The sequence below is a fragment of the Pelophylax lessonae genome (assembly GCF_965119305.1).
Source record: "Pelophylax lessonae genome assembly, chromosome: 8".
In the NCBI taxonomy this organism is placed as follows: domain Eukaryota; kingdom Metazoa; phylum Chordata; class Amphibia; order Anura; family Ranidae; genus Pelophylax; species Pelophylax lessonae.
Genome location: NC_138775.1, coordinates 119972975 through 120045063, shown reverse-complemented (window position 1 = coordinate 120045063; position 72089 = coordinate 119972975). Strand labels below are relative to the sequence as shown.

The 72089-nt window shown below is 43.0% G+C and overlaps 1 protein-coding gene across 2 annotated transcripts; it reads right to left on the bottom strand.

Annotated features, from left to right (window-relative positions):
- Positions 1–27589: 27589 nt before the first annotated feature.
- Positions 27590–63382, bottom strand: OMD (osteomodulin; the record flags this gene model as incomplete). Of its 2 annotated transcripts, none has more annotated exons than XM_082265518.1 (3): positions 63187–63382; positions 61420–62372; positions 27590–27933 (listed from the first exon to the last, which is right to left on the bottom strand). In XM_082265518.1, the coding sequence occupies exons 2-3, from the start codon at positions 62360–62362 to the stop codon at positions 27590–27592; spliced, it is 1287 nt and encodes a 428-aa protein (XP_082121644.1). In that variant the 5' UTR covers positions 62363–62372; positions 63187–63382. The 2 variants fall into 2 exon arrangements, with proteins under 2 accessions (XP_082121644.1, XP_082121645.1); XM_082265519.1 differs by having other exon boundaries at positions 63261–63371.
- Positions 63383–72089: the final 8707 nt, after the last annotated feature.

The window sequence follows — 72089 nt, the reverse complement described above, 5'->3', positions numbered from 1 at the left end:
TTTCGGTCTGTGGTTTTAAATAAAGTTTTGCTTTTGAGATTGTGATGATCTTTAAAAATATGCAGGTCCAAATAGTTAATATGTTCTTGACTCGAGTTACCTGTAAATTTAATCCCGTATGGATTGTTGTTAAGTCTTGAAAAGAATTGTTGTAAAGTGTCTTCAGTAGGGATGATCGAACTTTTGAAAAGTTCGTTTCGGCCAGAACATCCGAACTTCCCGAAAGTTCGGCCTGGATTTCAGAACCCCATTGAAATCAATGGGACCCGAACTTCGGTAATCAAAAAACACCATTTTTAAGCCCTAAAACCCAATAAATGCCCCTAAAAAGTGCCTAGGGTTCTGGGTCATGCACCATTAACTATTAATCACACAAAAAAAGTTCTTAAAAATTGTCATTTTTGATAAAAAAAAAGCCAATCATTGAAAAAATAAAAAAAAAAAAGATTTTTTTTTATTTTGACTTTGGATTTAGTATCTGGTGGGTCTAAAAAGTGTACATGTGAAGTTTCACCTCGGTAGCATGTCCAGAACCAGAAAAAAAAAAAGATAATTTTTCAGTAGAACAGGGATGGTGGGACCCTCCTTTTACACCTATATGATCTTTTTTTCTGGTTCTGGACATGCTTCAGAGCTGAAACTTCACAGGTACACCTTTTAGACCCCCCAGACACAAAATCACATAAAAAAGGTTCTTAAAAATTGTCATTTTTGATAAAAAAGCCAATTATTGAAAAAATTAAAAAAAAAAAAGAGAGAGATTTTTTGATTTTGAATTTAGTATCTGGTGGGTCTAAAAAGTGTACCTGTGAAGTTTCAGCAACTTATGGAATATGGCTTCTCGCTTTTCACAGCACCTTGCCGGTTTAATAGCAGGCATTTTTTTGGGTTCTTTGGAGTCAGGAAAAACAACTGAACTTGTGTATAGTGGTACTGTGCACAAGTTCAGATGTTTTGCCTGCCTCCAAAAACCCCCAAAAAATGCCTGCAACAACACACCTGGGCGTTATTCTTTTGACGCTAGCGTTTTTTTGGGCATTTTTTGGGGTTCTTTGGAGGCAGCCAAAACATCTGAACTTGTGTATAGTGGTGTATATACACACATACTTATATGTATATACACACCTAGCCATATATAGGTGTGATAGGAGCGTAACTATATTGGTGTTAATTATTTCATTAGCGCAAGTAGTTTTTTCTGCTCCTTTCACACCTATATATGTCTAGGTGTATATATACAGACATGGTTGTGTATATATACCCCCTATACACATGTTCAGATGTCATGTCTGTCTCCAAACATGTGCTCAAAAAATCACTAGCCACGCCTGCAGCCAAAAAGAATGCTGGCGGCGAAGCCATATTACAGAAGCGAAAGTGACTTGAGAAAAACTAGCTTTTCTCTATAGCGGTCACCCTGCTATGGAAGGGTTTTGTCACCCTGCCATAGCAGTCACTGTCAGTTAACCCTACACTACACTACGGTCCCCTTACACTTAACACTTTCCCTACAGAAACTGAATAAATTAAAGCTAACTAAAGTGTAAAAAAGCACTCTAACTACACTAGATATCCCTTTCCTCACACTAATAAATGCTAAATGACACTTTGTAACACTTTGTAACAGAAGTAACAGAACAGCATTCCACTCTCTTTCATGTCCCTGTATAAGAATGCTAGGAATTTGGCGGGGGCTATCTTATATACTGGGGGGGCGTATTCACTAATGATTGGCTATGGACCCCCTAGTCACTCCCCCTAGTCACTCCAATCACATTCCTAGCATTATCCTGCCCCCTCAATTGGCTTTTGCTAATGGTTCTGGTCCAATCACAGGCTTTTAAAGCCCATTTCCTGTCCCATTGCATTTTGGTCAGTTCTGGTTGCTGAATTCCGAACTTTTTGGGCAAAAAATTCTAAATTCGGCCGAACCTCGAACACCCAATGTTCGGGCCGAACCGATGGTCGACCCGAACCGTTCGATCATCCCTAGTCTTCAGTGCCTTCCCAGATAATGATAATATCATCTATGTATTGCCTGTAGAAGATGAGTTGTGGTATATCTTGAGTGTAAATAGAACTTTCTTCTAACATGTCCATAAGTAAGTTGGCGACACTGGGTGCATACGTGGCACCCATAGCTACTCCTTTTGTCTGTAAATAGTAGTCTTGATGGTACCAGAAAAAATTATTAGCCATTGCTAATTTCAGACCTTCCATGATGTATTGAATTTGCGTTTGTTTTAATTTAGTTCTTTCATGTAATGCTTTATTAACTGCTTTGAGCCCGTCAGATTGACTAATGCTAGTGTAAAGCGAGTTTGCGTCAATGGTGGCTGAAATACATTGTTCAGGGATGTGTATCGTTTTAAGAGTATTGATAAGATCAGTACTGTCTCTGAGATACGATTTGCCATCTTGACTATAGGTTGGAGATAATTGTCCACGTAAGTGAATTTTGGGTAGGTAATATATCACCGGCGTTTTGCTGGATTCGGGCATAAGGTACTGGGCCTCCTTATCTAATATGCCTATGCCTTTTCCCTTTTTGATGAATTCTCTAAGTTTTTTCTTAAATAATTTTGTAGGGTTTCTTTTAAGTTTCTCGTAGGTGTCTGGTAGTTGTAATAAGTTGGCCATCTCTTGTTCATAATCTGATTTATTGAGGATGACCAATCCACCGCCTTTATCTGCAGGGCGGATGACAATATTTTTCTTTTTCTCCAATTGTTTAATGGTATGCTGGATGTAGTTACGTTTTTTCGGATGGGTACTAATCTTACATAAGTCTTCTTCCACCATTTTCTTAAAAGCTCCGATGCATTCTCCCCCTGGTACTTGGGGGTTAAAAATGGAATAATTCTTCAGGCCCGAATGGATAAAAAGGGTCGGGGGTGGGATGTGTGGGTCCTTTGAGGCTAAAATGTTTCTTAATATTGGGTTTTCTTAAAAATTTGTGTAAATCAATAAAAACTTCAAAGGGGTCAACTTCTTTATTCGGAGCGATGGACATATCCATCCTAAGGATGTACATCAAGGAGAAAATCACACCAAGGAGACTACGGTGGGATGTTTTATTATCGTTGCCTTCCATGCAGAGCCAACAGACACCAACCCAAAAAAACTTTGAAGTTTAAGTCTAGATGGAACGGAGAAGGATTTACTATTAACAAACTTATCACTTGCCAGACCAGCCACGTTACATACCTTATTGAATGTCTGTGCAGGCTCCAATATGTCGGCAGGACCACCAGGCCTTTATATATCCGGATATGGGAACATATTAAGAACATAAAGACAGGGGTTGTGAACACTTAGGATCCTTTATGCATACATGGTGGTCTTGCCCCAGGATTAGGAGCTTTTGGAACAAAATCTTCCACCTCAGTCGCACGGTCATGGGAATCCCACTACCTCAAACCCCTCAATCATCTTTCTTACATGAAAAACTCCCGGGCACTCCCAAACACTCTCTATCCTTGGTATAATTTTTTATTTTGTTGGCTAAAGCGTGGAAGCAACCCTCGGTTTCATATATTTTGAAAAGATATTGCTAGAGATGAAGTAAAAGGCACCACATCCCTTTAATTGAGTAACTACAATGGAGGGGGGCAAGTGGGACTTTAACGGTGCTAAATGATGGAGAAAAATCTGAATTCTCAAAAATTGTACATTTTATTACACATCAAAAGTGAGGACAAGACAATACATCAATATAAAATGATAAAATCAAGAAAATGCACTCGAAAATATCAACTCTACATGTTTCGCCATCTTCATAATAGCTTCTTCAGGAGTTTTCATAGACATTTCTCGAGAGTGAACATTTCTGGGTAACAAAAGGAGAAAACATAAAATACATGACATGTACATGTATATAGGGCTTATCTCAATGGTCCTAATGTTGAGTGCCCAATTGATTTACATAATTATAAGGACAATAATACAAATAAAGTACCTTAAGATAACCTGAGCCCTTTCTTATGCCGAGGGTGGAGGCAATAGAGGTGACGCCACCAGAGCAAGCACAGAGGGGGAGGGGAACCGAGACCTTCAGACTCCTAGAGTTGACCTATAGAGAGGGTGACAGCCAAGCTAGAAATGATGGGTAAAGATAATAAAACCAGAGCATAGGAATACATTTCAACCCAAAATTGCTATGTCTCCAATTGGTATGGGACTAAATATCAGGTAGAAAGAATTACCAAAATAGTCCCCTGATTATGAATAAATGTGCAGTTGATTCATTAGGTACCTCAATGTAACAAAGACAGGAAGGGAAAATGGAGTCCCCTTAATAACCCCCAAATGGGAAGTATCCCTTGAAACAAGAAGAAATGGAATTTGTTGAAAATAGTAATAAATATAATGTAGGGTCTGTCAAATTTTGAGGGTATGAATACTTACCCAAAATTGACAAGATTCAGCACCTAAATTGTCATGCAGTATTCAAAAGTTCACCGCCATTTCAATTCAACAAATTTTCCAATAGTACACTCAAAAATGAAGGAGACTGCACGAAAGGAGAAAGAAAAAGGCATGGAAGGACATAGTCAGCATTAGAATCTACCAAGGATGTAAGGAGAGAAGCAGGGTTTAAAAGATTTCATTTACCGCAAATGGTCTCAAAGATCATGTGTCGTTCCCCGGTGGTCTAGTGTAATACTGACCATGTGGCGCCAGCATTTATACACCCTCTCCACTCCCTCGGCGTCTGACGTCACCGAGGGAGTGAGAGCGAGGTACGCCCAGTGGTCCAATGGAGGCCGAAGAGGAAGTGCGTCATTGAGACGCGACCGCATCATGTTATTCCGCCGGAACCGGAAGTTCGGGGATGACATCATCCGGTCCGGACATGAATGTATGCAGAGGAGGTAACAGATTGCCAAGAAGCAATCTAAGAAGGATCCAAATGAAACTGACAGCATTGTTAAAGACTGGATTTCAAAGGAATGTATCCGCAATGCCTATACAATGGGGAAAGAATCCAAAGACACGAAAAGGTCATAAAAAAGGGAAAATTACCCCATCTAGTGAATCAGTCAGTGTTGTAATGCAGATGACAATTAAATAAAAAAGATTTGATGAAACTCCATAAAAGGACAGCTGGGCGTTTTGAAACGGTGCTGCTACTAACCAGGTTGGACCATTTTTCCTGGAAAATAAGTGTAGGGCACCGCGGGTGCCCATATGGGCAACCATAACAGAGGCTGGAAATAGGCTCGAATCCATGGGGTCCCCCAATGTGCCTACCCCGGGGTGTGCCACCTATAGTCGCATCCACATAATGGCGGGGGTCAGGAAAAAATATACAATGGACAAATCACAGAATGTTCTTGTTCTTTAAACGGTAAATAAACCACATCTACAAAAATAAACACATGTAGGCAATTTTGCCAAAATATATGTGTTGTGCCAATGAAAGGCACCTAGAAAAAAGGACTTTGTAACAAGAGTACAAAATCCAAAATGCTGGCCAGCATCGGAAGTCCTGTGCTGAATCAGCAATAAATACAATTGACATTATCTAGCCTAGAAAGGGTTTGAAACTGATGGATTCATTTATACCTGGATACTGAATAGCTGATAAAATAAATATCCATTTGGTTTCACGTTGCAATAAATTTCTATCTACACTTCCACCTCTTTCATTCAGTGGGATGTGTTCCAAAGCAAAAAAGGTCATCATCCTATCATCAAAGCCATGGTATAAACCCATATGTCGGCTAATGGGACTTACGAACTTTTTGTTTTTGACAAGTTTGACATGGTCACGAATTCGATTAAAAAAAGGCCTTTTTGTTTTACCTATATAAAAGGCTTTACAACTGCAATACATTATATAGACAATTCCTACTGTTTAACAATTCGCATAGAAATTCGGTCTATACAGTTTTCCATTAGGGAGAATGATTTCACTTAAATTAGGCAGATATCTGCAGAAATTGCATTTTCTGCAGGAATATGTGCCTGTGAGTGTTTTTGTGGATTTATTTGAAAGAGCATAATGACTGTGAACCAATTGGTCCCTTAAAGAACGAAACCTTTTAAAAGTTATCTGGGGGCGAACATCAATAAATTTAGATACCTTTTCATTTGCCTCTAGAAGGTACCAAATTTTTTTAAGAATTGACCGTACCTGGTCATGTTGACCAGAATATCGTGTAATTAGACGTACCCCATCAGTATTAGTTTTATTCTTCTTTTTGCCAAAAATCAAATCAGTCCTGTTCCATTTTTTCGCTCTATGATAAGACTTTTTCAAACAGGCCCTACTATAGCCTCTTCCCAAGAGTCTCCTCTGTAAGCTCTTAGCTTCTCTCTCGAAATCTTCAGATTTCGTACAATTACGTCGTAATCTTAAATACTGGCTGTATGGTATACTAGATACCAGAGGTTGAGGATGGGAGCTGTCTGCCCTCAATATAGTGTTGCCTGCAGTGGTTTTTCGGAAGAGGGTGGAACCCAAAATGCCATCTTCATCTACATAAATAGTAATATCCAAAAAGTCCAAAGACCTCTGGCTATAAGTGTGGGTAAATTTGAGATTGAAGTCATTGACTTTCAAAACCTCAAAAAATCTCAAAAGCATACTCAAAGAGCCTGTCCAAATCATAAAAATGTCATCAATAAATCTTCTCCAAAGGAGTATATAGGATAGAAAAGACTCCAGGTTAACCCTGGAAAAAAGGTCACGCTCCCATCCATGTATAGACCGAATTTCTATGCGAATTGTCAAACAGTAGGAATTGTCCATATAATGTATTGCAGTTGTAAAGCCTTTTATATAGGTAAAACAAAAAGGCCCTTTTTTTAATCGAATTCGTGACCATGTCAAACTTGTCAAAAACAAAAAGTTCGTAAGTCCCATTAGCCGACATATGGGTTTATACCATGGCTTTGATGATAGGATGATGACCTTTTTTGCTTTGGAACACATCCCACTGAATGAAAGAGGTGGAAGTGTAGATAGAAATTTATTGCAACGTGAAACCAAATGGATATTTAATTTATCAGCTATTCAGTATCCAGGTATAAATTAATCCATCAGTTTCAAACCCTTTCTAGGCTAGATAATGTCAATTGTATTTATTGCTGATTCAGCACAGGACTTCTGATGCTGGCCAGCATTTTGGATTTTGTACTCTTGTTACAAAGTCCTTTTTTCTAGGTGCCTTTCATTGGCACAACACATATATTTTGGCAAAATTGCCTACATGTGTTTATTTTTGTAGATGTGGTTTATTTACCGTTTAACTACATCCCATCCGCGCTACAGCCTATATACGGCTGCAGCGCGGACTCGAATTTTCGGGAGGCCGTTTTTAAACGGCCTCCCAGAAGCAGGCTCCCCGCGCGCTCCCGCGAGCGCGCATCGGGGAGAATCTGTCCCTTGGACACGGCCGATCACAGATCGTGGTGAATGGCCAATCACAGCGGCCATTCACCACGTGATCGGACCATCCAATGAGAGATGATCTCATATGTAAACATATGAGATCATCTCTCATCGCCGGCGCTCCTTCCTCACACGGAGCCTGCAGTGTGAGGAAGGAGGGGGAGCCTCACAGCGCTGGGGACACAGAGACATGTAATCAGGGCACTGATCACCAGTGCCCTGATTACTGCAAGGTAAAAAAACATACACACATTGCCCCCAACAGTGCCCACAGTGCCCGCCATCAGTGTCTCCCATCAGTGCCCACAATCAGTGCCCATAGTGCTGCCAGTCAGTGCCCATCAGTGCCTGCTCATCTAGGCACTGATGAGCACTGACTGGCAGCACTATGGGCACTGAGTGTGGGCACTGATGGTGCTGCCCACCAGTGCTCATCAGTGCCGCCCATCAGTGCTCATTAGTGCCACCCGTCAGTGTCCATCAGTGCCATCCGCCAGTGCCCATCAGTGCCGCCTCTCAGAGCCCATCAGTGACGCCCGTCAGTGGCGCCTCTCAGTGCCCAGCAGTGCCGCCTCTCAGTGCCCAGCGTGCCACCTCTCAGTGCCACCTCTCAGTGCCCAGCAGTGCCGCCTATCAGTGCTCATCAGTGCCGCCTATCAGTGCCGCCTATCAGTGCCGCCTATCAGTGCTCATCAGTGCGGCATATTAGTACCTCCTCATCAGTGCCCATAAGTGCCACCTCATCAGTGCCCATAAGTGCCACCTCATCAGTGCCCATCAGTGCCACCTCATCAGTGCCCATCAGTGCCGCCTCATCAGCGCACATCAGTGAAGGAGAAAAATTTATTTTCAAAATTTACTCGCAGAAAATAAGAAAAACTTTTTTTTTTTTTTTTTCAAAATTTTTTGTCTTTATTCTTTTTTTTTGTAAAAAATAAAAAACCCAGAGATGATTAAATACCACCAAAAGAAAGCTCTATTTGTGTGAAAAAAATGATAAAAATTTCATATGGGTACAGTGTAGCATGACCGTGCAATTGTCATTCAAAGTGTGACAGCGCTGAAAGCTGAAAATTGGCCTGGATGGGAAGGGTGTTTAAGTGCACAGAAGGCAAGTGGTTAAAGAACAAGAACATTCTGTGATTTGTCCATTGTATATTTTTTCCTGACCCCCGCCATTATGTGGATGCGACTATAGGTGGCACACCCCGGGGTAGGCACATTGGGGGACCCCATGGATTCGAGCCTATTTCCAGCCTCTGTTATGGTTGCCCATATGGGCACCCGCGGTGCCCTACACTTATTTTCCAGGAAAAATGGTCCAACCTGGTTAGTAGCAGCACCGTTTCAAAACGCCCAGCTGTCCTTTTATGGAGTTTCATCAAATCTTTTTTATTTAATTGTCATCTGCATTACAACACTGACTGATTCACTAGATGGGGTAATTTTCCCTTTTTTATGACCTTTTCGTGTCTTTGGATTCTTTCCCCATTGTATAGGCATTGCGGATACATTCCTTTGAAATCCGGTCTTTAACAATGCTGTCAGTTTCATTTGGATCCTTCTTAGATTGCTTCTTGGCAATCTGTTACCTCCTCTGCATACATTCATGTCCGGACCGGATGTTGTCATCCCCGACCTTCCGGTTCCGGCGGAATAACGTGATGCGGTCGCGTCTCAATGACGCACTTCCTCTTCGGCCTCCATTGGACCACTGGGCGTACCTCGCTCTCACTCCCTCGGTGACGTCAGATGCCGAGGGAGTGGAGAGGGTGTATAAATGCTGGCGCCACATGGTCAGTATTACACTAGACCACCGGGGAACGACACATGATCTTTGAGACCATTTGCGGTAAATGAAATCTTTTAAACCCTGCTTCTCTCCTTACATCCTTGGTAGATTCTAATGCTGACTATGTCCTTCCATGCCTTTTTCTTTCTCCTTTCGTGCAGTCTCCTTCATTTTTGAGTGTACTATTGGAAAATTTGTTGAATTGAAATGGCGGTGAACTTTTGAATACTGCATGACAATTTAGGTGCTGAATCTTGTCAATTTTGGGTAAGTATTCATACCCTCAAAATTTGACAGACCCTACATTATATTTATTACTATTTTCAACAAATTCCATTTCTTCTTGTTTCAAGGGATACTTCCCATTTGGGGGTTATTAAGGGGACTCGATTTTCCCTTCCTGTCTTTGTTACATTGAGGTACCTAATGAATCAACTGCACATTTATTCATAATCAGGTGACTATTTTGGTAATTCTTTCTACCTGATATTTAGTCCCATACCAATTGGAGACATAGCAATTTTGGGTTTAAATGTATTCCTATGCTCTGGTTTTATTATCTTTACCCATCATTTCTAGCTTGGCTGTCACCCTCTCTATGGGTCAACTCTAGGAGTCTGAAGGTCTCGGTTCCCCTCCCCCTCTGTGCTTGCTCTGGTGGCGTCACCTCTATTGCCTCCACCCTCGGCATAAGAAAGGGCTCAGGTTATCTTAAGGTACTTTATTTGTATCATTGTCCTTATAATTATGTAAATCAATTGGGCACTCAACATTAGGACCATTGAGATAAGCCCTATATACATGTACATGTCATGTCTTTTATGTTTTCTCCTTTTGTTACCCAGAAATGTTCACTCTCGAGAAATGTCTATGAAAACTCCTGAAGAAGCTATTATGAAGATGGCGAAACATGTAGAGTTGATATTTTCGAGTGCATTTTCTTGATTTTATCATTTTATATTGATGTATTGTCTTGTCCTCACTTTTGATGTGTAATAAAATGTACAATTTTTGAGAATTCAGATTTTTCTCCATCATTTAGCACCGTTAAAGTCCCACTTGCCCCCCTCCATTGTAGTTACTCGGTTTCATATAGTGCCACCAAGCGCAAAATATCCTGGATCATGGCTCAGGAAAAAATGGTGGCGATCCTGTAGGATAAAGTTTCCAAATCTGAACTGATTTGGGAACCGTGGGCTAGACTTAATCATTTATCAATTTCATAGCTGAACCTACCATAAATCAAAGTCCCCCGGTGATCCTACCCATTTTCTCCTCTTCCTGCTCCCCTTCCTCTTCTCTCCACCCTCTCTCTCCTGTTCCTCTCTACCCCTCTCATGCTTCTTTCTTATCTGTGGCCCCACAGGGCCGTGTCCTCTTGCCTCTAAGGTGCATCTTCATGCTCCCTCTATTGACCCCAGCTGAGAACTTTGGTTTCCTCACTCCGGGGGAAATCCGATACCCTTTCGAATTGGTTGCCCGTCCTGGTTCCCCAATGTTTCGCAACCTTTGTCGGGTGCTGGGGACCCGGGATGTCAACTATGTGTATGACGCTCTCAGAGGTTGGACATTTAAACTGTGTTTTTTACTTTCGTTGCCAGAATTTACCTGCACCTGATTATTTGAGTAGAGTCATTCTGTCCCTATTCCTTTATGTTTTTTGTTTTATATGTTTTCTTTTGCCTTCTGTTGTACTCACGATACTGTAGTTCTAGTAATGTATCATGCTGCCATAGCGGGGTGAGGATTCCCCATATCATGCTTACGGCTTTACCTGGTCGGTAGTTGATAAGGTTCTATAGTTCATGCCCCACACTGTTTAACAGGCACAAATTGTTCTTTGTTCATGCAGCGAGGTAGTGTAACTGTCTCTCTAATGCTGTGTCACATGTTTTGTTACTGTATTACCGTGTTAATTTTTCTTTTTCTCAATAAAAACTTATTGAAAACTAAGAACATAAAGAAAGGTTTTCCCAAACACAGTTTGTCCAGACATTTTTCAGAAGTTCATAATAAAGATCTAAGTGGACACAACTTTTGTGGGATTGTGTCACGTACCTGATCCGAAGCCGGAGTGTAGAGAGGGCTCCCCTTGCGGCTAGGTGAAGAACACCCCTGGAGGTGAGACAGGGAGTGCTGTGCCCGAAGTAGCACGGGTTGCCGGCTGGGATGGCCAGATGGTGGCTGAGGCCAATGGGTGATAGGTCCAAGGCGGATCTGGAACACTTGACAAGCCAGGCAGGTGTGCTGCAGGAACAAGGTAAGTTGGATAGCCCACAGGAGACTGGTAAAGCGGAGTCAATAGCCAAGCCGGGTCAGACACTGGAGAAAACAGGGAAAGTCCAGGATCAAGCCAAAGGGTCAGAAGCCAGAGGTATCAAGAAGAGTCGATGGTCAAGCAATCCGGGTCGGCAACAGGAAATCCAAGATAAAGGCAAAAACAAGGCACAAGGGACACAGGGAGCTGAAGATCATCCAGCAACCAGTGCCTGTCATTGCTGAGTTTAAATAGGCCGTTTGGCGCCAAGCGCCGTCACGTCCTGCGTGCACGCGTGCGCATTGGCGCACGCACGTTCTTAGTTGATCTTGCCCGGAGTTGGCCGCGCATGCGTATTCGTGCCAATGTGCGAATTCGCTGATTAGCCAAACTGTTGGAGTTTACCTGACAGATCGACTCTATATCAGGACACTGGAGAGGAGAGGAGAAAACAAAAAGATTAAGATTTCAAGAAACGAGACCTCCTGGATATACAGACTTAATACAATCCAACCCCAGAGGCTTGAACTTGGATATTGATCTTAACTGCTTTATTTCTCATTTTTACATTCCCCATCTTATCTATTTAAAGATTCTGTTTTACACGTTTTTCAATATATTCTTTAATATTTTTAATTTTTTATACCTACATCATTTCACTTTTATATATTTTTATGTGTGATTTACATCACCATATTTATTGTCCATACATATACATTTTTACTCATGCCTTGTCCATTATATATTTATATATTTTTATCTCCTTCCCATACAATCAAATACCCTTCCCATGCACTTCCTATTATACACCACTAGATGTCCTCACCACCATCCTACATATATATTTTTTAACATATTTTCTAACATATTTTTTAACATATTTCCTTCATATATATATTTCTCTTCTTTTTATTTCCTCCACCGAATAAACATTTGTTTTTAATTTAAGATTGCATATATATTTGAATTCCTCCTGGATACTACACGTGGAATCTCCCGGGCACAGAAATGATTTAATACTTCGGCCTTTTTTCTCCTTTTTAATATTACACATTTTGGCTGCTAGACGAATAAACTGATTTATATTGTTTTTTTCCTTATCTTTTATTTATTATACAGATTCAATGTAGTCTCAATGATCCTCCATCTTGCTGTAGCTCACGGACTCCCATCCCACCTGTAGATCTAATAAGGCACTTGTTTAGACTATCTGTTGCCTGGTAACCATGTGTATTTAAGGGAGTACTTCAGAAGTGACCCGACGCTGCTGAGGACGTATGATTACGAAACGCATACGGCGTGTCGCATCACTTCGGGTTCCTGTTTTGAGTCGTGGACCGCATCGCGTTCCACACGCTTGTTTTCACCGCTCGCTTGTTACCACGCTATTGTGAGTACCCATTATCTTGTTTTTCTTGTGAAATAAACCCTATTTTTGGCAATATTACACTATGTGCCTTTCCTTCACACTTTGAACACCTGTACTATGGATACCCTGCAGATACCTGGAGTACTTATCCCATACTGCCGGGAAACCACCAGACCCCAGCTCCCCCCAGGATCACTCCAACTCAGGAACCCCCATAGATATCCAACCTAGGACCGGTAGAGGAGAATAGGATTCACCACCAGAATACGCTCTATACTCCTGTGTGGGGTGGGTATTTCTGGTGAGTGTGTTATCTACCAGAGGGGTCACGGAGCACCTCACTACCCACACCACGGGGTCACTTGTGTTTTATCCACATGAAAATCGTCACCTGCTTAATTACTAATCACTTTTTGGACATTTTCAGTCACTTTACCACCAGTTCATCTTTTATATACATCATTGGACTTCTTTTCCTTTTTGTATACACCACCACTATTTATTTATTATTATACGTCACTAGTTTATATTGGTACACACCAACACCATTTTTTGGCATTTAGGCATTTGGCACTTTGAATCCATGGTACTGCTTATTGTACCATACGCACTTGCCACTTTGGGTTTATGACATTTTTTCCAACTATACTATATGCACTTGTCACTGAGTTTATGATATTTTTCTCTACTATACTATATGCACTTTTCACTTTGAGTTTATGATATTTTGAATTATCATATCATTTATATTTCACATCACTTGTGGTCACATATGCACTTTGTTTTTTATTACTATTATAGATTTACATATTTTTTGGGACATTGATGGTTGTATATTTATGAACTTAGCACTTTGACCTTTTACATCTGTTTCACATTATATATATTTATACAGTGCATATTTTCATATAGTTTTTTACCTCTCTCTTTTATCTTGTCTATATATTATCAACATTTTTTACTTATTTATTATCATATACATCTGACATACCAGTTTTTAGTTACGCTTTTAGCCACTAGAAAGCACCATTCCCCCCACCCTTTTCCAGCAGCACTGCTTTGTCCCCGAAATCAGCAAGCCTCCCGTTTGTCTGTCTGTTCAACCCATCACCAGTACTAGCCAAGTAGTACCGCCAGCCTATCATTCCTACCTGGATGTTTTTGGCAAGAAAAAGGCTGATGCCCTACCACCTCATCGGCCTTATGATTACCCTATTGAGCTACTTCCAGGTGCGGAGTTTCCTTTTGGGCGAATTTTCCCTCTCTCCGAAGTTGAATTGGAGGCTCTACGCCTTTATATCAATGAAAATCTAGAGAAAGGATTCATTCGACCCTCCTCCTCTCCGGCTGGCGCCGGCATCTGTGTGGATTATCGGGAACTTAATAAAATTACAATTAAAAATAGTTACCCACTCCCTCTTGTCCCTGAACTCTTCCAAAGATTCCATTCTGCCCGAATCTTTACCAAGCTGGATTTATGCGGTGCCTACAACTTGGTTCGCATTCGCGAGGGAGATGAGTGGAAGACAGCTTTCAGGACCCGCTTCGGGCACTTTGAATATCTAGTCATGCCCTTTGGACTATGTAATGCTCCAGCCACCTTCCAACATTTAGTAAATTACATTTTTCGAGAGTTCCTAGATCACTTTGTAATAGTATATCTAGATGATATTCTCATCTTCTCTGCCTCCCTGGATCGGGTGCATGTAAAAAAAGGTCTTGGCCACATTAAGACTACATGGACTGTATGCAAAGGCAGAGAAGTGCGAGTTTGAAAAACTATCCATTCAGTTTCTGGGACTGATCATCTCCACAGAAGGGATCTCTATGGACCCACAGAAGGTGGCTGCTATTATCAATTGGCCAGCTCCCACTGACAAGAAAGGCATCCAGAGGTTTGTCGGTTTTGCTAACTTTTACAGATGCTTTATCAAGGACTTTTCTACAATAATTTCCCCCATTACCCAGTTAACCCGCCAGCAGGTCTGGTTCCAATGGTCTCAGGAAGCCCAGTTAGCCTTTGATCAGCTTAAGATCCTTTTTACATCCGCTCCAGTACTGCAACACCCAGATCCAGCTTTGCCCTTTGTTCTTGAGGTAGATGCCTCTGAAGTTGCCACAGGAGCCATTCTGTCTCAACACCAGGGGCCCAAGTCCCTGCTTCACCCCGTCACTTTCTTCTCCAGGAAGATGACTCCACCAGAGAAGAATTATGATGTGGGTGACTGGGAGCTACTAGCCATCAAGTCAGCACTGGAGGAATGGCGATACCTACTGGAAGGCGCTACACACCCAATTATGATCTTTACAGATCACAAGAACCTAGAGTACCTCAGGACCGCCAAGCGACTCAGACCACGGCAAGCCCGATGGGCCTTATTCTTCTCCAGGTTCAACTTCCACCTTACATATCGCCCAGGATCAAAAAATGGGAAAGCTGACGCTCTTTCCCGCATGTTCCCAGAGACCCTGGAAACACCTACTCCCAGCACGATCCTGTCACCACACAACTTTTTGCTGCTTCAAACTGATCTAAGCACAATTATCAAGCAAGCCTCTGCCCAGTACCCAGAAGCCGAAACCTTGGCATTACAAAGAGACGGAAATCTCTTATGGCATGATAACAAAATTTTCATCCCTCCTGAAGTAAGACCCAAAGTCCTGAAGGCTTGTCATGATCACCTCCTTACCGGACACTTTGGCGTCAGAAAAACGTGTGATCTTGTTCAAAGATCCTTCTGGTGGCCCAATCTCAGACAGGATTGTAAAGATTATGTGGACTCCTGCGTAACTTGTCTCCGCAGTAAAGGTCACAATACCAAGACTTGAGGCTTGCTGAGACCTCTCCCTGTTCCGGAACAGCCATGGAGGATGATATCAATGGACTTTATTGTCGACTTACCCCCTTTAGATGGATTCACCACCATCTTGGTAGTAGTCGACAGATTGTCCAAGATGGCTCACTTCCTGCCTATGATAGGCACCCCCTCAGCTATGGATACAACACATATATTCATTAAAGAAATTGTCCGACTACATGGACTACCAAGTAGTATTGTGTCCAACAGAGGGGTGCAGTTCACTTCCAGATTCTGGAAATCATTGTGCAGGACTCTACAAATCCAATTCTGTTTGTCGTCCGCATACCATCCACAAAGTAATGGACAAACAGAAAGGACCAATCAAACATTGGAGCAATACCTGAGATGTTTCTCTACCTTTACCCAGGACAACTGGGCATCTCTTCTTCCATGTGCCGAATTTGCATATAATAATTTGGTTCACACCTCCATGAATCAATTCCTATTTTGGGCAAATTATGGGTTCCATCCCTCCCGTTTGCCGGATGTCATCCCGGAGGCTTCAGTACCGGCAGTCCAGGATAGGGTGGCGTCTATACAGTCCAACTACCAGACCCTTAAAGAAGCAATACTGAAGGCTCAAGAGGATTATAAGAGGCGCTTTGACAAAAAGAAGAAGGGAAATCCTATGTTTAAGGTTGGAGACAAAGTTTGGCTTTCCACAGCAAACATCAAACTCACTTGTCCCTCACGGAAATTGGGTCCTAAGTTTATTGGACCTTTTGAAATCAAAAGGGAAGTTAACCCCGTAGCATTTGAATTAAACCTTCCCAACTCCTATAAGATACACCCAGTCTTCCACGTCTCTTTACTTAAATCAGCAGGGACTAGTTCATTTCCTAACAGGGAGGAGCCACCTACACCTCCGGTTACGGTAGGGGAGGACACAGAATTTGAAGTGGAGGCCATTATAGATGGAAAGAGGAAGACAAGTGCAGTATCTCATTAAGTGGAAGGGGTTCCTGCCTGAAGAAAACTCATGGGAACCAGCAAGTAATGTACATGCCCCTAAATTCCTTCAGGAGTTCTTTAACAGATTTCTGGAGAAACAGGCACATTTGGGCATCCGGAGGCTGCCCCTCGGGGGGGGGAGGGGCGTTGTCAGGGAAGAACTTGATAAAGAATGGCAAAGATGCCAATTTCCAAAATGGCCACGCAGGACTGTCAGGGAATGGCAGATATGCCAATTTCCAAAATGGCCGCGCAGGACTGTCAGGAAATGACATATATGCTAATTTCCAAAATGGCCATGTGGGACGTCCTAATTAGTGCCAATTATCAACACCCACTTCCTATATAAACTCAGCACTAGCTGCCATTCATTGCTGGATTATCTTCCACTAGTACCTGATTTCCTTGTGCCTTGAAACTCCTGCTTGATTACCCGTTACCGACCTGGCTATCCTTGACCTGCTCTGGCTTTCTCCTGCTCTGAACCCAGCTTGCCTTACGGACTTCTCCCTGCCTGCTCCTGATTGACTACCTGTGTATGACTCTCGGCCTGGCTTCTGACCTTGATTTGCACTAACCTGCCTGCACTTACAGTGATCCAAGTGACTGTCTTTCCTACTGCGGATCCAATTCCTGACACAGCTACACCTGCAGGCAACCCGTGCACCTTTGGGCACAGCACCCTCTGTCACCATCTCCAGGGGTGCTCTGCACTCAGCCGCAAGGGGATCCCTCTCGTCACCTCTACCTCCAACCAGGTTCGTGACACTTATAGCAGAAAGGCTTAGTGTGAGAACTGGATAACCTATCCCCGCAATTACCACACTTCTTAGAGGCAACAGAGCCTGATAATGCTGGGGCAGTAGCAGAGGTTTCTTGTGACCTGCTCAGGGACTCTGGAAGACACTCTTCCCAAACATATTAATCTGAAAACCATAGAAAGGACATTGATGAGTCCGACTAAGGTCGGGGAAAATGGGACAATTTCCAGGCATTTTTAAGTCGGTATCAGCAGACTTTAGAAGGAACAACCAATGAAGGATACGTTCTCAGCACTTACCCGTTTCCGACCTGGGTTTTGCTACTGACACCTGGTCCGGCCTCTGCTCCTCCTACCCCAGAGGTTGAGTCGTGGAGGGCTTCATTTCCCCAGCAGCTGTCCGAGCTCCGATAGCGTGGGAGTCTGCTTTACCGCTAGGAAGCGGCTCCGGCATTTCCTCCACATTCTTCTTCTTCTGCATGTTGTGCGTGCGCATCCTGGCGTTGTGCCGGAAGTTCCGGATTAAAGACAAGGCTTGAAACATCCGCCCGGCGGGAAATTCAAAATTCTTCCATGGAGGAGAGCTGCTGGTGCCAGAGAACAGGACCTAGAAGGACACCTCAGGTGACCTCAGGTGACCGATGGCCTGTGTACCTGGGGGCGACCTGTGAGAAGCCTGGGGAGGTGGCAGGTAGAGCTCAGCTCTCAAAGGCCCTTTGCTGAACCTGGCCCACAGGGGTACCGTTCGACTCTCAGAGTCTGCAGGTCAGTGAACATAACAAACGTTTCATTGTAGGAAGAAACACAATCTAAACTGAGGGGCAGAGGGAAGGTTTTTTTTTAACAAATTGTAATTGATTGTGTTTCCGGTAGGGAGGAGCCTATCATCTCTCACTGTTGGGCCGTCCTGGAAGGCGAGGAGAGAAACTAGGCTTTTAATTCTGGGATTAAGAGAACATCATATGAAGCTATTTTTGGCTGCAAAGCTAAAGTGGGTCTCACCATGTATTTCCTGCCCCAAAATGTTCCAAAAGACAAACAGACTGAGGAACAACTGGAAAAAATAAGTTAAAGCATTCACACAACACAACAGGAAGAAACAGGTGAGCCTGTTCACAAGAGAGCCTAATGCACAAAACACGGATGAGATAGTAGTCCACATTGGAAGAAACCAAAGTGTTGGTGAAGACATGGGTACCAAAGAGACTTCCATTTCTGCTACCGGTTGTGTCAAGGTAACCAGTGGTGCCCATAGATACAGAAACTGTGAAGAAAACGTACAAGTCGACTGGCGATGGAGATGAGAAAGTAGAAGGTGAACAGGTAAATATTTTGTGCACTTTGCTTAAGTTATGTTAATGCTGCCAAATGTAAAACTGAATCGAAATTAAATCTGGAAACATAGGCCAATAAAATTAAAGTAGACTCTGGATACAAAATTTCCTCCTGCCTCTTTGGGAGCCACTGTGTGAGTTCCTATTCCTGACATCAACAAGGGGCAGGGTGACATGTGCAATGTATTGGCAGTTGTTCAGAGTGTGATGGAAGACAGTTTTTACTGCTCAAGGAATTCCGAACCAACTGTATGCTAGATCACAATTCACTTGATGTCACAAGGGCTTGAAGATGTTCCTGACCAGTAAATAGCTCTGCGATCAGCTGCTATCATTCAGTCCACTGGAAGCAGACAAGGTTATACTTTAGTGTACGTGCAAGAAGAAGTTCCAAACTACGACTGCTCGTGTGAAAATGACTATTAAATGCATTTCTAAATGCAATTCTAGCCTTACTGGTTGCAAGAAGTAGGTCAATACTGCTCTTTTTGTCTTGTATTTTTCAGTTAGAGAGTTCTGTACTTATGTAGTGCTACCCCGAAGGAGCCCCTTGGTTGGATCAGTTCTCTGTTCTTGACCTAAACCTCTTCAAAGACCTTAACCCTTCTGACACACACGCCTGAGTGTTCAAACTTAAAATATTGTAAAGAATCACTAATATCTGTATTAGACATTCAACAGTACAGTTTCAAGAATACATTTGCACACAGTGTTTATAGAAAAAGGAAGAACTGATTGTATTATAAGTTACAGGAATCAAGATAAAACAGTTGGGATACACCTTGGTATGCAAAACAATTGGCAAAAAATAAATTAATCCAATGTGGGGTAACACCTGCTATCCAGATTAGCATACAAAGTAAACAACACCACCTGTAGTGGAGCAGTGATTAGCGAAAATAACGTGTAACAAACATAGGAAGGTTATAATATCAATGCTAAATATAGGCAGTCTAGTAAGCTCTATCACTACTCAACAGATGAGAGATAATGATCAATGATGGGGCTAGGTTAACGTGCACATTATATGATTGGGGCAGTCCTTAGGATGTTTTTTCTGCTGGCTATCATTGGGGCCCTTTATGATGAGTTGGTGCACTTTACAACTGGCTTAAAATAATATATGCAGTAGATGTAAGGTATTGCAGTGAGGTGGCCTTTTTAAACAGCTGGAAGATAGGTGCGGTTCAACAGAGATCATTCCGTAGAAACATGGCCTAGAACTAGTATGAATGCAATATCAGTCTGATAGAAATGCTGGGTCAGACTAGGGGTGTTCAACACATGAAAAGGGTCCTGTGTGTCCTGCATTCAGTAACACAGTCTCTGCCAGCAGTAATAAGCTTGGGTCTATAGCCCTCTTAACAGTCAGCGGATACAGCTGAGAATATTCTAGGTGGAAAGGGGGCCCCCCTTAAGTCCTCCCTAAAGAGCTTCTAGCGAACAGCGGTGATAACCAGGGCCAGTAGCACCTCAAGTTCCCAGCGGCAGTGGTCTGGTGGTGTAGAATATGTCAACAGCCGTGCTACACCAGGTGCTCTCCACTCACAGTCACTGGTCTCAGAACTAGGGATGATCGAACGGTTCGGGTCGACCATCGGTTCGGCCCGAACATTGGGTGTTCGAGGTTCAGCCGAATTTAGAACTTTTTGCCCAAAAAGTTCGGAATTCGGCAACCAGAACCGCCCAAAATGCAATGCTTCAGGAAATGGGCTTTAAAAGCCCGTGATTGGACCAGAACCATTAGCAAAAGCCAATTGAGGGGGCAGGAGAATGCTAGGAATGTGATTGGAGTGACTAGGGGGTCCCTAGACCAATCATTAGTGAATACGCCCCCCAGTATATAAGATCGCCCCCGCCATATTCCTAGCATTGTTATACTGGACATGGAAGAGAGTGGAAGCAGTTCTGTTAATTTTACTTTAAAAGTGTCATTTAGCTATTTTTAGTGTGAGGAAAGGGATATCTAGTGTAGTTAGAGTGCTCCTTTACACTTAAGTTAGCTTCAAAAATTTAGTTTCTATAGGGAAAGTATGAAGTGTCAGGGGACCGTAGTGTAGGGTTAACTGACAGTGACTGCTATGGAAGGGTGACAAAACCCTTCCATAGCAGGGTGACCGCTATAGAGAAATGATAATTTCTCTGAATAGCTTCGGCACACGCTTATGGCTTCTCACCAGCCAAGCATTTTTTATGCTGCAGGGGCTGCCACTGTCAGTGCTTTTTTGAGGACATGTTTGATGTCAGACATGACATCTGAACATGTGTATAGGGGATATATATACACATATATGTCTGTATATACACCCCTAGCCATATATAGGTGTGATAGTAGCAGAAATATATGCTTGCGCTAATGAAATCATTTACAGGAATATATTTCTGCTACTATCACACTATATATATATATATATATATATATATCAGATGTTTTGCCTGCCTCAAAAGAACCCCAAAAAATGCCAAAAAAACGCCCAGGTGTGTCAAAAAAAATGCCCAGGTGTGTTTTTGCTGGCATTTTTGGGGGTTTTTTGGAGGCAGGCAAAACATCTGAACTTGTGTACAGTACCACTATACACAAGTTCAGATGTTTTTCCTGACTGCAAAGAACCCCAAAAAAATGCCTGCTATTAATTTAATAGCAGGCATTTTTTTGGGTTCTTTGCAGTAGATAGACATATATCGGTGTGATAGTAGCAGAAATATATTAAAGTAAATGATTTCATTAGCGCAAGCATATATTTCTGCTACTATCACACCTATATATGTCTAGGTGTGTATATAAATATATGTATGTGTGTATATACACCACTATACACAAGTTCAGATGTTTTGCCTGCCTCAAAAGAACACAAAAAAATGCCAAAAAAAAACGCTAGCGTCAAAAAAAAAATGCCCAGGTGTGTTTTTGCTGGCATTTTTCTGGGTTTTTTTGAGGCAGGCAAAACATCAGAACTTATGCACAGTACCACTATACACAAGTTCAGATGTTTTTCCTGACTGCAAAGAACCCAAAAAAATGCCTGCTTTTAAACCGGCAAGGTGTTACAGCAGCGAAGCCAACTACCTGTCCTGAAAGTGTTCTAATACAAACAAACAATCTTTTTTTTATGGTTCTGGACATGCTACAGAGCTGAAACTTCACAGGAACACTTTTTAGACCCCCCAGATATGATATAAAAATCAAAAAATCTCTCTTTTTTTTTTTTTTTAATTTTTTCAATAATTGGCTTTTTTATCAAAAATGACAATTTTTAAGAACTTTATTTTGTGTGATTTTGTGTCTGGGGGGTCTAAAAGGTGTACCTGTGAAGTTTCAGCTCTGTAGCCTGTCCAGAACCAGAAAAAAAAAGATCATATAGGTGTTAAAGGAGGGTCCCACATCCCTGCTCTACTGAAAAATTATCTTTTTTTTTTTTCATGGTTCTGGACATGCTACAGAGCTGAAACTTCACATGCACACCTTTTAGACCCCCCAGATACTAAATCCAAAGTCAAAAAATCTCTCTTTTTTTTTTTTTTTTAATTTTTTCAATAATGGCTTTTTTTTATCAAAAATGACAATTTTTAAGAACTTTTTTTGTGTGATTAATAGTTAATGGGGCATGACCCAGAACCCTGGGCACTTTTTAGGGGCGTTTATTGGGTTTTAGAGCTTAAAAATTGTGTTTTTTGATTACCGAAGTTAGGGTCCCATTGATTTCAATGGGGTTCTGAAATCCGGGCCGAACTTTCGGGAAGTTCGGATGTTCTGGCCGAACCGAACTTTTCAAAAGTTCGATCATCCTTACTCAGAACCTCATAGGCCAGACTCCCTGCGAGCAGGAGCCACCACACAGAGGCCTTCTCTGTCTCTTGGTGCTAAAAAGCCCCTAGCTTTCCCAGGTAAAAATGATAAAAAATCCATTCTTTTCTCCTTCTCAGTTCAATGGTCTGTTGGGACCTGCAGTTTCATTTCCTTGCACAGTACAGAAATTCTTGTCCTAGCAAACTATATCTCACAGGGTGCAGAGTGGAAGCTGTGCCTTCCTATTCAAACTGTTTGGCCAGGAAATGCTGCTAGACAATGGGAGGAGGAAGGTAAAGGGCTTTCACACACACAAAGACCACCCATTTCTGCTGTGCCTCTCTGAGTGCAGTGGTGGAGAGAAAGATAAGAATCCGTAGCCAGTGGCACCCAGCTACAATTTTTTTTGAAGGTCTTCTTTTGTTTTTATATACCTCTTGTCAAGAAAAGGCCTTTCCATGGCTCTCTTTTCATACTTTACTGCAGTATGACAGTGGAACACACTTTATTGAATGTCAATAGTTCTACTCTTAAAGTATGAACATTAAGTTGCTTGGAACATGGGCATAGGAGCCGCTGGAAGCTTGGCCACAAATGGGCAGATGGCTTGTAGAGAACAATTGTCGGTAGGCTATCTGTGCTCTTTAGCATTGCTGTTAAGCTAAAACTCACCCCTATCTTTTCCCTGATTCAGCCAAAATGTAACTTCAGTGCATGTACACTGAGTTTTTTTCTAGGCACACAACACATGATGTAGTCATGCTCATTGTGAAGAAATATCTCCTTGCATGATAAGCACTGCTAAGCACTGGCAGTTAACAATTTACATGGCTGGTAATCAAATCAACCATCTAAAGCTTTCAAGCTCCTGAGGCTCCAAAAAGTATGATACATGATTAATGAATAAGTAAGCAATTTATTATCATTAGCTTGCCAACTCTGTTGGTAATTTCAGGACCTTGGCTTCACCAGATATCACATTTTACATAGATTGCATTGCATTTTAAACAGATAGCATTTAACAAAAAGCAGAAGAGGGACAGGTTTGTTTTAATCTAAAAAATGTAATAGAAATATATCTAATGATTTCGTGCTTGGAAAAATCAGTCTGTATGTTCCCGTTTTTCACATACAGTATCTCACAAAAGTGAGTACACCCCTCACATTTTCGTAAATATTTTATTCTATCTTTTCATGTGACAACACTGAAGAAATTACACTTTTCTACAATGTAAAGTAGTGAGTGTACAGATTGTATAACAGTGAAAATTTGCTGCCCCCTTAAAATAACTCAACACACAGCCATTAACCACTTTACCACTAAGCCAATTTTTGAAGCTTTTGGTTTACAAGTTGAAATCAGTATTTTTTGCTAGAAAACTATTTAAAACTCCCAAACATTATACATATTTTTTAGCAAAGACTCTGGAGAATAAAATGGCGGTCATTGCAATATTTTTTGTCACGCGGTATTTGCGCAGCGGTCTTTCAAACGCCATTTTTTTGGAAAAATTACAAAAAAATCAAATTTCACTGCATTTAAAAAAAAACTAAACAGTAAAGTTAGCCCGTTTTTTTTTTTGTATATTGTGAAAGATGATGTCACGCCGAGTAAATACAGTGCCTTGCGAAAGTATTCGGCCCCCTTGAACTTTGCGACCTTTTGCCACATTTCAGGCTTCAAACATAAAGATATAAAACTGTAATTTTTTGTGAAGAAACAACAACAAGTGGGACACAATCATGAAGTGGAACGAAATTTATTGGATATTTCAAACTTTGTTAACAAATAAAAAACTGAAAAATTGGGCATTTCTTAAAGATATCCATAAAAAAAGTGTCATTTAAAGTTTGCCACAAGCCACCTGGGAGACACACCAAACATGTGGAAGAAGGTGCTCTGGTCAGATGAAACCAAAAATCGAACTTTTTGGCAACAATGCAAAACTTTATGTCTGGCGTAAAAGCAACACAGCTCATCACCCTGAACACACCATCTCCCCACTGTCAAACATGGTGGTGGCAGCATCATGGTTTGGGCCTGCTTTTCTTCAGCAGGGACAGGGAAGATGGTAAAATTGATGGGAAGATGGATGGAGCCAAATACAGGACTATTTTGGAAGAAAACCTGATGGAGTCGGCAAAAGACCTGAGACTGGGACGGAGATTTGTCTTCCAACAAGACAATGATCCAAAACATAAAGCAAAATCTACAATGGAATGGTTCACAAATAAACATATCCAGGTGTTAGAATGGCCAAGTCAAAGCCCAGACCTGAATCCAATCGAGAATCTGTGGAAAGAACTGAAAACTGCTGTTCACAAACGCTCTCCATCCAACCTCACTGAGCTCGAGCTGTTTTGCAAGAAGGAATGGGCAAAAATGTAAGTCTCTCGATGTGCAAAACTGATAGAGACATACCCCAAGCGACTTACAGCTCTAATCGCAGCAAAAGGTGGCGCTACAAAGTATTAACTTAAGGGGGCTGAATAATTTTGCACGCCCAATTTTTCAGTTTTTTATTTGTTAAAAAAGTTTGAAATATCCATTAAATTTCGTTCCACTTGATGATTGTGTCCCACTTGTTGATTCTTCACAAAAAATTACAGTTTTATATCTTTATGTTTGAAGCCTGAAATGTGGCAAAAGGTCGCAAAGTTCAAGGGGGCCGAATACTTTTGCAAGGCACTGTAGATACCCAACATGATACGGTTTAAAATTGCTCACACCCGTGGAATGGCGACAAACTACGGTCATTAAAAAATCTCCATAGGCGACGATTTAAAATATTTTAACGGTTACTAGCTTAGTGTTAGAGTGTAGCTCTTTTTTTTAAATGATTGCTCACGCTCTGGCGATACCTCACATGTGTGGTTTGAACAGCAATTTCATATGCGGTGTGACTTCCATATACGTTTTCTTTCGTGCGCAAACTAACGGCGGCGGGGGCGGCTAATTTTATTTTTTTTATTAATTTTAACACAGGTTTTTTTTTTTTTTTAAAAACTGATCACTTTTATTGCTGTCATAAGCAATGTAAACATCCCTTGTGACAGCAATATGCAGTGACAGGTACTCTTTATGGAGGGATCAAGGGTCTAAAAGATCCTAAACCCCTCCACTACACTTCCATGTATTCAAAACGTCAAAAACTTCATTTTTGAATGCTGTCACTTTTTGAATCTGCCGCCTTTAGCAGCAGAGTAACCCGGGTTATGCCTCTGGGTTACGTCATCGGAGACCTGATCGAAGCTGCTTGCGGCTTTGATCGGGACACCATCCAGCCGGCGGACGTGCCGGCTGGGTGCTCGGGTCTCCCGATGGGACAGGAGACCCGGGCAAAGCAGCGGGAGGGGAGATGTCCCCTCCCGCTCGCCGGGGTAACGATTAAGCAGCTCCCGAGCCACATTGGTCATTACCGCTGGAAAGCCGACAGTGGGCTCAAGAAAACGGTACCGGGGGGATGCCTCTAGCTAGAGGCATCCCCCCGGTACAACCATGCAAAGTCAGCTGACGTAGCTCTACGTGGCTAGACGTTAAGTGGTTAATGTCTAAACTGCCGGCAAAAAAAGTGAGTACACCCCTAAGTGAAAATGTCCAAATTGGGCCCAATTAGCCATTTTCCCTCCCCGGTGTCGTGTGACTTGTTAGTGTTGCAAGGTCTCAGGTGTGAATGGGGAGCATGTGTTAAATTTGGTGTTATCGCTCTCACTCTCTCATACTGGTCAGTAGAAGTTCAACATGGCACATTATGGCAAAGAACTCTCTGAGGATCTGAAAAAAAGAATTGTTACTCTACATAAAGATGGCCAAAGCTATAAGAAGATTGCCAAGACCCTGAAACCGAGCTGGAGCATGGTGGCCAAGACCATACAGTGGTTTAACAGGACAGGTTCCACTCAGAACAGGCCTCACCATGGTCAACCAAAGAAATTTAGTGCACATGCTTAGCGTCATATCCAGAGGATGTCTTTGAGAAATAGACATATGAGTGCTGCCAGCATTGCTGCAGAGGTTTAAGGGGTGGGGGGTCAGTCTGTCAGTGCTCAGACCATACGCCGCACAGTGCATCAAATTGGTCGGCATGGCTGCCGTCCCAGAAGGAAGCCTCTTATAAAGATTATGCACAAGAAAGCCTGCAAACAGTTTACTGAAGACAAGCAGACTAAGGACATGGATTACTGGAACCATGTCCTGTGGTCTAATGAGACCAAGATAAACTTATTTGGTTCAGATGGTGTCAAGCGTGTGTGGCATCAACCAGATGAGGAGTACAAAGACAAATGTGTCTTGCCTACAGTCAAGCATGGTGGTGGGAGTGTCATGTTCTGGGGCTGCATTAGTGCTGTCGAAACTGGGGAGCTACAGTTCATTGAGGGAACCATAAATGCCAACATATACTGTGACATACTGAAGCAGAGCATGATTCCCTCCCTTTGGAGACTGGAGCGCAAGGCAGTATTCCAACACGATAACGACCTCAAAAACACCTCCAAGGTGACCACTGCCTTGCTAAAGAACTGAGGGTAAAGATGATGGACTGGCCAAGCATGTCTTCAGACCTAAACCCTATTGAGCATCTGTGGGGAATCCTCAAACAGAAGGTGGAGGAGCACAAGGTCGCTAACATTCACCAGCTCCATGATGTTGTCATGGAGGAGTAGAAGAGTACTCCAGTGGCAACCTGTGAAGCTCTGGTGAACATGCCCAAGAGGGTTAAGGCAGCGCTGGAAAATAATGGTGGCCTCACAAAATATTGACTCTTTGGGCCCAAATCGGACATTTTTCACTTAGGGGTGTACTCACTTTTGTTGCCAGTGGTTTAGACATTGTTGGCTGTGTGTTGATTTACTTTGAGGGGGGGATAGTAAATTTACACTGTTATACAAGCTATACACTCCCTACTTTACATTGTAACAAAGTGTAATTTCTTCAGTGTTGTCACATGAAAAGATATAATAAAATATTTTTGAAAATGTTAGGGGTTTACTCACTTTTGTGAGATACTGTAGATACTTAAAAGCATGTAATAAAATGAAATCCTTTCTGAAATTAAACTAATACCAGTTAATGGCTAGTTAATCTGAATAATCATTATCAAAATAATTATCTTCATGTGCATCCGACGGAGTATCTCTTGCTATTGGTTCATGCTCCTCTCTGTGATATTGAGGAAAATCTTCATCATCATCATCATCATCATTATCCCTGTCCTCATCAGGGAATGGATACTGAGGAATAAGTGGCACATTTGTTTCCCCAGCAATGTGCTTCTGCTCACCATAGTAAATACTGTGTATATGGGGAAAACAAAGAAATACTAAAGTGCTTAAAGGACGTCTTAGTCTGTTTTGATCCACACGAAGGTAGGTCAGTCGGTGCATTCTATCCATTACAGGACACATCAATGTTATGTTTATGGCTGTAAGAAATAGACAAATTACTTGTTTTGTAATTCGTAAACTTTGTTTAGCCAACTTATTAGAGTGAAAATAAAATGTGTGTTCTGTATATACAATACACTAGTTTATCAAAAGTAATACATTGTATTACATCCATGAAGCATAAAAAAATCATTTACACAGAATACAAAATATAAACATGTAGTAAAAATAACAGAAATATGTATACATTTTTTGGTCTTTGTGAAGGTTATAGAGTCTAGTAGCTATGGTGCCAATCATTGAAAATTGATCACACCTGATGTACCGACGGCTGATCTCATTTCTTGAGACCCTAACAAGCCAGTAAAGTACAAATACCCCCCAAATGACCCCTTTTTTGGAAAGTAGACATTCCAAGGTATTTAGTAACAGGCATAATGAGTTTTTGAAGTTTCATTTTTTTTCAAAATTCTTTGCAAAATGAAGATTTTTTTAATTTTATTTTTTATTTTTCACAAAATGGTCATATTACCAAGTTATTTCTCACACATTGTATTGGCATACTTGCAACTACATCGCAAAATACATTCTGCTACTCCTTCTGAGTATGGGGATACCACGTGTGGGACTTTTCCCACAGCCTGACCACATACAGAGGTCCAACATCCAAGTAGCACCGTCAGGCGTTCTAGAACCAAAAACTATACATATACTGTAATTTCCTGACAACCAATCACACTTTTGAAGGCCCTGGAGCACCAGGACAATTGAAACAACCACAAAATTACCACATTTTGGAAAGCAAACACTCCAACACATAATCTAGGAGCCATAATGAGTCTTTTGAACGTGTAATTTTTTTTCCACAAGTTTTTGGAAAATGTGGAAAAAAAAGGAAACCTATTTGTTTTTTTACACAGAGTTGTCCATTATAAAAGATATTTCTAACACATTGCATGTACATAGCAAAAATGACACCCCAAAATAAATTCTGCTACTCCTCCTGAGTATAGAGATACCACATATGTGACACTTTTCCACAGCCTAGCCACATACAGAGGCCCAACGTGCAGGGAGCATGGATGTGGTACGGATGAGCACTGACGTGCCATGGATGTGGCACTGATGAGGCATGTAGAGATGGCCTTGCGGTTCGCCCGGCGGTCAGTTCGCGGCAAATTGTGCCTGTTCGCAAATTTGCGAAAAGGTGGACTTTAGCCGATGTTCACGGCGGCCATATTAGTTTACATTGGGGAGAACTTTGACCCATGACACAGCCGTGAGGTGGAACGCGACAGCCAATTGAAACATTTTAGCACATGGACATGCCCCCTACCCTATAAATAGGCCTGAGCTGTCAGCCATTTCACATTCTGCTTTTTTTCAGCGTAGGGAAAGGTCTGCTGTGTTCATGAGGGAGAGATTGCCAGACACAAATAGCTCTGTTAAGATCCACAAAAGTCCTTTTCAGGGCTGGTATTTCGGTATAGGTCTACTACAGTATCTTTTCAGGTTAGGGAGAGATATCCAGTCGGTGCTTTAGGGGCAGTTAGCAATCGGCAGCAGTGACACAAATCGCTCTGTTAATGTCCACAAAAGTCATTTAAAGGCTGCAATTTTTTTGGTATTGCTGTGCAATGCACTATATAGGGAGGGGGAGGGGGGTAATCCACGGTATAATATACTTTGTGGAAAGCATATTATAGTGGATTAGTAGTATTATTATGCACTGTGCAGCATTGTGACAGGTGTGGAGACTGAGCGTTGCTGCAGCAATACTACAAACAGTGACAAAAGCACTTTTAATGTATTAAAACTGGTGTGATAGACCAATGCCCCCTCCCCCCAATACCACATATTGAAGTGGGGAGTTATCTGAGTATACTTTTACAAGTGTATTTGTGTCCTGCAACAATATTGCCTCTTTTGCTGTGTCTGATACATACAGTGCCAAACTCACTGGCCAATTTTTTTAACAACTGGTGTGATAGACCAGTGGCCCCCCGATACCACATATTGAAGTTGGGTGTTATTTAACAGTATACTTTTCTAAGATTGTATTTTAGTCCTTCAAAAATTTGGCCTCTTTTGCTGTGTTAACTGTGCTACACACAGTGACAACATAGTTACATAGTTACATAGTAGGTGAGGTTGAATAAAGACAATAGTCCATCCAGGTCAACCTGTGTAGGTGTGTGTGGCTGTAATCATCTCACATACCCCTGAATGTTCTGATCCTTGAGATGTAAGTCTAAGAGTCTTTTGAAAGCCACCATACTACCCGCAGAAACCACCTCTTGTGGTAGAGAATTCCACAATCTTGTAGCCCTAACAGTAAAGAACCCCCCACGTTGCCTGAGGTTAAAACGCTTCTCCTCTAATCGCATTGTATGCCCTCGAGTCCTCATGCAATCCCTTCGAATGAACAGCTTTTTTTCTAAGCTGGGATCCCCATTAAGATATTTATAAATTGCTATCATGTCCCCCCTCAGATGTCTCTTCTCCAGGGAGAATAAATCGAGCGATTGTAGACGCTCTTCATAGTCAAGGTCCTCCAATCCCCTAATTGGTTTAGTTGCCCTTCTCTGTACTCTCTCCAGCTCCAACACATCCCTCCTGAGGACTGGCGACCAGAACTGGACAGAATACTCCAGATGCGGTCGGACCAGAGTTTTATAAAGTGGAAGGATTATAGTCTTATCTCTGGAATACATCCCTTTCTTTATGCATGCTAATATTCTGCTGGCTTTGGCAGCTGCCGCTTGACATTGCATGCTGTTGCCTAATCTATCATCAACCAAGACTCCCAGATCCTTCTCCATTTTTGATTCCCCCAGGGGTTCCCCTCCTAAAGTGTATTGTGCTTTTATGTTTTTAGTCCCCAAGTGCAAAACCTTACACTTCTCCACGTTAAACCTCATTAGCCATGTCGTTGCCCACTCTGTAATTTTGTCCAGGTCATTCTGTAGGATATCTGCTTCATGCTGTGCAGTTATTGCCCTGGCCAATTTTGTGTCATCTGCAAAAACTGATAACGCACTACTGATCCCGTCCTCAATGCTGTTTATGAATAAATTGAACAAGGTTGGTCCCAGGACTGAGCCCTGGGGCACCCCGCTTACAACCTCAGACCAGTCTGAGTATGCGCTGTTTATTACCACCCTTTGGACACGCCCTTTAAGCCAATTCCGTATCCAAAAGCAAACTCTGCTGTCGATGCCTGCAGACCTTATTTTATAAATTAAGCGCTTGTGGGGAACTGTATCAAATGCCTTAGCGAAATTACTGGCAGTTACTGGCCAATTATTTGTAGAAATGGTGTGATAAACCTGTGGCCCCCCAAATACCACAGATTGAAGCGTTGTGTTATATACCTTTTTCCAGATATACTGCGATTCTCTAGAGACTTTTGTCACAGGGTAATTTAAAAACATGACAGGCAGAGGAAGAGGCAGACACTTAAGCAGGGGTGGTAGGGGTAGGGCAGGAGCAGTAGGCCGGAGCCAAAGTGTGAAGTTTCAGAAGTCGCGTTCGATTACATCAAAGGACGCACCAGACTTGGTTGAGTGGCTCACTCTGCCTTCCTCTTCTGCACCCTCCTCATCCTCTCTATCTGCACCCTCTTCACTCTCTGCTGTGTGTACCCCCAAAGACACCACCACAAACACCACCACAACCACCACATACCCTCCGCTTGAGTCTCTGGAATTATTTTCCGATCCGCAGCCATTGTTGGCATCGGATCAGGAAGAGGTGGTAGCAACAGCCACCACCCAGCAGTCTGACGACAGTACCCAGATCAGCCCAAGGAGGTTGGTCCCCGCTGTTGCTGCCTACTCCGAGATCTCGATTGTTAGTTGTGGGGAAGGTGACGTGGATGACGACATGTCTATGGACATCACATGGGTGCCCACAAGAGAGGAAGAGGAGGGGAGTTCAGAGGGAGAGACAGACCGGCAGATAGGGAGGAGAGGCAGGCAGACCTTGCATTGCACAAGAGGTACAAAGCAGACTGCAAATGTATCAGGAGCGAGCCATCAACCATGTACAGTCACATCTGGCGCTCCCAGGACGCTGGCACATGGCTCAGCAGTGTGGGATTTTTTTAATGTGTCCGTTGCTGACAACAGTGTTGCCATCTGCAGCCTTTGCAGTCAACGCATAAGTCGCGGTAAGCGCGAATGCTTTAGGAACATATTAGGGAATGCTTTAGGAACATATTAGGCAAAGGCATCTTGCAGTGCATTCCTATGGGAAATAAATTTAGAAGAGACAAAGCCAAACCTGGCTGGCTAAACCGTAGCGTCAAAAAACTTATTAGGGGAAAAAAATTGGCCTTCAAGAAGTATAAATCAGAGGGCACAGTATCGGCTTTCGAGCAATACAAGGAGGCAAATAAGAAAAGTAAACAAGAAACCAAGATGGCTAAAATCAACTTTGAGAGACAAATAGCGGAGGATAGTAAAAAAAACCCAAAGAAATTCTTTAAATATATCAACAGCAAAAAAACTAGGGCAGAGCATATTGCACACATAATTAACAATGATGGGAGGATGGTTACAGAGGACACTGAAAAGGCAACCGTGCTGAATGCTTTTTTCTCGTCAGTCTTTACACAGGAAACGGAGGGGTACACTGACCATGACTGTTTGGTTAGTAGTAATACACAGGACTTGCCACTATGGCTAACAGAGGGTGAAATCAGGGAAAGGCTGGATAAACTCAACACAAACAAATCACCAGGCCCGGATGGCGTACATCCGAGAGTACTCAAGGAACTCAGTAAGGTTATATCCAGACCACTGTTCCTGATCTTTGCTGACAGTATTAGGACAGGAGATGTACCAGGGGATTGGAAGAAAGCTAACGTGATTCCGATATTCAAAAAGGGCCAGAGGCATATCCCGGGAAATTATAGGCCTGTCAGTTTGACATCAATAGTATGTAAACTTCTGGAGGGGATGATAAGGGACTATATCGTAGAGTTTGCTAAAGACAACAACATCATCAGCAGTAATCAGCACGGGTTTACAAATGGGCGTTCTTGTCAAACCAATCTTTTAACATTTTACGAGGAGGTGAGCTGTGAGCTAGATAGGGGGAGACCAGTGGATGTGGTGTACTTGGATTTCGCTAAGGCGTTTGATACAGTTCCCCACAAGCGCTTAATTTATAAAATAAGATCTGCAGGTATCGACAGCAGGGTTTGCTCTTGGATACGGAATTGGCTTAAAGGGCGTGTCCAAAGAGTGGTAATAAACAGCGCATACTCAGACTGGTCTGAGGTAGTAAGCGGGGTGCCCCAGGGCTCAGTCCTGGGACCAACCTTGTTCAATTTATTCATAAACAACATTGAGGTCGGGATCAGTAGTTCGATATCAGTTTTTGCAGATGACACAAAATTGGCCAGAGCAATAACTGCACAGCATGAAGCAGATATCCTACAGAATGACCTGGACAAAATTACAGAGTGGGCAACGACATGGCAAATGAGTAGGGTTGAGCGAACACCTAGATGTCCGTGTTCGACGGGTTCGGCCGAACTTTAAAAAAAAGTCCGGGTCCGTGTCCCGGACTTTTACCGAACTTTTCCCGGACACCGAACCCCATTGAAGTCAATGGGGACCCGAACTTTAAGGCACTAAAATGGCTCTAAAACACCAAAGGAAAGGGCTAGAGTGCTGCAAATGGCAGCAAAACGTAATTAAGAGCATGGCAAGTGCTCTGCAAACAAATGTGGATAGGGAAATAACTTAAAACAACAAAAAAAAAACAGAAAAATAAAACAATGTTCTTCTTCATCTCTGAAGGACGAGGCCCATATGGAGTAGGAGGGAGGTTGAGGTGGTGGTGGATGTGGCGGTGACATAGGCGTGCGCACAGGGTGTGCTGGGTGTGCCTGGGCACACCCTAATCACCTAGGGCACATAGCATTGCCAGTGAGGAGATGGGAAAGATCTCCCTGGGACCTGCTCTGCTCTATTTCTCCTTGCCTACAGGTACATGGCCCCGATACATTACTCTCCCTGCTGGCAAACACATGCATGTGTATTTCAACTTTGGGGTGCACACCTTAATGCAATAGGCTGCGCACACCTATGGGCGGTGTAGGTGGAAGCAGCGGTGGAGGAGGACCAGGGCCGGATTAACAGCATCATGGGCTTGGTGCTGAGGATTTTGAAGGGCCTTAAGGGCCGTGCCTTGCCATGCACCCAGAGGAGGAAGGGTGCAGCCATGCATGCCTAATTCAACATGGGATGCTGTCTCTGAAGCCCATAAACACATCCATGCATCGCCAACTGTCCCTCCTTGTCCGGCCTTCACGCTGTGTGGGGAGGTTCTGAGGGTGCTGCCTGGGGAAGCGAGCATAGAAGCCAGACTTCTGTGTTTACAAGTGATAGAAGAGCGGTAACAGTGAATATGGCCAACCCGGGGCCTATATAAAAGGTAGGGGCCTGGAGCTGCAGCTCCAATAGCCCCTACATTAATCTGGCCCTGAGGAGGAGGACGAGGTAGCCAACACTGCTTCTTTTAAAAAATTTTAAATGAGGGTACACCCCAAAAGAGTGAGAAAGAGCAAAAATGGAACAATGGGTGGGTAAGGTCGGTATCCATTGCTATTCTGCATAAGGTACGGAAAAGTCCCGTGGGATCCATGCCTGGTTCATTTTAATGAACGTGAGCTTGTCCACATTGTCTCTGGACAGGCGGCTGCGCTTGTCTGTTATAACGCCCCCAGCCGTGCTAAATACCCGTTCAGATAATACACTGGCTGCAGGGCACGCCAGCACCTCCAAGGCGTAAAGGGCAAGCTCAAGCCATGTGCCCAATTTGGAGACCCAGAAGTTGAAGGGGGCAGACCCGTCATTCACTACATGTAGGCGTGTGCACACATACTGCTCCACCATGTTGGTAAAATGCTGCCTCCTGCTAAGACGTTCCATCTGAGCTGCTGGTGCTGCTGTTTGTTGTGGCGTGCTGACAAAGCTTTTCCACATTTCGGCCATGCTAACCCTGCCTTCTGAGGTGCTGGCGGTGCCCTGGTTGCGTTGGCGACCTCCTCCTCCTCCTCCTCTGCCTTGTGCTTCCACTGTGGCCCCGCTGTCAGATGGGAATGCCAGCAGCATGGCGTCTACCAGCGTGCGCTTGTACTCGCGCATCTTGCGATCGCGCTCCAGTGAGTGAATTAAGGACGGTACGTTGTCCTTGTAACGGGGATCCAGCAGCGTGGCCACCCAGTAATCAGCACAAGTTAGAATGTGGGCAACTCGGCGGTCGTTGTGGAGACACTGCAGCATGTAATCGCTCATGTGTGCCAGGCTGCCCAGAGGCAACGAAAGGCTGTCCTCTGTGGGAGGTGTATCGTCCGTGTCCTCTGTATCCCCCCAGCCACGCACCAGTGATGGCCATGAGCTGGCCTGGGTGCCACCCTGCTGTGAACATGGTTCCATCTCCTCCTCCAGCTCCTCCTCCTCCTCATCCTCCTCATCCTCCAGAACTGTGCCCCTGCTGGACAATTGCGTCCCTGGCGTTTGCGTGTGCAGGAACCCACCCTCGGAGCCCCTTGCGAATGACTGCCCTGAAAGCCTTGGAAATGTTACCTCTTCATCCTCCTCCTCCTCCTCATCCTGTGCCACATCCTCTTCCATCATCGCCCGAATTGTTTTTTCAAGGAGGCATAGAAGTGGGATAGTTAAGCTGAGAACGGCGTCATTGCCACTGGCCATGTTGGTGGAGTACTCAAAACAGCGCAACAAGGCACACAGGTCTCGCATGGAGGCCCAGTTAAATTAAATAGCGGAATAGAAAATATGATCCAAAAAAAGTGTATGTATATCACACGTACACAACCACACTGGGCCCCAATTACTATTGTTTGTACCCCTAAAAGGCTAGATGAGGAGTAGGGGGAGTATGGAACAGGCAGCACCCTCAAACCTTCAGAAGTATGAGATGAACCCCAACAACTTGGAAAGGTGGATCTCTCTCACACGTACCGACACAGACTATCCCGCAATTCAATTGATCCTCAAAGGTTTTTATTGAATAGCGGAATAGGAAATATGATCAAAAAAAGTGTATGTATCTCGCACGTACACAACCACACTAGGCCCCAATTACTATTGTTTGTACCCCTAAAAGGCTAGATGAGGAGTAGGGGGGGTATGGAACAGGCAGCACCCTCAAACCTTCAGAAGTATGAGATGAACCCCAACAACTTGGAAAGGTGGATCTCTCTCACACGTACCGACACAGACTATCCCCCAATTTAACTGATCCCCAAAGGTTTTTGATTAAATAGCGGAATAGAAAATATGATCCCAAAAAAGTGTATGTATATCACACGTACACAACCACACTGGGCCCCAATTACTATTGTTTGTACCCCTAAAAGGCTAGATGAGGAGTAGGGGGAGTATGGAACAGGCAGCACCCTCAAACCTTCAGAAGTATGAGATGAACCCCAACAACTTGGAAAGGTGGATCTCTCTCACACGTACCGACACAGACTATCCCGCAATTCAATTGATCCTCAAAGGTTTTTATTGAATAGCGGAATAGGAAATATGATCAAAAAAAGTGTATGTATCTCGCACGTACACAACCACACTAGGCCCCAATTACTATTGTTTGTACCCCTAAAAGGCTAGATGAGGAGTAGGGGGGGTATGGAACAGGCAGCACCCTCAAACCTTCAGAAGTATGAGATGAACCCCAACAACTTGGAAAGGTGGATCTCTCTCACACGTACCGACACAGACTATCCCCCAATTTAACTGATCCCCAAAGGTTTTTGATTAAATAGCGGAATAGAAAATATGATCCCAAAAAAGTGTATGTATATCACACGTACACAACCACACTGGGCCCCAATTACTATTGTTTGTACCCCTAAAAGGCTAGATGAGGAGTAGGGGGAGTATGGAACAGGCAGCACCCTCAAACCTTCAGAAGTATGAGATGAACCCCAACAACTTGGAAAGGTGGATCTCTCTCACACGTACCAACACAGACTATCCCCCAATTTAACTGATCCCCAAAGGTTTTTGATTAAATAGCGGAATAGAAAATATGATCCAAAAAAAGTGTATGTATATCACACGTACACAACCACACTAGGCCCCAATTACTATTGTTTGTACCCCTAAAAGGCTAGATGAGGAGTAGGGGGAGTATGGAACAGGCAGCACCCTCAAACCTTCAGAAGTAAGAGATGAACCCCAACAACTTGGAAAGGTGGATCTCTCTCACACGTACCGACACAGACTATCCCGCAATTCAATTGATCCTCAAAGGTTTTTATTGAATAGCGGAATAGGAAATATGATCAAAAAAAGTGTATGTATCTCGCACGTACACAACCACACTAGGCCCCAATTACTATTGTTTGTACCCCTAAAAGGCTAGATGAGGAGTAGGGGGAGTATGGAACAGGCAGCACCCTCAAACCTTCAGAAGTATGAGATGAACCCCAACAACTTGGAAAGGTGGATCTCTCTCACACGTACCGACACAGACTATCCCCCAATTTAACTGATCCCCAAAGGTTTTTGATTAAATAGCGGAATAGAAAATATGATCCAAAAAAAGTGTATGTATATCACACGTACACAACCACACTAGGCCCCAATTACTATTGTTTGTACCCCTAAAAGGCTAGATGAGGAGTAGGGGGGGTATGGAACAGGCAGCACCCTCAAACCTTCAGAAGTATGAGATGAACCCCAACAACTTGGAAAGGTGGATCTCTCTCACACGTACCAACACAGACTATCCCCCAATTTAACTGATCCCCAAAGGTTTTTGATTAAATAGCGGAATAGAAAATATGATCCCAAAAAAGTGTATGTATATCACACGTACACAACCACACTAGGCCCCAATTACTATTGTTTGTACCCCTAAAAGGCTAGGAGTAGGGGGAGTATGGAACAGGCAGCACCCTCAAACCTTCAGAAGTATGAGATGAACCCCAACAACTTGGAAAGGTGGATCTCTCTCACACGTACCAACACAGACTATCCCCCAATTTAACTGATCCCCAAAGGTTTTTGATTAAATAGCGGAATAGAAAATATGATCCAAAAAAAGTGTATGTATATCACACGTACACAACCACACTAGGCCCCAATTACTATTGTTTGTACCCCTAAAAGGCTAGGAGTAGGGGGAGTATGGAACAGGCAGCACCCTCAAACCTTCAGAAGTATGAGATGAACCCCAACAACTTGGAAAGGTGGATCTCTCTCACACGTACCAACACAGACTATCCCCCAATTTAACTGATCCCCAAAGGTTTTTGATTAAATAGCGGAATAGAAAATATGATCCCAAAAAAGTGTATGTATATCACACGTACACAACCACACTAGGCCCCAATTACTATTGTTTGTACCCCTAAAAGGCTAGGAGTAGGGGGAGTATGGAACAGGCAGCACCCTCAAACCTTCAGAAGTATGAGATGAACCCCAACAACTTGGAAAGGTGGATCTCTCTCACACGTACCAACACAGACTATCCCCCAATTTAACTGATCCCCAAAGGTTTTTGATTAAATAGCGGAATAGAAAATATGATCCCAAAAAAGTGTATGTATATCACACGTACACAACCACACTAGGCCCCAATTACTATTGTTTGTACCCCTAAAAGGCTAGGAGTAGGGGGAGTATGGAACAGGCAGCACCCTCAAACCTTCAGAAGTATGAGATGAACCCCAACAACTTGGAAAGGTGGATCTCTCTCACACGTACCAACACAGACTATCCCCCAATTTAACTGATCCCCAAAGGTTTTTGATTAAATAGCGGAATAGAAAATATGATCCCAAAAAAGTGTATGTATATCACACGTACACAACCACACTAGGCCCCAATTACTATTGTTTGTACCCCTAAAAGGCTAGGAGTAGGGGGAGTATGGAACAGGCAGCACCCTCAAACCTTCAGAAGTATGAGATGAACCCCAACAACTTGGAAAGGTGGATCTCTCTCACACGTACCAACACAGACTATCCCCCAATTTAACTGATCCCCAAAGGTTTTTGATTAAATAGCGGAATAGAAAATATGATCCCAAAAAAGTGTATGTATATCACACGTACACAACCACACTAGGCCCCAATTACTATTGTTTGTACCCCTAAAAGGCTAGGAGTAGGTGGGAGTATGGAACAGGCAGCACCCTCAAACCTTCAGAAGTATGAGATGAACCCCAACAACTTGGAAAGGTGGATCTCTCTCACACGTACCAACACAGACTATCCCCCAATTTAACTGATCCCCAAAGGTTTTTGATTAAATAGCGGAATAGAAAATATGATCCCAAAAAAGTGTATGTATATCACACGTACACAACCACACTAGGCCCCAATTACTATTGTTTGTACCCCTAAAAGGCTAGGAGTAGGGGGGAGTATGGAACAGGCAGCACCCTCAAACCTTCAGAAGTATGAGATGAACCCCAACAACTTGGAAAGGTGGATCTCTCTCACACGTACCAACACAGACTATCCCCCAATTTAACTGATCCCCAAAGGTTTTTGATTAAATAGCGGAATAGAAAATATGATCCCAAAAAAGTGTATGTATATCACACGTACACAACCACACTAGGCCCCAATTACTATTGTTTGTACCCCTAAAAGGCTAGGAGTAGGGGGAGTATGGAACAGGCAGCACCCTCAAACCTTCAGAAGTATGAGATGAACCCCAACAACTTGGAAAGGTGGATCTCTCTCACACGTACCAACACAGACTATCCCCCAATTTAACTGATCCCCAAAGGTTTTTGATTAAATAGCGGAATAGAAAATATGATCCCAAAAAAGTGTATGTATATCACACGTACACAACCACACTAGGCCCCAATTACTATTGTTTGTACCCCTAAAAGGCTAGGAGTAGGGGGAGTATGGAACAGGCAGCACCCTCAAACCTTCAGAAGTATGAGATGAACCCCAACAACTTGGAAAGGTGGATCTCTCTCACACGTACCAACACAGACTATCCCCCAATTTAACTGATCCCCAAAGGTTTTTGATTAAATAGCGGAATAGAAAATATGATCCCAAAAAAGTGTATGTATATCACACGTACACAACCACACTAGGCCCCAATTACTATTGTTTGTACCCCTAAAAGGCTAGATGAGGAGTAGGGGGAGTATGGAACAGGCAGCACCCTCAAACCTTCAGAAGTATGAGATTGTGTTCACTGTACCCCACAAAGATTGAGTTCACTGCACCCCACAATGATTGTGTTCACTGCACCCCACAAAGATTGTGTTCACTGCACCTCACAAAGATTGTGTTCACTGTACCCCCCAAAGATTGTGTTCACTGCACCCCACAAAGATTCTGTTCACTGTACCCCACAAAGATTGTGTTCACTGCACCCCAAAAAGATTGTGTTCACTGCACCCCAAAAAGGATGTTGTTCACTGCACCCCAAAAAGGATGTTGTTCACTCCACCCCAAAAAGATTGTGTTCACTGCACCCCACAAAGATTGTGTTCACTGCACCCCAAAAAGATTGTGTTCACTGCACCCCAAAAATGATTTTGTTCACTGCACCCCAAAAAGGATTTTGTTCACTGCACCCCAAAAAGGATGTTGTTCACTCCACCCCAAAAAGATTGTGTTCACTGCACCCCAAAAAGATTGTGTTCACTGCACCCCACAAAGGATTTTGTTCACTGCACCCCAAAAAGATTGTGTTCACTGCACCCCAAAAAGGATTTTGTTCACTGCACCCCAAAAAGATTGTGTTCACTGCACCCCACAAAGGATTTTGTTCACTGCACCCCACAAAGATTGTGTTCACTGCACACCAAAAAGGATTGTGTTCACTGCACCCCAAAAAGATTTTGTTCACTGCACCCCAAAAAGATTGTGTTCACTGCAGCCCAAAAAGATTGTGTTCACTGCAGCCCAAAAAGATTGTGTTCACTGCAGCCCAAAAAGATTGTGTTCACTGCAGCTCACACACAGAAAAATGGATGTGGATCACTGACACCTGCCTATCTCCAATCCCACACCACACAGCAATATCGATTGTAGTTTGTAGAACACAGTTTCCCTAAAATTCAGCAGACTCTGTCCCTAACAGGATTGAGAAGAGATCGTAGATCAGGATTGAGTGCAGATTCACCCCACCCCCCACACAGCAATATCGATTGTAGTTTGTAGAAGACACTGACCCTATAATTCAGCAGACTCTATCCCTAAAATGCCTACAACTCGCCCTGCCTAAACACTCTGACCTGTCCCTCAATTCTATCCGGACACAAATGGTTTTTTCCTGCCTATCTTTCCCTAATCAGCAGCCAGCACGTTGATGTGTGCTCTGTCCCTGAATCTAAGCAGCATAATGACGCCGCTGCGGCTGCCTCGAACTTATAAAGACTTGGTCACATGCTTCAGACGGCCAATCACAGCTACTGAGACATTTGCAGGCATGGCTGGGATGGCTTAAGGCACACCAGTTAAACGATTGTTGATTGGCTGTTGAAAGCCCGCCATGAAAAGAGCGCCAAAGCATGCAAAACCCGGAAATAAAACGACCGAACACGGATTTTTACCCGAACATACAGTAAAGTGTCCGTGTCCGTGTTCGGGTACAAAAAATCCAATTATTCGGTACGAACACGAATAATACAGTCCGTGTTCGCTCAACACTACAAATGAGGTTTAACGTGGAGAAGTGTAAGGTTTTGCACTTGGGGACTAAAAACATAAAAGCACAATACACGTTAGGAGGGGAACCCTTGGGGGAATCAAAAATGGAGAAGGATCTGGGAGTCTTGGTTGATGATAGATTAGGCAACAGCATGCAATGTCAAGCGGCAGCTGCCAAAGCCAGCAGAATATTGGCTTGCATAAAGAAAGGGATGTATTCCAGAGATAAGACTATAATCCTTCCACTTTATAAAACTCTGGTCCGACCGCATCTGGAGTATTCTGTCCAGTTCTGGTCGCCAGTCCTCAGGAGGGATGTGTTGGAGCTGGAGAGAGTCCAGAGAAGGGCAACTAAACTAATTAGGGGATTGGAGGACCTTGACTATGAAGAGCGTCTACAATCGCTCGATTTATTCTCCCTGGAGAAGAGACGTCTGAGGGGGGACATGATAGCAATTTATAAATATCTTAATGGGGATCCCAGCTTAGAAAAAAAGCTGTTCATTCGAAGGGATTGCATGAGGACTCGAGGGCATACAATGCGATTAGAGGAGAAGCGTTTTAACCTCAGGCAACGTGGGGGGTTCTTTACTGTCAGGGCTACAAGATTGTGGAATTCTCTACCACAAGAGGTGGTTTCTGCGGGTAGTATGGGGGCTTTCAAAAGACTCTTAGACTTACATCTCAAGGATCAGAACTTTCAGGGGTATGTGAGATGATTACAGCCACACACACCTACACGGGTTGAACTGGATGGACTGTTGTCTTTATTCAACCTCACCTACTATGTAACTATGTAACTATGTAACTATGTAAGCCCAACTCTGTAACGCTCCTGCGTTTCATGTATGGTGTGGATTTTCAGCTGCAGAAATATTCCACTTCAGTAGTCATGTAAGAGAGATGCTGAGATACCATTCCCAACCTCAATGACTCATCATGTGTGGAAGGTCTTAATTCAGCTAGTAAATACACACACTCAACAAGCTGGTTCCTAGAGTGACTTTATGTATGTAGTAACACAGTGATGAAGATTTAAGAGACAGGTTGAGTGGAGGTGGTAGGTGACAGACACTTGAAGGTAAGACAGTAGCAGATGGATGCAGGTAGGTTTAGCAATCATGTATGGTAGCAGATGACAGAGTAGCAGGTGGACATACAAGAGAGATCAACCCAGTGCAGGAATAAGTAGCAGTAGTCTTAAGAGCTAGCAATCTAGATATGCAGATGTGATAAATAGTCTTTACTATGCAGAGCTAGATAGTGTAAGCTTAGTATAAGTTTATAGAGGGTTCCCCTGCGGGGTACTTAGCACTAATAGCAATACAGCCGAAGGTTGGTTCAGGAGGAGCGGATGATCCGGAAGCGGGATGCAGGGATCAGCGCAGCGAGGTTCCGTCAGCGAGGTATGCTTGCAAGCACGAAATCTTCAAGCCAAGTTAGCATCCAGGTAAGGGTGTTTGAACGAACACATGTGAGTGAGAACCGGCGATTTAAATAGCCATCTAGTCCGGCGCTGAGTGATGACAGCTTCAGTCTTAAAGGTGTATGCGCACCTTTCCAAAAGAGAATGGTGGGGCGCATACACTTGTGAAAAGAGTAATTTAGGGTACCAAAGGTACCGGAACATTACAAACACTCACCTAGGGATGACCGCCTTAAGAAGGCACCTGAACTCCCATCACCAAACCCAGTGGGAGTAACACCGTCAGAACCCACAAAGCCACACTCCAGGCTCTCACCGTCCAGCCTCTTCTCCTTCACCTCTCTCCTCACATTTGTCCTCCACTCCACCTTCCATGATGCCATCGTCACGTTGTTCTGGAAAAAGGCAGGCTTCTGTGGCCCAAATGTTGGAGCGTAAAAAAATGATGACGCCGGATAACCCTCTTGCCCAACGTTTGACTGCTGGCTTGTCGGAACTGATAGCCCGCCAACTACTGCCACATCAACTGGTGGACTCGGAGGCCTTTCGGAAATTTGTGGCCATTGGAACACCACAAATGGAAGGTCCCAGGCAGGAAATATTTCTCGCAGAAGGGCATTCCAGAGCTGTATGGCCATGTTCAGCGGCAAGTCAATATATCTCTGGCACACAGTGTTGGTGCCAAGATACATCTGATCACAGACACATGGTCTAGCAAACACGGGCAGGGAAGGTATATCACTTTTACTGCCCACTGGGTGAACCATCTGACGGCCGTCAAGCATGTAACCCGTGTTGATTTAATTGTACCGCCACGGATTGCATGCAGGCCTGCCTCTTCTTCTTCTCCTCCTCCTCCTCCTCCATCCTCCCATCCAAAAGGAATTTCAGCGCAGCAGGGGGGATCGTGACCGATAAGCGCACTCGCCTAGCTCATGACAGTGTAGACTACCTCACATTTTTAAAATTAATGAGGCATGGATCTCTGAGGAATTCAACACATGTGACCAGTAGACCATGTTTCATTGAAATTCCTCATGCCAGGCCACAAAAATCCGCCAGACCGCTGGCCACCCACAGCAATTCCTGGTTCTTGGCTTCGCTACATACAGCGGCATAAAAGGCATTTCATGTCCATTGAATGGCAAATTTTTGGGGCCTTTCAGGGCCGACAATTATTTTTTCTGTGAATGCCTAATGTACCTCCAGCCACAGAATACAACTTTCTTAGCTGTCAGGTAAACCCATGTGGGCTAATTTTTGGGGCCTATACTGGTCGACACTTACTTTTGTATCCTGTGAATGCCTAATGTACCTTCAGCCCCAGAATACTATGTTCTTAGCTGTCAGGTAAACCCATGCGGGCTAATTCTTGGGGCCTATACTGGCCGACACTTACTTCTGTATCCTGTGAATGCCTAATGTACCTTCAGCCACAGAATACAACGTTCTTAGCTGTCAGGTAAACGCATGTGGGCTAATTTTTAGGGCCTGGAATGGCCGACACTTCTTTATCCTGTGAATGCCTAATTTTATCCTGTGAATGCCTAATTTTTCAGACTGGAAATGCCTAATTTTTCAGACTGGAATTGAAAATCAATGGGTCTGTAAAGGTTCCGCCAAATTGTGGAGTGGATGCGGACCCATTTTACAGATGTGTGAATGGACCCTATCTATATGTGTTAGACATGTATTTACTGGCTGCTGTCAGTTCTGGCTGATTTTTGAAAAGGAAAAACATTTTTTTTGCTGTAAAAAAAAAAAAATTTAGGGCAACTTTTCCAATTGCAATACTTATGTTATGACATTGTCCATGTGCTGGGACTATGTGTGCACAGATAGTACATCTTTTGTGGCTGCAAATATGACCTAAAGGTTTTTAAAGTTCGCCTCCCATTAAAGTCAATGGGGCCCGCCGCGAACTTGCGGTTCGCGGACTTTTGAGAAAATTTGCGGCTGACGTTCGCGAACCGCCCTAGCCGATGTTCGTCCATCTCTAGTGGCATGGATGAGCACTGACATGGCATGGATGTGGCACGGATGAGCATTGACATGGCATGGATGTGGCACGGATGAGCACTGATGTGGCATGGATGTGGCACTGACATGGCACGGATGGGGCACGGATGAGCACTGACATGGCACGGATGTGGCACGGATGAGCACTGATGTGGCATGGATGGGGCAAAGATGAGCACTGATATGGCATGGATGTGGCATGGATGAGAACTGACGTGACATGGATGTGGCACGGATTAGCACTGATGTGGCATGGATGTGGCACATATGAGCACTGATGTGGCACGGATGAGCACTGATGTGGCACAGATGAGCACTGATGTGGCATGAATGTGGCATAGATTACCATTGACATGGCATGGATGTGGCACGGATGAACACTGACGTGTCATTGATAAGCACTGATGTGACATGGATGAGCAATGTGGCACGGATAAGCACTGGCATGGCATGTATTAGCACTGATGTGGCATTTATGAGCACTGATGTGGTATGGATGAGCACGGATGAGCACTGAGGGGCATGGGTGGGTACTGAAGTGGCATGGATGAGGCATGGGTGAGGCACAGATGTGGCATGGATGAGCACGTATTTGACTTGGATGAGCACGGATGTGGCATGCATGAGCACTGAGGTGGCATGCATGGGCACAGATGTGACATGGATGTGGCACGGATAAGGCATGGATGTGGCACGGATGAGGCATGGATGTGGCACAGTTGAGGTATGGAGGAGGCAGAGGAGGAGTGCAGCTGCAGTTTCTCTCCTCTCCTCGCACACTGTATCAATTGTTGTGTACAATGGGTGAGGAGAGAAATAAACTGGACATGCGCCGATTTGTTGACAAGTGATCGCTCCGTCATTGGACAGAGCGATCACATGGTAAAGGGACCGCTGTCATTGGCCCTTTACCACAATCCGTGATGCGCCGGGTCCCTGAGACCCGGTGAGTAGGGATGATCGAACGGTTCGGGTCGAACATCGGTTCGGCCCGAACATTGGGTGTTCGAGGTTCGGCCGAATTTAGAACTTTTTGCCCAAAAAGTTTGGAATTCGGCAACCAGAACCGCTCAAAATGCAATGCTTCAGGAAATGGGCTTTAAAAGCCCGTGATTGGACCAGAACCATTAGCAAAAGCCAATTGAGGGGGCAGGAGAATGCTAGGAATGTGATTGGAGTGACTAGGGGGTCCCTAGACCAATCATTAGTGAATACGCCCCCCAGTATATAAGATCGCCCCCGCCATATTCCTAGCATTGTTATACTGGACATGGAAGAGAGTGGAAGCAGTTCTGTTAATTTTACTTTAAAAGTGTCATTTAGCTATTTTTAGTGTGAGGAAAGGGATATCTAGTGTAGTTAGAGTGCTCCTTTACACTTAAGTTAGCTTCAAAAATGTAGTTTCTGTAGGGAAAGTATGAAGTGTCAGGGTGACCGTAGTGTAGTGTAGGGTTAACTGACAGTGACTGCTATGGCAGGGTGACCAAACCCTTCCATAGCAGGGTGACCGCTATAGAGAAATGATCATTTCTCTGAATAGCTTCGGGACACCATTATGGCTTCTCACCAGCCAAGCATTTTTTATGCTGCAGGGGCTGCCACTGTCAGTGCTTTTTTGAGGACATGTTTGATGTCAGACATGACATCTGAACATGTGTATAGGGGATATATATATATACACATATATGTCTGTATATACACCCCTAGATATATATAGGTGTGATAGTAGCAGAAATAAATGCTTGCGCTAATTAAATCATTTACACAGATATATTTCTGCTACTATCACACCTATATATGTCTAGGTGTGTATATAAATATATGTATGTGTGTATATATACCACTATACACAAGTTCAGATGTTTTGGCTGCCTCAAAAGAACCCAAAAAAAATGCCAAAAAAACGCTAGCGTCAAAAAAAAATGCCCAGGTGTGTTTTTGCTGGCATTTTTTGGGGGGTTTTGGAGGCAGGCAAAACATCAGAACTTGTGTATAGTGGTGTATATACACACACATACATTTATATACACACCTAGACATATATAGGTGTGATAGTAGCAGAAATATATGCTTGCGCTAATGAAATCATTTACAGTAATATATTTCTGCTACTATCACACCTATATATGTCTAGGTGTCTATATACATATAATTATGTGTGTATATATATACCACTATACACAAGTTCAGATGTTTTGCCTGCCTCAAAAGAACCCCAAAAAATGCCAAAAAAAACGCTAGCGTCAAAAAAAAAAGGCCCAGGTGTGTTTTTGCTGGCATTTTTTGGGAGTTTTTGGAGGCAGGCAAAACATCAGAACTTGTGCACAGTACCACTATACACAATTCAGATGTTTTTCCTGACTGCAAAGAACCCCAAAAAATGCCTGCTATTAAACTGGGAGAGAAGCCAACTACCTGTGTTTAAAGTGTTCTAATACAAACGATCCTTTTTTTTTTCTGGTTCTGGACATGCTACAGAGCTGAAACTTCACAGGTACACCTTTTAGACCCCCCAGACACAAAATCACACAAAAAAGTTCTTAAAATTGTCATTTTTGATAAAAAAGCCAATTATTGAAAAAAAAATAGAGTTTTGATTTTTACTTTGGATTTCGTATCTGGGGGGTCTAAAAGGTGTGCATGTGAAGTTTCAGCTCTGTAGCATGTCCAGAACCAGAAAAAAAAGATCATTTGTATTAGAACACTTTAAACACAGGTAGTTAGCTTCTCTCCCGGTTTAATAGCAGGCATTTTTTGGGGTTCTTTGCAGTCAGGAAAAACATCTGAACTTGTGTATAGTGGTGTATATACACACATACATATATTCAGTGTTGGGGGTAACTAGTTACAAAGTAACTAATTACAGTAACTACATTACTTTTTTTGGTATCTAAGTAATGTAACTAGTCCACCTGGTCAAGTCAAAGAACTAGATGATCTACTAGTTGAAGAAATAGCTAAAATGACAATGAAAGGAGAAGTTATCATTATGGGAGATTTCAATCTTCCAGATATAAACTGGAAAACCAAAATAGCAAGTTCTACCAGGAGTACAGATATTCTAAATTCCCTACTGGGGTTGTCTCTGCAACAAGTGGTTGAGGAGCCAACCCGGAGGGAGGCCATTTTGGATTTGGTATTCACAAATGGGGATTCGGTATATGATGTCATTGTAGGCGAAACCTTGGGATCTAGTGATCACCAGTCAGTGTGGTTTAATACAAGAACTGTGAAAGAGTCACACCACACAAAAACAAAAGTTTTAGATTTTAGAAAAACAGACTTTTCAAAAATGAAATTAGTCATAAATTAGTCCTTATCAGACTGGAACGGATTACATGGAGTCCAGGAGAAATGGGACTACTTAAAAGGTGCATTATTGAAGGCAACAGAAAATTGCATTAGACTTGTCAGTAAAAGCAAAAAAAGGAAGAGACCACTGTGGTACTCAGCAGAAGTGGCCCAAATCATTAAAAATAAAAAGCTAGCATTTTATAATTATAAAAAAAACCAGAGCAATGAAGATAAGGAAATCTACAAGATTAGGCAGAAAGAGGCCAAGCAAGTTATAAGAACTTCTACAGCGCAGGCAGAAGAAAAACTAGCTCAGTCTATGAAAAAGGGGGATAAGACAGTCTTCAGATATATAAATGAAAAAAGGAAATTAAAACAAGGAATAACTAAATTAAAAACAAAGGACGGAAGGTATGTAGAAGAGAATAAAGGGCTAGCCGACTGCCTTAATGAATACTTCTGTTCAGTTTTTACAGAAGAAAAAGGAGAAGGACCTCCACTCGAAAGGATGACTAATGAATCATTTGATGCATGTGTCTTTACAGAGGAAGAGGTTCTAAGATTGCTGTCTAAAGTGAAGACAAATAAGTCACGGGGTCCTGATGAGATACACCCAAAATTATTAAAAGAGCTTAGTGGTGAGCTGGCAAAACCATTAACAGATTTATTTAACCAATCATTAGTAACAGGAGTCGTCCCGGAAGATTGGAAATTGGCAAATGTCGTGCCCATTCACAAGAAAGGTAGTAGGGAGGAATCGAGCAACTATAGACCAGTGAGTCTGACATCAATAGTAGGCAAATTAATGGAAACCCTATTAAAGGATAGGATTGTGGAACATCTTAAATCCCATGGATTGCAAGATGAAAAACAACATGGGTTTACTTCAGGGAGATCATGTCAAACAAATCTTATAGATTTTTTTGACTGGGTGACTAAAATAATAGACGGTGGAGGTGCAGTAGACATTGCATATCTAGATTTTAGTAAGGCTTTTGACACTGTCACACATAGAAGACTTATCAATAAATTGCAGTCATTGAGCATGGACTCCCATATTGTTGAATGGATTAGGCAGTGGCTGAGTGACAGACAACAGAGGGTTGTAGTCAATGGAGAACCTTCAGAACAAGGTCATATTACCAGTGGGGTACCTCAGGGATCTGTACTGGGACCAATTTTGTTTAATATCTTCATAAGTGATATTGCAAAAGGCCTCGATGGTAAGGTTTGTCTTTTTGCTGATGACACAAAGATATGTAACAGGGTTGATGTTCCTGGAGGGAAACGCCAAATGGAAAAGGATTTAGGAAAACTAGAAGAATGGTCAGAACTCTGGCAACTGAAATTTAATGTGGATAAGTGCAAGATAATGCACCTGGGGCGTAAAAACCCAAGGGCAGAATATAGAATATTTGACACAGTCCTGACCTCAGTATCTGAGGAAAGGGATTTAGGAGTAATTATTTCAGAAGACTTAAAGGTGGGAAGACAATGTAATAGAGCAGCACGAAATGCCAGCAGAATGCTTGGATGTATAGGGAGAGGTATAAGCAGTAGAAAGAGAGAAGTGCTTATGCCGCTGTACAGAACACTGGTGAGACCTCACTTGGAGTATTGTGTGCAGTACTGGAGGCCATATCTCCAGAAGGATATAGATACTCTAGAGAGAGTCCAGAGAAGAGCTACTAAACTAGTACATGGATTGCAGGAAAAAAACTTACCAGGAAAGGTTAAAGGACCTTAACATGTATAGCTTGGAAGAAAGAAGAGACAGAGGGGATATGATAAAAACTTTTAAATACATAAAGGGAATCAACTCGGTAAAGGAGGAGAGCATATTTAAAAGAAGAAAAACTACCACAAGAGGACACTGTTTTAAATTAGAGGGGCAAAGGTTTAAAAGTAATATGAGGAAGTATTACTTTACTGAGAGAGTAGTGGATGCATGGAATAACCTTCCTGCAGAAGTGGTAGCTGCAAATACAGTGAAGGAGTTTAAGCATGCATGGGATAGGCATAAGGCTATCCTTCATACAAGATAGGGCCAGGGACTATTCATAGGATTCAGATATATTGGGCAGACTAGATGGGCCAAATGGTTCTTATCTGCCGACACATTCTATGTTTCTATGTTTCTATGTAAGTTACAATACTAATATTGGTAACTACACTACTTTACTAGGCTATAGGAAGTAACTACACTACTTTACTAGGCTATAGGAAGGCGCTTTCCTGCGTTACCCAAGCCGTGCGATACAATCGTTATTTCGAAGAATAGAGAGGGATGAAGTTTGACTTTTTGTTGCACTTTATGTTTTATTCTGTTTTTTCAGGTTTTGTTCTCATGTTTCCCAAAGCCTGTGTTTATACAATAAACTCTATGCAGAAAGAGTGTCATGTATCTTCTTCTACACGGTCAATTAAGAAAGAGGAAACTAAAGTAATAAGTAGTGAAGTTACTTTTCAAATGCAGTAACTAGTAAAGTAATCTCATTACAATTTACAGAAGTAACTAGTAACTAGTAACTAGTTACATTTTTTGAGTAACTACCCCAACACTGCATATATTTATATACACACCTAGACATATATAGGTGTGATAGTAGCAGAAATATATGCTTGTGCTAATGAAATCATTTACACTAATATATTTCTGCTACTATCACACCTATATAAGTCTAGGTGTGTATAAACATATAAGTATGTGTGTATATATACCACTATACACAAGTTCAGATGTTTTTCCTGACTGCAAATAACCCAAAAAAATGCCAAAAAAAAACGCTAGCGTCCAAAAAAAAAATGCCCAGGTGTGTTTTTGCTGCCATTTTTTGGGGGTTTTTGGAGGCAGGCAAAACATTAGAACTTGTGCACAGTACCACTATACACAAGTTCAGATGTTTTTCCTGACTGCAAAGAACCCCAAAAAATGCCTGCTTTTAAACCTGGAGAGAAGCTAACTACCTGTGTTTAAAGTGTTCTAATACAAACAATCTTTTTTTTCTGGTTCTGGACATGCTACAGAGCTGAAACTTCACATGCACACCTTTTAGACCCCCAGATACGAAATCCAAAGTCAAAATCAAAAAATCTCTTTTTTTTTTAAATTTTTTCAGTAATTGGCTTTTTTATCAAAAATGACAATTTTTAAGAACTTTTTTTTGTGTGATTAATAGTTAATGGGGCATGACCCAGAACCCTGGGCACTTTTTAGGGGTGTTTATTTGGTTTTAGGGCTTAAAATGGTGTTTTTTGATTACCAAAGTTCGGGTCCCATTGATTTCAATGGGGTTCTGAAATCCGGGCCGAACTTTCGGGAAGTTCGGATGTTCTGGCCGAACCGAACTTTTCAAAAGTTCGATTATCCTTACCGGTGAGCACGGACAGCTCCGTGTGCGTCCCCCAGGGGGTGCGCGGGAGGGCGATTCTGGGAGGATAAGCCGACCGCTCTGTAGCTGTCATTCAGCTATGGCCCAGTTGGCAAGTTGTTAAATAGACCTTACAGTACTTCTCTACAAAAGAATATATACATCAATTATTTTTACAACCAAAATGTACATCACAATGTATTGCACAAAGCTACGTTGGGGGGCACATTAACGCAAACCCCATTGGGGGACACGTGAGTCTAAAACATAACTTCGATGAGACAATTACTAAATTTACAATTCTTGATATTGTCCCGGAAGATCCAAGAGGAGGCAATATAGATAAAAAAGTATTATGCAGGAAATCTCATTGGATTTATGACCTATGAGCCACCTACCCCCCCAGGCTTTAACAATATGCTCAGTTTCGAACCCTTCCTTTGAATAATAAGAATACATAAACAATATTAAAAAATACATATAGGATTAACTGAAACAGGGATTCATCCTGGATTGGATCATGCAATTTGATTTGGGATCCAATGCAGGATTGAGCCAAATAGTAAAGTTGTGATATCGTGCCCATTATCTCAAATTATACCAATGTAAAGTCGGAATTGATATGTTAAGATATTGATTTATACATAAGGATAAGCTTCGAGTTCGAGTCTAAGCTAACTTCGACTCGAACATTGGTTTTTTGATCGTTCGTCGAATGACAAACAAATGTGCTTCTTTGCGGGAAATTCAACATTCCCATAATGCACTGCAAGCGCGCCGCTTGTGCAGCACGTTATGTGATTGGCCAAAGCATGCACCATGACCTCATGCTTTGGCCAATCAAATGATCTCTGCCATAATTGGACTTAAGGCAGGCTGCCTTTAGCCAATCATGGCTCAGGGGCCAAGTACACGCCCCACACTACATAAAGACTGCTCGTGCAGCCGCATCGTGTAGTGTCATTGTATAGGCGATGAGACAGGGACAGGCACACATGTGAGGCAGGGAGAGAGTAGCTTTTTTTGGAGTTTGTCAGACAGTGCCGAGACATTGCTAGCAGTGTAGGGAGGGCCAGGAACGTGTGTCAGGCAGGGAGAGATTTGTTTCTTTACATCATATCAGACAGTGCAGCGCCAGTGAGTGATTCATTCCTAGCAGTGTAGGGAGGGCCAGGAACGTGTTTCAGGCAGGGAGAGATTTCTTTCTATACATCAGATATCAGTGAGAGTAATGTTCATTGGTCAGTTGTGGAAAACTCTATAAGCATCACATACCTATAGGATTATAGATTACTGTACATCAGATATCAGTCAGAGTATTGTTCATTAGGAAGTTGTGGAAAATTCTATAGGCATCACAGATCATCAATCTATAGGATTATAGATTACATTAGATATTAGTGAGAGTATTTTTCATCGGTCACTTGGGTACATCATATAAGCAGCACAGATCATCTACAGTATAGGGCTATAGATTACACCATATCAGGTGAAGGAGCACGGATGCTCCGAACGCGTGCAACCCCTATTTTTCTCCTGCCAGGAAGTGATGTCATCAGGGATCAGAAGTCGGCAGCCGGAGCCCTGTTGTGCATGCTCTGCCGCGGCCAGTGACAACTAGCAGCCCCACAGCGGCTCAGCTATACCTCTGGAACCTCACCACCTTCTCCTATGACCACTATCCTGGAAGAGGAAGATGGATGACCCTAACAGTCTTTGTGTACCGGTCTCACCCAACCTCGGACAGTGAGTCACCAATTTTAACAGTGTTAAATAAACTTGTACTATACTAAGTTGGCGCCGCTCTCTCCTTTCTTGCATCACAGTAGTTTGCCTTCCACCGCAGCTGCCAAAGCGGCCCATTCCACCGGCTCCTTCTCAACAGCTACTCCTTCAGTTGCTTCACCATCATGCACGGAGGAGTCACCTAAACTATTCGATCATAGTGTCAGTGACATGCTGCTGGAGGATGCACAGCTATTTGAAAGCTGTGATGTTGGTTCCCAGGTTGATGAAGGGAATAACGTGAGCCTAGAGAGAGGGGGGTGACAATAACGGACAAAAGCCACAGCTGAAGCATATTGCCAAGTTTACTCCAGTGACAAGGAGGGAGGGGATGATAAGGTCACTGACTGTACTTGGGTGCCTGACAGGATAGAGGGGGAGGATGAGGAGGACGCACAACTTCAATGAGGCAGGATGTGCTCCAGGGGCCGCCATAGCAGTAGCCAACCTATTGCGTTACAGCACAGAGCTCCACAGGTGCAGGGTGCTGCAAAATCCCCACAGACTCCAAAAAGTTCATTAGTGTGGGCTTTTTTCATCATCAGTGCAGTAGACCGCAGCGTTGCTGTTTGCAACATCTGTCTAAAGCGGATCAAACGTGGCCAGAACACAGCCGCTTGGGCACCACATGCTTGATAAGGCATATGATGATCTGCCATGCAGTCTGTTGGCAACAGCACCTGAAAGAGGCACCAGATCAAAACAAGCATACATCACCTTGCTCCTCATCTGTGATCTCTAACCCTACTATACCTCATGCCTTCTCAAATACCAGCATTGAGAGGGATGATGGTATAGCAATGAGTGGCACAGAGACTTGCACCCAATCTGTTAGCAGTACACCGACGCTTGATTTGAGCACTGGGCAAATTTCACTACCCCAGTGTTTTTACCATAGAAATAAATACTGTCCCAGCCATCCACATGCATAGCGTCTTAATGCTAGCTTGGACAAATTGCTAGCATTACAGCTGCTGCCTTTTCATCTGATAGACTCAGCTCCCTTTCGTGAATTTGTGCAATGTGCTGCACCACAGTGGCAGGTCCCAAAAAGGCATTTCTTTTCACGCAAGGCCATTCCGGCTCTCTACCGTCATGTGGAAGGTAGTGTTTTGGCCTCATTGGACAAAGCGATCAGCAGGAAGGTGCACATTACTGCAGACTCTTGGTCCAGCAGGCATGGAAGGGACATTCCATTTCTTTCACAGTGCACTGGATAACTCTGCTGGCATCTGGGAAGGATGCCGGACAGGGTTCGGTGTTGCAGCTTGTTTTGCCACCATGTCTCCAAAAAGTTGGTGCTGGTTCTGCCACATCTGTCTACTGCACCACCACCTCCTCCTCCTCCATATCCTCCTCTGCTCCATTGTCCTCTGACACAGCAGTGCTCCCTAAGCAGTCAAGGGGCTACGCAAGCATTCAAGCTAAAAGATGCCATGCTGTGCTTCAGTTGGTCTGTCTAGGGGATAGGATCCACACCGGTGCAGAGATTCTGTCAGCTCTGCAGGGGCAGGATCAGAGATGGTTGACGCCATGACAGCATGAGCCAGGAATGGTTGTATGTGACAATGGCACCAACCTTCTCTCCGCCCTCCGACAGGGACACTTGACACATGTTCCATGCTTAGCACATGTTCTGAATCTGGTGGTGCAGCGTTTCTTGAGCAGATATCCGGGCTACCAAGATCTCCTGAGGCAGGCCAGAAAAGTCTGTGGCCATTTCCACTGTTCGGTCAATGCCAGTGCTCGCTTATCTGACATTCAAGGGGAATTCAACTTGTCCACCAACCACCTCATTTGTGACATGCCCACTGGGTGGAACTCGACGTTGGCAATGCTTCAGCAGCTGCACATGCAGCAGAGGGCCATCAATGAGTACCTGTGTGAGTATGGCACAAGGACAGGCTCAGGGGAGCTTGGTTTTTTTTCACCACGCCAGTGGCTTTTGATTAAGGATGCATTCCTCGTCCTTTCACCATTTGAGGAGGCCACCGGTGAGCCGGGAAGATGCATGCATCAGTGACACTATCCCAGTAGTCTTCCTGCTGGAGCACACACTGCGTGGAATCATGGACAGGGCACTTGAGGCAGAACTGCGGGAGGAAGAGGAGGACTTCCTTTCCTTTACAAGGCCCCCTTTATGCAGATATCATTGCTGCAGGCCCACAAAACACACAGGATGAAGAGGAGGAGGAGGATGAGGATTTTGGCAGCATGGCTGTAGCGGTTAGCATACAGCAGTCTTCAAGGGATGGTTTTGATTCCCCAGAAACCCCAGGAGTTGAACGTGGTTGGAGAGAGGTTGCTCCTGCTGACAATGTCATCCTTAGTGACCCAGAGGACTCAGAAGCTCATGCCTCCTCCAACTTACATTGCATGGGCTCCCTGATTCTGTAAAGCCTGCGAAAGGATCCGAGGATTCATGCTATCAAGGAGAGATATAATTACTGGTTGGCAACCCTTCTTGATCCACATTACAAGGGTAAAGTTGCAGAGCTCATTATGCCTTTGCAGAGGAAGCAGAGGATGAAACATCTTGAGGAGGCCTTGAAAAAAAATTGTGTACCGCCTTTCCAGACACTGGGAGGTCAACATTCTCTGGACGTGTTTCTGAGGTATCGTTCAGTCAATGGAGGAGCGGTGGAGAAGGCAGCCGGCTGACCGATGCATTTAAACAGTTCTTTAGTCCTCAGCAGCACCCAGGGCTGTTAGGTTTAAGAAACCATCATATGGCTCATGATTATCTAGGTGCAAGTGCACACTTGGAGACCTTTCCAGCTGAGCATCCACTGGCTTACTGGGTCTTGAGGATGGACCACTGGCCAGAACTTTCTGAATAAGCAATGGAGCTACTGGCCTGACCTGCTTCCAGCATGCTTTCCAAACAGACGTTCAGTGCTGCTGGAGGTTTTGTGACGGACAAAAGAGTGTGTCTGTCCACAGACTCTGTTGACCAGCTGACTTTTATCAAAATGAACCAGGTTTGGATCAACAAGAGCTATCAAGCCCCTGATGCTGATGTAACTTGCTAGGGGTCTGCCATCCCTTGAATACTGCATATGCTGCCTATCCTATTCCTCTACTTTGATTCTGCTAGATTCCAACAATGTTTTTGGTTTAGGTCACTACCAAAGCCCAAGGCCTAATTTTTCTGCACTTGTATGACAGGTGCATACAATTTAAATGTTGTATGTAATTTTTAACAGCAGACCCTGTCCCTCTGCCCTGCTAACTGTGAGGGGTTATAGTGTTCAGGCACCACCTACAGCAAAGGCCCAATTTTTGGCACCTGTATAGCTCATGCAATTTTAAATTTGCATGGAATTCTTACCAGCAGGTCCCATTCCTGCACCCAGCAAGTGTAACTGCGAGGGCTTGGTTACAGTGTTCAGGCACCACCTACAGCAAAGGCACAATTTTTGGCACCAGTAAAGCACATTCAATTTTAAATTTGTATGGAATTCTTACCAGCAGGTCCCATGCCTGCACCCAGCACGAGTAACTGTGAGGGCTTGGTTACGGTATTCAGGCACCACCTACAGCAAAGGCCCAATTTTTCATTTTTATAGTTTCACTTTAAACCTCATTAAAATCAGTAAATCAGTGCTCCTTTAAAAAAGATAGTTTTTAAAAACTTTTTTTCATTGCTACATGTTCCTCAGGTCAGTACCCAGACCCCCATACACTTTTTTGGGGCAATAACTTGCATTTAAGCCTTCAAAATTAGGCCATTTGATTTTCGAGGTTCGAGTCCCATAGACTTCAATGGGGTTTGTTTATTCGCACAAACTTTTCCTCTGTTTGCGGTGTTCTGTTGTGAACCAAACAGGGGGGGGGGGGGTTCGGCTCATCACTATTTATATATCTATATTTTTGTAGTGATTGCACATTTGACTTTTGTTCAGGGGCATATGCATGACATTGAGCGCTGATCAATACTTGCGCTGGGTATTTTTCTTCTGGGGCGTTTTTCTTTGTTTGACTTGATATCTGTGGGTTTGGGCTCGGTCGCAATAGTGTCATGGTCTCCCTTTTTTTTTTTCTCCCCCTCTTTTTTTTCCCCCACTGTGGTGTCTACGGACGCTGCTGCTGCCATGTACACTTCCTGTTTGGTCCTCTACTAATGGTGGACATACACCGGATTCTACTTCAGATTATCAGCCGCTCTGCCCTTCACTTCAAGGCAGGCAGAGGTGATTAGGGATGTGGACGTCACAGGGGGAGGCTCCCTCTGCTGTTTGCGTTATCATCTGGCTCCTTTTGGCGCCAAAAACGTACAGAGGGGGACCATATTTAATCCGGAGCTCACCGGATCTTGTAGGAATGTCTAGGGATGGGATTACTCGTGTAAAGGTAATGGAGGCAGACTGGAGGTTAGTAATGTATTTGGAGATAATGAAACGGCATATAGGGTTTTATATTTGTGTATACCTTTCAGGGTGAAGAATGGGTCTGGTAATTGAATGTAGAGCCGGGATCCAGGAAAAGGGAGAAGGAATATATGTCTATTTAAATCTGTGTACTGGAGAGTGAAGGGTCTTGCATTATCTAGTTTGGTAATAGGTAGGTTTTTCTTCCATCTTCTGATACCGGAAGGCAATATCCATTGCTTGTGAATCACCTTGAACGATAGATCTGTATTACTAGACACCGGTCCACCAGAGAGGATTAGGTGTATTTATTGTATATACTGGATCCATTGTTCCCCCTAATAGGTTCCATCAGTGTAGGATTATCCTACTATTAACAAGCGTAAGTACATATACGTTAGTCTGAGTGTTCAGTCCATGTGGGCTGGATGATTTCAGGTCTTTGATAGCATTTATTGCCTAATATAGATGGTCTTTTCCGTTTATGTGGTCCCGGTGTCTGCCCCAGAGGGAACTCTCTTGGAGCATGTGATGGTCAGGTTCATGTTAATGTGCCCCCCAAGGTAGCTTTGTGCAATACCTTGTGATATATGTTTTGGTTGTAAAAAAGATTGATGTTTATATTCTTTTGTAGATAAGTATTGTAAGGTCTATTTAAAGCCCTGAAGAAGCCTGTGGCGAAAAGCGTCAGCTTTGAAGACCTACATCATAAACAGGGACCCTTTGTATTTATAATAACCCTATGTGGAATATGTTTACCATATGTTTATATTTTGTATTCTGTGTAAATTATTTTTTTATGCTTCATGGATGTAATAAAATGTATTAATTTATATAATTGTAATCATCCCTCCTTTTGTGGCCTTTAAAATCCAACTTTTTCTTTCATGTTTTTCTTGGTATTCAAATATGGATGTTGGCCAATAGTTCACGGCTTTTTATATGATACTCCTAAACCTTGTGGACAGCCTTCCCAGAAGAGTTGAAGCTGTTATATCTTGCGAAGGGTGGGCCAACCCAATATTAAACCCTACGGACTAAAGCCTCATATACACGCAACGATTATCGGCCGACCAATCGTCCGACTTTTGTCCAAGTTGTGTTTTGTTGGTTGGAATGTGCCTAGACTGCACACTAATTTTCTCGGTCAACAAAATTCTACTTCAGAAGTGATGTCATTTGTTGGTTTGTTTTCTTTGTGTTTTTTCTTCACTGAGCATGCCAAGACTTGCTCATCAGATTTTTCCCTGTTGAAATCTGTACTGACTGCACGAAAATCGGCCATTATGTTGACGGCCAACAAAAATTTTATAGTAGTCTGCACACCACATTTTTTTCGGCCGAAAAGTCGGAGTTGGTTGTCGGAAGCATCATACTAACAAGCCAAAAATTGGCAGATCGGACGTTGGCCGAAAATTCCCTGCCAATTTTCGACACGTGTGTACGGGGCTTTAGACTGGGATGCCATTAAAATTCATGTGCACATAAAGGCAGGTGTCCCAATACTTTTGAAAATATAGTGTATATACATAGTTCCAAGGGTAGCCACGGCACTCTATGCTTAAAGTAAATGCCCAGGTTCTCACCCACAAAGAAATCCTCATAAATCCAGAACTGGTTTACAGGCACTCACTGGTCTTGCAGGAGGAGGAAGATCAAAAACAGCAGTATTTTTTATTGTCAATGTCTAGCTCAGTCCATCTTTCTCTCAATTCTTCAGAAAGATGGGCTGAGCTTCATTAAAATGTTGACAATAAAAAACACTGCTGTTTTTAAAATCCTCTTCTGCAAGACCCGTGAGTGCCTTTAAACCAGTTTTGGATCATCAAAGCAATTGGGATGATCATTTAACAAAGATACTTTTTTAAGTCAATGGACACTAAATCCCTGCGCAGTCAGTTACTCCAAACTTTTGTAGCAGACCACAGTTATAGGCATTTCTATCCATTCACAGATCTATTTGACCAATATATTATCTGTGTTTTCTAAAGAGAAAATGTTTTTCTGGTCTCTCTAGGAAATTGTGTAGCACAGACTTAAAAGAGGTAAGAATAACAACATTTGAAAGATTAAAAGAAGCTGATTTACTACAGAAATAGAGAATTTCATTAGTACATTTCTTTAACTCCATCACTACTGCACTATAGCCGAATTACGACTACAGTGCGGCCACACTTTGCCGAGAGGCCATCATATGACATCCTCCCATGCTTATGCTGCCTGCATGCCCCCTGCGCCCCCCCTGCAGCATGCATCGGCAGTGATCTGTTATCACTGTATCTTGGGATGCAGCTGATCACAGATTGGGGTAAAGAGCCAATCACGGCGGCTCTTTACCACGTAATCAGCTGGGTTCAATCACAGCTCATCACGTATGTAAACAGGATTTGCCCGTTATCAGCAATTCTCCCCTCACGCTGACAGGGAGTGAGGAGAGGAGAGCCAAAAACCAGCAAACCCACACAGGGGACATCTGCACTGACAAACAGGGCACCGATCATCAGTGCAGCCCCAACAGTGCCCACCAGTGCTGCCAATCAGTGCCCATCAGTAATGCCTGTCAGTGGCAATCAGTGCCATTTATCATTGCCACCTATCAGTGGCAATCAGTGACGCTTATCAGTGCAACCTCATCAGCGCACATCACTGAAGGAGAAAAATTACTTATTTACAAAGTTTTATAACAGAAACTATGAAAAACTTTTTTTTTTTTTTTTTTTAATTTCTGGTCTTTTTTGTATGTTTAAAAATTAAAAAAAAAAAAAAAAAAAGAAACTTAGTGGTGATTATATACCACCAAAAGAAGGCTCTATCTGTCTCAAAAAAAATATAAAAAAACTTTAGTTTGGGTACAGTGTTGCATGACTGCGCAATTGTTATTCAAATTGCAACAGCGATGAAAGCTGAAAATTGGCCTGGGCAATTTTCTTTTTACTACACTATAGAAAAACTGCACTACAACCATTAAAAAAAAAAAAAAAAAAGTCTGGTGGTACATGCATACCTTACAGGAGTGTTTTCCAATGTCCTGCGTTTTACATTTTACATTTTCTTTTTTGAGGTTCGGGTGTATTTTGTTTTTCTATCTTAGGTTGGACAAACATATTTTTTAGTTAGAACTCCTGTCAGGCTTTATTGCTGTTCAGTGCTCTGTTCTGAAGACCAGACAGAAATTAAGGGAATATTTGCAATGGGATAAAAAGACAGAAAAAAAAAAAAAAAATGTGACATGGCTGTAGCATTCCATACCATTAGGTTAAAAAATACATTTTTACTTAGGTCTCTGTTGCTGCTGAAGAGTTTCCTTCACTTCCTCTCTGGGAATTTATGCCCCTGGGAAAGTGAGCAAGAACAGATCTCTGAGTCCTGGACAGCAGCAAAACCTGGCAGGGGTTCCACCATTTAATAATGTATTAATCTCCCTTGTTATGCTGGCTATACATTTCTGCTGGCCTTCTATTCTTTGGAGTCCCTGTGCTTATGAATGAAGAACGGCTTAAAAAGGTAGCTTTATTTTTTTTAACACAATAAGGATGCAGATGCTTATTTGCGTTTTTTAAACAGAATTAGGAGTTACTTACTTTCAAATTCATTGTCATGCAAATATAGGTGCTCAAGTGATCGAGGAATGTTAAACACATGTTTTAGTTTGTTGTGACCCAGGTTCAGTTCCATGAGTTGTGGAAGGTTGAACATGTTTATAGCAATGTCCTCAAGCTTGTTCTGTGACATTCGAATTGCAATTAGATTTGGAAGCCTTGTAAAATAATCATCTGGAATTTTTGAAATGGAATTATTCTCTAGGGACAGGTACATTAAAGAAAATGGAAGGTTTGCAGGCATAGAGTTGAGTTTGTTGTTACATAAATTAAGCTGCATTAACTTGGTCAGTTTGCTGAGTGTTTTCCCCTTAATGCTGTCAATGCGATTGTTGCAAAGGTCAAGCATAGTTACGTTTACTAAGCCCTGAAGATCTTGTTCCTTTATTCGGTTAATTTTGTTATTGCCAAGAAAGATTCTTTCAATAGATGTGGAAAAAGGTGATGGAATCTCTTCTAATTCATTGTTGTTCAGGTAGATTTGACGAAGATGAGAGCATTTTGTAAATACACCATAATCAATCTTTTGTGATTTCAGTCTGTTGTAGCTCAAGTTAATTTCTCTAACATTGGTGGCATTGATGAAGGATTTCATAATAACTGCTTCAATTTCGTTGTGCTGAAGGTAAAGCTGCTGAATTCGGGATGGGATCTGGGGAATGGACTTGAGCTTCCTATTGTCACAATACATGGTGATCATAGATGATGGAGGGCAGTAACATTCCCTAGCACAATCTGTTGTGTAAGGAACACCTGAAACATGATAATCTGTGAGACTTGAGAAATGAAAGGGTGGCTGGTACTGAGGTTCTGGCTCAGGATCATAATTAGTATCATAATCATATTCTTCATACTGGCAAAGCCCTCGTGTTGTGAGCATCACAAATAAAACTGAAAACTGAATGAAAATGTCCATTGTAACCATTCTTAAAACACTGCAATAAGAAAAAAAAATATTGTATACATTTTGATATTTTCTTTTTAAAGTGCGCATAACATTGTAAAATACAGACAATTAAATAATATAGACAATTGCCTTTCTTTTAGAAGTTCCCTGAATGTCATTTACATCATCTCTACATACTGTATTTAACTAACTGTATATGGAAACCTTCTTTTTGACATGCATAATATTAAATAGACTTCTTCACATAAAATGTATTACTTTTTAATATTCATATGTTCAGGTTGAACTGGATGGACTGTTGTCTTTATTCAACCTCACCTACTATGTAACTATGTATGTATATGTAAAAAAAACAAAAACAACCATCTGTAAAGTGATTGGGTCATAGCAAGTTATTCCTAAAAATGAACATTAAGAGAACTAAAATGGGTATTAAAGCCTATTTGTATCTTAGGATGTTTTGTATTTAAGCACCTTTCATTACAGTAAATAATGTTGCTCTTTGGCATTACTTTGCAAAATCCCATGCCTCCAGCCTTTGAAAATTATTCGGCATTCAGAGATGCTTTCCAATAAATGTTGTTTCCCATAAGTTTGCTTTTAGTGAGCACAAAACTATGAATTTTATAACAGGATAAGTTACAACATAGTTTTTTGCCCTAGTCCCAGAAGCCTATAAACTTAAGAGTTTAATTTATCACAAAGCCTACAGCTGTAGCAGCTGGCATGCACACAATACCTCTATTAAATGCAGCATTTATGATTTTCAGAAAATTGTAGCCATCAACCTAAACAAACATTCCCTTGGTTAGCATAACTCCTAATTTGCAGCAGTTTCTTACCTGAGTAATTGTGCTTCTTATATGCTCTGAGAGACAAAATGCTTATGGTAAAATAGTCTTTCAATATATATCACCAGCTGCTGTGAGGAGTCAGGTTCTAGTTTTAAAGATTGCCTTGATGGTTTGAGGAAAAGCAGCTGAAGTTTTCTCCTAGCAAAAGAAATCTCTCACCCAGACTTGACTTAAGATGACTAAAATTGAGCCCTTTCATTGTGCAAAGTAACCAAGAATAAAAAAAAAAAAAAAAGAATTGCTATGTGATTTTGGCCAAGTTCACTGGGTTTATTCTGTGTCCCTTCTTATTTTCAGTTTGAGGAGTGGCAACCATCCCCAGAGGGAAAAATACTTCATACAGCAAAATACACATAAAATGCACTGTGCTCCATCACTGTGCTTGCCAGAATAGTTTTCATACTTGACTCAGGACTCTGTGACTTTTCTTTTTTTTTTTTTTAAACTGCTAAATCGACAAATACACTTCCAAGATTAGATATGCAGCATTTGAGCTTGAGAAAATGTATATAGATTTTATTTTTCTTAGAAAGCATTTCAGTGCTAAGGCTGGTGTAAAAGTATAACTCTAAAAGGTACTTATCAATTTTTCACAATATAAGGGAAGCACACAAATTTTGAAACACTTCCACTCGGCGCTAATAAAACCACAAAACCATAAAGGCATGACACCAAAACGCCATAAGGGCGGGACCACGCGGCTCACGTAACCAGCTTCGAACTGTCCATCACCGCTTCTTCAACGGTGAGATACCGCAGGACGGGGGATCCGGTGAGAGACGTGGGTGATTTAAAGTCCCGCTGTCTATTTGTGGATGTTTTAATGCATTTTTTCTTTTATTAAATGTATAAGGGGGGTGCGTATGGTTCAATAAAATTGGTACATTTTACACTATGAGTTGTCCTTTCCCTTTTTGCATGGATGTAGTCCCTGCCTATAAATATCCATCCAGTGAGGATTCTATGGTCGTCTGTCTGGTAATTGAGGATCTGTGAGGAGTTGTGACCCCTATTACATTTATCCGTGTGGAGGGGAACTTACTAAGAGATCTGTGCCAGTTGCCTGTGACTAGGAGATATATGGCTATATGAATCTGCATTGTGGTGAGTGCATTTCTTAAGGGGAGAGGATTTCACAAGGTGTGGTGAAGGCTTTATATCCTACCTCTTTGGTCTGATTGTGTGTTTCCACCACTGCAGTGATCCCTATCGGGTGTCATCTCAAGATATAGACTAATCTTATGCATGGACTACTATATAGACTCTTACTAACAGATAATATTCATCTATAAAATTAGCGCTGCTAATGCTAGTTTGTTTTTGGGTTATTTAGCATAATTTTATGACATCAATTTTTATTGCTTTCTGTGCTTTCAGGGAGATTCACCCCCTCTATTTATCCTGTTTACCATTATCATTAAAAGTGAAATAAAAAGAAAACGCTATATTTTGAGTTGAAAACAGAGCAATAATAGAGTGGAAATCTTCCACAGGGGGTGACACCCCAGACACTTTGGAGGGATTTCCTTTCACTTCTTGTTTTGGCTATCATACAGGAAGTGTAAGATCTCCCCAATGGAACACAGATGGCAAAAACTGATGGGGTTAGAGTTCTCCTTTACTTTATCCAAAATTGGAAAATAAAAATGCCTTTAACACTTTTGCTGCCAGGGCCGTTTTAGCATTTTCTTGCACACATGCTTAAAAAATAATTTTAGGCTTAAGATTACAAAACTGCCTGCCACCCCCCATAATTATACATTTTCTGAAAGCAGACACCCTAGAGAATAAAATAGTGGTAGTTCCAATTTTTTATGTCGCACGATATTCCCACAAAGGTCTAGGAAATGCAAAATTTCATTTAAAAAATACGAACTTCAGTACCCCTTTTTTTTTCATAGGTGGCACTTTATAAGTACCCTATAGATCATTAGATTATTGTTACAGAGGAGGTCTGATGCTAGAATATTTTTTTCACTCCAGCATGTACAGCGATATGTAACTTGTCCCAGTCATATCACAATCAGTGTTTTCATATGTAGGCGCCCCTACACATGCATTTACATTCGCACATGCATATAAGTTGGGGTGGGAGGTTTTGGGGGGGATTTTATGTTCTTGAGTGTAACATTAAGTTTTTTGCAATTTAAATAAAAAAAATGTTGTAAACTTTTTTATTACATAGGGGACAAAAGGTCCCCTCTGTGATGATTTTTTGATGACAGGTTCTCTGTAATGAGACATCCAGGGTCTTAAAGAATCCAGATCGTGTTGCATTACATTCTTTCCCGGGTATGCTGGCTGGGGACACCAATAGTTGAACCTGGAAGTGACATCAAGCACGTCGCTTTCTGGGTCAGCAACAAGGAGGGGAGGAGAGAGAACATGTGTCCACTCTGCTCCCTCCTCTCTACACAGCACCCGCAATGTCAGTCCCGGGTTCACAAAAGGGCAAGCAGAGCCCAAGATACATGGCAAATCAAGCACGGGGGCGCTGTTACCGGGGGGGTGTAAAAGCAATCAGCACAGCCATCTGACAGGGGGAGGCACTCTGTGGAGGCACTCTGCACAAGCTCAGTTTGATGTGTATTGCTAGGGAGTTTTTTTTTTCTTAAGAGGGTGCATTTGATCGTTACAGGGCCAATCAGCACTGTCCAGACAGAGGGTCAGGGGTCCTGAAGCCTCATAGGACAGTCAGAGAAGAATGAAAACTACAAACTTTAACCAGACACTGATGGAAGTCATAAGACCGTGAAACTGTGAGTGCATAATTCCAAAGCCTGCTCAGGAAAGCTTTTACACATTCAGCCATTTTCGGCCGGGTCCGTGCACAGTGAGTAGTGACGTTTGGGCGCCATTTTTTAATAGACGGCACACGGTCTCGGCAGCACATCATCGGGCACGAGACTAGACCACACCATGGCTGGAGGAGCCCTGTGGGGACTCTTACCACCATGGCACTGTACCCCTGCACCATTCAACCATGGCTGCTGGAGACTCCGACCACCGGACCCCTGCAACATCCATCCATCCATCCATGGCTTGGCTGCTAAATATGTGATGTCCACACTTGAGGACTGCGGGGACACAGCAGTTACAAGAATGGCAGTGGTGAGATTTTACAGAATTACTAATGTTCAGCATCTCTTTCTATTTCCTGTGCCGTGTTTGCAGCCTCTAACCATCTCCTGTATCATGTCTGCAGCCACTAACCACCTCCTGTATCATGCCTACAGCCTCTAACAATCTCCTGTATCATGTCTGCAGTCTCTAACCATCTCCTATATCATGTCCGCAGTCTCTAACAACCTCCTGTACCATGTCCGCAACCTCTAACCACCTCCTGTATCCTGTCAGCATCCTCTAACTACCTCCTGTATAATTTCCATAGCCTCTAACCATCTACTGTATCTTGTACACATCCTCTAATCACCTACTGTAACTTGTCAGCAGCCTCTAACATCCTCCTATACCATGCCCACATCCTGTAACCACTGCCTGTATCATGTCTGCAATCTCTGACCATCTCTTGTCTTGTATCATGTCTGCAGTCTTTGAAGTCGAGTCTGGAAAGGAGTCAAGAGTGGGAGCGCCTCCATGATGGGGGTCACGGGAGAAGTCAGACATGCATGGTCTGTGGAGAGGAGACTATTGGATAAAACCAGAGCTGCCAAGTTGGAGCTGTCTAACTAATCCCTGCATGGCGCATCAGTGGCAGGGCTCCAGACTAGTCTGAGGGGGTCACTGGTGTAAGGGGGGTGTAAATACAATAATGTAAGGGAGCACTGATATAAAGGTTCTACCTTATATCAGTAACCCCCACCATTACCTTAGTGTATTCACTCTGCAGAAAGTGGTCTCTGGTAACCAGAGCCCCCCCACCTTACATCAGATTCCCTCCTTAGATCATGATCTGCAGCATTCCCCTTTACATCAGAGTTCCCTTGCACTGTACAGGGGAATCCTGTAAACTCTGATGTATGGGGGAACTCTGTGCTGACTGGGTTATATTACCTAAATAACTTGGAGATATCAGATTTTACTGGTACCAAGAGAAGGACAGCCACACTTTATGATAAAAACAACAATATGTATTACAAAAATTTAAAAGACATTAATAAAACCATATATTCATGTTTTCATTAGACAAGATTCGCCATATATTGAAAAACCAACATGTCTTTGCTAAATGTTCCAAGAGGTCGATGCGTTTCACATAGTCTCTTTCTCTGGACTTTTATGTCTTGGAAGCAAAGAGATTTGGCCTATCCAAGAGAAAATTTGCAGTAATCAGTACATTAGCATATATAAGAGATCTAGGCAACATGCTGTGTCTTGTATATCAACTTACGTATAATCCTATGAGAGTTTAACAAAGAGCGTGCAACATATAGTGTGGACAGAGTATATTACGTGGTGTGGCAAAATAGCATATGGGGTAACACAAATGCAGCTCTATTTGAAACAAGCAAAAGTGCAGCACAATAATGGTATAATGCATACACAAACATTATCCCACATGGGTTTACCTGCCAGCTAAGAATGTAGTATTTAATGGATGGAGGTACATTAGGCATTCACAGGTAACAGAAGTAAGTGTCAGCCATTCCAGGCCCCAAAAATTAGCCCACATGGGTTTACCTGACAGCTCAGAACGTTGTATTCTGTGGCTGAAGGTACATTAGGCATTCACAGGATACAGAAGTAAGTGTCGGCCTGTATAGGCCCCAAAAATTAGCCCACATGGGTTTACCTGACAGATAAGAACGTAGTATTCTGTGGCTTAAGGTACATTAGGCATTGACAGGATACAGAAGTAACTGTTGGCCAGTATAGGCCCCAAAAAATTAGCCCACATGGGTTTAACTGACAGCTAAGAACGTAGTATTCTATGGCTTAAGGTTCATTAGGCATTCACAGGATACAGAAGAAAGTGTCGGCCTATATAGGCCCCAAAAATTAGCCCACATGAGTTTACCTGACAGCTAAGAACGTAACATTTAATGGCTGAAGGTATATTAGGAATTGTGCAGACCGTAAGTGATGTTATGCTGTGTTGGTCAGTTCCAAAGAGAGGCTTGACACACACGCTGCCTCCTCCTATCCAGATTATGATGCTTGGCAGCTTAATACAGGTGGGATTCGTTTTTTCACTAATTATCAATTATGGAGCCTTTATAAGTGTATGGATTCCTTAATAGCTTGCTGGTCAAATCCTTTGAGAATGTCCTGTGGGACGAAATGCATCAGGATCGTGCCTGTTTAGCCAGACCTGCATTTGTTTCTGCCTTTACCAATGGAAATTTTGTGAGTGTTATTCCCCTTTTTTAATAAACGTTTTATTTGGGTTTTACACTATGTCCGTTTCCTTTGGTTTATTTCCACATGGGTCTGGATTTCTATGAGTGATCCCTTCTACCTACCCTGCTGGATATACAAGTGGGAGACATCCGTGGTTGCAGATCGTTTCAGGAATCCTATACCATCCTAACAGCCTTTTTGACCCTCATGCTATATGGTATTCAGGGTCAACAGCATCTGGTGAGCGCAATTATATTTGGTGTTGGTGATGGGACATCAGTATCAAGATTCACCTCTCTGTTTTGGATTACTCCACTTGCACTTACCATTGTGAACTCTATGTGGACTTTTTTGATTGTATTCAGTTACAGATTTTCACATTTACTGATCACATATGTAATTTTATTTGTTTGTATTGAGAACTGTTGCAGTTCCTTACCCATTAGCACTGCACTTTTATTTTATTTTATGGTATATTAGGAATTCACAGGTAACATAAGTAAGTGTCGGCCATTCCAGGCCCCAAAAATTAGCCCAAATGGGTTTACCTGACAGCTAAGAATGTAGTATTCTGTGGCTGAAGGTACATTAGGCATTCACAAGATACAGAAGTAAGTGTCGGCCAGTATAGGCCCAAAAATTAGCCCACATTGGTTTACCTGACAGCTGAGAACATAGTATTCTGTGGCTGAAGGTACATTAGGCATTCACAGGATACAGAAGTAAGTGTCGGCCAGTATAGACCCCAAAAATTAGCCCACATGGGTTTACCTGACAGCTAAGAACGTAGTATTCTGTGGCTTAAGGTACATTAGGCATTGACAGGCTACAGAAGTAAGTGTTGGCCAGTATAGGCCCCAAAAATTAGCCCACATGGGTTTAACTGACAGCTAAGAAGGTAGTATTCTGTGGCTTAAGGTTCATTAGGCATTCACAGGATACAGAAGTGTCGGCCAGTATAGACCCCAAAAATTAGCCCACATGGGTTTACCTGACAGCTAAGAACGTAGAATTTGGTGGCTGGAGATACATTAGGCATTCACAGGATAAAGAAGTGTCGGCCAGTATAGGCCCCAAAAATTAGCCCGCATGGGTTTAACTGACAGCTAAGAACGTAGTATTCTGTGGCTTAAGGTACATTAGACATTCACAGGATACAGAAGTAATTGTCTGCCTGTATAGGCCCCAAAAATTAGCCCACATGGGTTTACCTGACAGCTAAGAACGTAGTATTTGGTGGCTGGAGGTACATTAGGCATTCACAGGATACAGAAGTAAGTGTCGGCCTATATAGGCCCCAAAAATTAGCCCACATGGGTTTAACTGACAGCTAAGAAAGTTGTATTCTGTGGCTGGAGGTACATTAGGCATTCACAGAAAAAATAATTGTGGGCCCTGAAAGGCCCCAAAAATTTGCCATTCAATGGACATGAAATGCCTTTTATGCCGCTGTATGTAGCGAAGCCAAGGACCAGGAATTGCTGTGGGTGGATGGCGGTCTGGCAGATATTTGTGGCCTGGCATGAGGAATTTCGATGAAACATGGTCTACTGGTCATATGTGTTGAATTCCTCAAAGATCCATGCCTCATTTATTTTTATAAATGTGAGGTAGTCTACACTGTCATGAGCTAAGCAAGTGCGCTTATCGGTCACGATCCCCCCTGCTGCGCTGAACGTCCTTTCGACAGGACACTGGACGGGGGCAAGCCAACATTTCCATTGCAAATTGTGCAAGCTCTGGCCTGACGGTCTAGGCGTTCCCTGATGCTGGATCCGGAGTACAGCTGTCGATGGTTCGGCTGAAAGAAGGATCTCATATCTTAAGTGACCAAGACATCTTCAAACCGCCCTCTTCTTGCAGGTGCTGTTGAATTGCTAACTGCAACTGTCTCTCTGTGACTGGCAATTCCTCTGCCAGCGTAAGCAAAAGCAGAATGCAGCATTTCACGCAGCAAGGCCTGGAAGTGCTGCATTCTTACCGCCCTCTGTGATTGTGGTAACATATCCGCCATTTTTTGTTTGTACCGGGGGTCTAAGTACGTTGCCACCCAGTACTGGTCCTTGGCCTTTATGCTTTTTATACGGGGGTCCCCCTTAAAACACTGGAGCATGAAGGCCCCCATTCGCACTAAACTGGAAGCGGTGTAGTGGCCTGCTTCCAGCTCATCATCCAGGATAATGTCGTCCTCGTTCTCCTCCCCCCAACCACGGATAACACCAGGGATCCCAGAAAGGATTAAAGCATGCTCTTCTTGCTCCTCCTCATCCCCCCAGCACCATCCTCCTCTGACTCCTCTTCAGACTCCTGCTGTTGACTTGTCTCAGATGGAGTAGCACCCACTGGGAATTCATCCAACATTGCGACATCTTCCTGCTCCTGCTCCCCGACGGCTTGATCAATGACACGAGGCAATGCACGCTCCAGAAAGAAGGCATAAGGTTCGTACCTTATGCCTTCTTTCTGGAGCATGCATTGCCTCGTGTCATTGATCAAGCCGTCGGGGAGCACTGATAGCGCTGATGTCACTGATAGCGCCCTGGCCGTGACTGACCAGTTTGGTGATCTCATTGAATGGCCGCAGAAGTCTGCATGCGTCCTGCATGAGCAGCCACTGGCGAGGTGAAAAAAAACCAAGCTCCCCAGAACCTGTCCTGCCGCAGAGTTCGTACAGGTAGTCGTTAACTGCACGTTTCTGCTGGAGCAGCCTATCAAGCATATGCAACGTTGAGTTCCATCGCGTCGGGCAGTCACAAATTAGACACCTAACGGGCAGGTTGTGTCGCCGCTGAATGTCAGCAAGGTGAGCCATGGCTGTGTAAGATATTCTGAAATGGCCCGATAGTTTCCTGGCCTGTCGCAAGATGTCCTGGACCCCAGGGTATTTGGCAACGAAGTTCAGGAAGTGTGCCATTCATGGCACGTGTGTTATTTTGTCCTGTTTCAGCACGCTCATCAGATTGGCACTGTTGGCGCACACCACTTTACCAACTGTCAAATTCAGCGGTGTCAGCCACTGATCTGCCTGTGAATGCAAAGCTGAAAGGAGTGCAGGACCAGTGTGGCTCTTGGCTTCCAGGCACAACAGACACAGCACAGCATGGCAACGTCTCACCTGGCATGTGGAATAGGTTCTGGGGATATTGGGAGGCACAGCAGAAGAGATGGTAGCAGCGGAAAAGGAGGAGTAAGCCGAGGAGGAGAGGGAGGATGGAGCAGGAGGAGAAGAACAGGCAGGCCTGCATGCAATCCGTGGCGGTACAACTAAACCTACAGGGGTGCCACGGGTTACATGCTTAACGGCCGTCAGAAGGTTCACCCAGTGGGCAGTAAAAGTGATATACCTTCCCTGCCTGTGTTTGCTAGACCATGTGTCTGTGGTCAGATGTATCTTGGCACCAACATTGTGTGCCAGAGATATATTGACTTGCCGCTGAACGTGGCCATACAGCTCCGGAATGCCCTTCTGCAAGAAATATTTCCTGCTTGGGACCTTCCATTGTGGTGTTCCAAAGGCCACAAATTTACGAAAGGCCTCCGAGTCCACCAGTTGATATGGCAGTAGTTGGCGGGCTATCAGTTTCGACAAG